Source organism: Triticum dicoccoides, chromosome 2B (genome assembly GCF_002162155.2).
Source record: "Triticum dicoccoides isolate Atlit2015 ecotype Zavitan chromosome 2B, WEW_v2.0, whole genome shotgun sequence".
Lineage (NCBI taxonomy): Eukaryota > Viridiplantae > Streptophyta > Magnoliopsida > Poales > Poaceae > Triticum > Triticum dicoccoides.
The window spans coordinates 1,656,292-1,718,422 of NC_041383.1; the positions used below are offsets into that span (position 1 = coordinate 1,656,292).

General features: G+C 45.7%; 3 protein-coding genes and 1 pseudogene across 4 annotated transcripts; all 4 read right to left on the reverse strand.

The window, feature by feature from the left end:
- Window positions 1–23,726: 23,726 nt before the first annotated feature.
- Window positions 23,727–33,349, reverse strand: LOC119361636. 2 transcript variants are annotated; one of them, XM_037626772.1, is made up of 4 exons: window positions 33,263–33,349; window positions 32,986–33,112; window positions 24,425–27,433; window positions 23,727–24,195 (listed from the first exon to the last, which is right to left on the reverse strand). In XM_037626772.1, the coding sequence occupies exons 2-3, from the start codon at window positions 32,995–32,997 to the stop codon at window positions 24,443–24,445; spliced, it is 3,003 nt and encodes a 1,000-aa protein (XP_037482669.1). In that variant the 5' UTR covers window positions 32,998–33,112; window positions 33,263–33,349; the 3' UTR covers window positions 23,727–24,195; window positions 24,425–24,442. The 2 variants fall into 2 exon arrangements, with proteins under 2 accessions (XP_037482669.1, XP_037482668.1); XM_037626771.1 differs by having other exon boundaries at window positions 23,727–24,235.
- Window positions 33,350–35,333: 1,984 nt separating this feature from the next.
- LOC119366672 lies at window positions 35,334–43,640 on the reverse strand (annotated as a pseudogene).
- Window positions 43,641–44,192: 552 nt separating this feature from the next.
- Window positions 44,193–47,896, reverse strand: LOC119366673. Its single transcript, XM_037632439.1, has 2 exons — window positions 47,765–47,896; window positions 44,193–47,168 (listed from the first exon to the last, which is right to left on the reverse strand). The coding sequence occupies exons 1-2, from the start codon at window positions 47,894–47,896 to the stop codon at window positions 44,193–44,195; spliced, it is 3,108 nt and encodes a 1,035-aa protein (XP_037488336.1).
- Window positions 47,897–50,670: 2,774 nt separating this feature from the next.
- Window positions 50,671–54,056, reverse strand: LOC119361637 (AT-rich interactive domain-containing protein 2-like). Its single transcript, XM_037626773.1, has 2 exons — window positions 53,168–54,056; window positions 50,671–52,145 (listed from the first exon to the last, which is right to left on the reverse strand). Exons 1-2 carry the CDS (start codon window positions 53,852–53,854, stop codon window positions 51,306–51,308), a joined length of 1,527 nt encoding a protein of 508 aa, XP_037482670.1. The 5' UTR covers window positions 53,855–54,056; the 3' UTR covers window positions 50,671–51,305.
- Between the last annotated feature and the right edge of the window lie 8,075 nt (window positions 54,057–62,131).

Genomic DNA, 62,131 nt, shown 5'->3' on the forward strand with positions numbered 1-62,131 from the left:
TTCTTCAACTGAAGACTTTGATATTCTGAAGACTTTCTGAAGACTTTCTGAAGACTTTGAAAGTGAAGAAATTGGTCCGGGACTGCGTTTCCTCGAGTTTAAATACTCAGCCGCTCCAACCAGACGTACAACTGAGACAGCAGTTGGAACTGGTCTACCAAATCATTGTCTTCACCAACCTAACTGGTTCTATTTCCTCAACCCTTTCATTTCCTCATTACTGTGTTGAGTGCTTGTTCATATCTGTGTTTGAAGACTTTGACTGAAGACTTTCTCAATTTCCTCAGTTCAATTTCTTCAGTCTGTTTGTCTTCATCTTGTGTTATCCTGTGATTACGCTTTCTGTACTCTGTGCTTGTCTTCATTTCATCATGATGACCATGCTTGTATCCTGTTATGTTTACTTCTGAGTACTTATTCCGCTGCTAATAGTTCTTCGCTAAGGAATTTCCTCACCGGCAAATTCCTCAGTGTAGAATTCATAAAAATCGCCTATTCACCCCCCCTCTAGTCGATATAACGCACTTTCAGGTCCCGGCTGGGCTGCCACTTGCGCACCTCGGGGCTGTACCAACACCTGCATTTCATTGATGAAGGAGTTCACAACTGCATTGGTCGAAAAGGGGGTCTGGTGTATATCCTCATGCATCACTTTCGTTCTAGAACTCCAAATTGCCCAGAGAGTGACGCCCAAACGGGTGAATTCCGCATGATTCAGCAAGCTTTGCATATTAAACAACCATATTCTTGCGTTTGGATTAGAATCGGTGCTCATAACTTCCACCAGTGTTTCAGGTGCTAAGGACCAAATACTTCTCGCCATATTGCACTCCATCAGTGCATGCCTCCATGAGTCGGCCGCTCCACACAAACGGCATGCCATCGGGTCAGCCATATTGCGATGGTGAAGGAGATCGTTAGTGGGCATTGATTCCCTCGCTAGCCGCCAGAGGAACACTTGTATTTTACTTGGAACCTGTGTGCGCCACAAAGAAGTCCAGCCATTGCTCTCAGCAACACTTGATGAGCCTCCTGTTTGATACAGCCAGTTTTCCCTCGTCATCTGGGTGTTCTGGATCATTCTGTAGGCAGACCGAACAGTAAAGTTTCCCCTACTCTCCTTACTCCAGGCCCAGAAGTCATCAACTGTCCTTGTACACAAGGGTATTTTAAGAATTTCTTCAGCATCAATTGGTATGAAAACTGCTCGTACTAGATCCTCCCTCCAAGACGAAGTGGTTTGTTCTATCAGTTCATGTACCTGCGTTGGTGGATCAACAACGAGAGATGTAATCGGCCGAAGTATATCCTGCCTCGGTATCCAGTTATGCTCCCATATAAGTGTATCTTCTCCGGTCCCTATCCTCCGTATCACACCTTGTTTCATTATGTCCCTCCCGTCCAAGATAGCACGCCAAATCTGGGATGGATGAGTTCCCAACTCAGCCTGGAGAATATCACAATCCGGAAAGTATGCAGCCTTTAAGATCGCAGAGCTAAGTGTATCGGGATTGTTCAAAAGCCTCCACGCTTGTCTAGCCAAAAGTGCTAGGTTAAAGATCTTGAGGTCTCGGAATCCCAGTCCTCCCATATGCTTTGGTCTAGTCATTATTTCCCATGAGACCCATGCTGGTTTTCGCCGTCCCTGCTTGCTGCCCCACCAGAATTGCCTGATAATGGAAGTGACACTCTCACAAAGACCTCTAGGTAGTCTAAAACAAGCCATTGAGTAGACAGGGATTGCTTGGGCAACAGACTGGATCAGTACTTCCTTTCCAGCTGCTGAAAGTAGCTTCTCCATCCACCCCTTGATCTTCTCCCACACACGATCACGTAGGTACTTGAACATTCCATTCTTTGAGTGTCCCACATCAGTTGGCATGCCCAGATATTTATCGCTCAAAGACTCCTTGTGCACATTGACGACCTGTTTAACACTATCTCGAACCACCTGAGGGCACCCTCTACTAAAGAAGATAGAAGATTTCTCGTTGTTTACTCTCTGACCAGAAGCTCCACAATACTCAACAGGTTTGATACCGCATTCGCACCCTCAACACTTGCCTTGAAAAACAACAGGCTGTCATCTGCAAACAGAAGATGGTTAACAGCCGGAGCTGTGGTTGCCAACTTGATTCCTCCAAGCACCGATGACTGAGAGCTGGATTTTAATAGGCACGAAAGGCCCTCTGCTGCAATAAAAAACAAGTAAGGGGAAATAGGATCTTCCTGTCGAATACCTCTTGATGGTTTGAATTGGTCAAGTTTCTCTCCATTAAAAAGGATTGAGAAGGATACAGAAGTAACCATGTTCATCACATACTCAATCCACGCAGGAGCAAAACCGAGCTTTCCCATGATAGCCTTCAGATACGACCACTCCAAACGATCGTAAGGTTTCATCATGAGCTATTTGCTTTTGCAACTGACCTCTTCATTAAATACAAGCACTCATACGCACATATAATGTTGTCAGTTATTAGCCTTCCCAGGACAAAGGCTGACTGTTCCTCAGAGATTATGTCTGGTAGGATCTGCTTAAGCCTGTTTGCAACCACCTTGGAAGCAATCTTGTATAGAACGTTGCATAAGCCTATAGGTCTGAATTGAGAGAGTTGAGTTGGGTTCATTACCTTCGGTATTAAGACCAAAACTGTGTCATTTATGCACTCCGCACTCTCCTCTCCTCTAACGATTCTAAGAACAGCTCTCGAAATCTCCTTCCCACATAACGACCAATGACGCTGATAAAAGTGTGCCGGGAAGCCATCCGGGCCGGGTGCCTTTGTTGGGAACATTTGGAAGAGAGCAATTTTTACCTCCTCATTTGTGTATGGAGCACATAAAATATCATTCATCCCCGCTCTGACTTTTTGTGGTACATGCATCAGAACATCGCCGACTCCATGCACTCCCTCTGACGTGTAGAGGTTCTGATAAAAATCGTTGACCATCTCCCTGAGGTCACCCGGATCATCAATAAGGACTCCGAGGGAGTTGGCCAAAGCCTTCACCATATTCTTCTTCCTCCGTATACTAGCTCTCAGGTGAAAAACTTTTGTATTCTTGTCGCCAGCCGCTAACCATTCAATTCTCGATCTTTGTCGCCACATTAGTTCTTATCTATGATATTGTTCAACCAGTTTATCATTGATCTTGATCTCTGTATGTGACGGACCTGCCCTTCCTGGCACTCCCCTCAGCCGCTCCAGTTCAAGCTTGAGTGTTTTAATCTCCTTTCTAACACTGCCAAAAGTATCATTGTTCCATCTAGCCAGATCGTGGCCAAATTTGTTAGCTTCTACCTCATGTGTTCAACTGTATCTCCCGGGTGCTTGGCTGCCCACCTCTCCAGGATAGTATCCCGCCAAGTTTCATGCGTTTCCCACATAGTTTCATACCTGAAAACACGCTTGCGGGTCTCTCTCTCTTGATCATTGATCTCCAGAAAGATGGGGCAATGGTCTGAATTCGCTGCCGTAAGGTGAGATAGACTAGCACGTGGGAATTGTGCACTCCACTCTGCTGATGCCAGTGCCCTATCCAGTCTGACTCTTGTAAAAGTTCCTCCCACAACTTTTTTCTCAAAAGTCTAGTAGTGCCCCTTGTATCCCAAGTCCATCAACATGCATACATCAATTGTATCTCTGAAACCCTGTATTTGTGCATTGCTGCGCTGTCCTATACCTTCATGTTCATCCGGACGCAACACTTCGTTGAAATCCCCTAGGCATAGCCAAGGTAAATTGCTCAATGAGCTTATGTTTTTTAACACGGTCCATGTCTGGCGCCTGAGATGTGTTTGAGCCTCGCCATATACACAAGTTAGCCTCCAAGGATCTGTACCGGGATCAAGAACTGAGCAGTCAATGTGATAAACCGAGTAACCCAAAATATCAATATTTATTGGATTGTTCCAAAAGATTCCTATTCCTCCACTTCTACCATGACTGTCTATCGCAAAACAATTGTCATAACCCAAAGTTCCTGCAAGTGCTTCTACCCTACCTCTTTCTATTTGAGTTTCTACAATACAGAGAATAGGGTGGGCAAATTTCTTCGCTAGCTCGCGAAGCTCGTTGACTGTCGCGGCGTTGCCCGCGCCACGACAGTTCCAACATATGGTATTCATTGCGTCCGGCGACCCTCCAAGGTGGAGGACGCCGTTTTTGGTTTTTGGTTCTTGTTTGCAATCACACTCTTCGTCACCTTCTCCATCACAGTTCCAGCCTTTGTGCGCTTCAAGTCTTGCTTTGAGGGCGGGCTGATGGGGGTTGGGGGTGCAGTTAACAGGAGTTGGGCCGTCGCCGTCGAACTGTTCGTTCCAGCAGGCATCACCTGCGCTTGGGGGTGTACCTCTCGGAGTTTCGCATCGCTGTCCTCCTGGGATCGTTTCCGATTACCTTCAGCATCCATCATGGACTCATCACGTTCAGCCTACGGTTCGGAGTATTCTTCATGTTCTGTGCTTCTTCCCCCCTGTCCAGTCCTTCCAGCACCTCTTCCGCGGCCTCCACGGTTGCCTCTCCCACCGAAGCGATTCTGCCTGGGACCCGGCCCTGCACCTCTGAACCAGTCTGCACGCAGATCTCTAAACACGAGTGCTGATTTCGCATGAATTCCATCTCCATGCTCCTTGTACTGATGCCCCAGATGACCGCACACAGCACACCAGTCTGGAAGCCTCTCGTATTTGACCTTGAAAATCTGCCTCTTCCCTTCATGCATCAGACTGACAGCGTTTTTGAGAGGCTTGAACACGTTAATGCCAACCCTAACTCTGAAAAAATTCCCCTCAAAGTCATGGGATTTGGGTTCTGCATATATATATGAATTCGCCGACTTTCTTTGCCAGGGGTTTGATGAGAGGATAAAATCCCTCTGGGAGATCGTGGATCTGCATCCAAATCTCCATTGTATCAAGCTTGATCAGCGATGGTTTTGTGAAACCATCGTATTCAGCCAAGACCACTGCGTTGCCCTTGTAGTTCCAGGGGCCTTCATCCGTGGCACGCTCCCAGTCGCCTAGGCACTCGAATTGCAAAGTGTAAAGATTCTCCTCGAGCGGGTGGATTTGTACTGGCTTGGCTAGATCCCACGCAGCTCGCATAGTCTTGAAGAAACCGTAGTGGCTATAACTTTTCTCCGTGTGGACACGTGCTATGGCCATCCACCGAGTCGCCCCCGGCGGCAGCGGATCCTCCTTTTCAACCACCACATCATCCATGTCCTCCTCCTGGAGACCCAACTCGCTCATCATCGCCTCCAAGTCGTGCTCTGCTCTGGAACTCGAAGCTCTTGTAGACATCCTTGTTTTCTCTGAGCCGAGATAAGATTCAATCGGGTGCCGTGGTAAAACCCTAGCAGCCTCCACACGGAAAGCAACCTGCCCAAACCTGCAGCGAAGCCTGCGATCTGGATGTAGGTGGTCGGCACAAAGTAGAGGGAGGGTAGACGAAACCCTACGGTGGCGCTCAAGTCGACTGATGGTGTTTTTTCATGTGTGCGTGCATGTGGATCAGGGGTGTAGGGCCGCACTGATCCATAAAATAAGTAGCTTGTTTCTTTGTGGTGGGCTTTTACAGATTTAGAATACATCCCGCCCCTGCCCCTCCTCCTCCTCGATTTCTTTTCCGCCTCTTCCGGTCTTCTCCCCGCAACCCAATCTCTTATGATCCCATCTGCGGCTGCCTCCCCCACGCGACATCGAAATCCCGCCGCCCTCGTCGACGGCGATTACGCTCACGCCTCCCTCTCGCCTATATATGTCTAGCAAAAAACGGCGAAAAAAAAAACCAAGCGCACACATGCCTGATCCATCCAACCACGCACTCCCACGCCGCCGGTGGTACTATGTCATCGCGCCGGCGGCGGACCCAAATTTTCTCTCCTTCTCCTCTGCCATCGCTCCTCAGCCACCACATGTGCAGCCGCCTCGTCGTCACGCTCCCTCTTCGACTCCATCTACTACGAGCTCTGCCAGGTAACCGAGATACATCCGTCCCCTCTCCTCCCTCCCTGAATCGGACTCGACGCGTGCCTCCTCATGATTGATTATGTTTATGTGCTGCTCGTTTGGATCCAAGGATCCGCCTCATGATGGGTTGGTGCGCAGGGACGCTTCCATCAATCTAGCGTTTTTGGATTTATTTGTCTCATGCATGGTTGTTGGTGAAGCAATCCAATCTGAATTTTCATGATTGACTTTACAGGATCATGTCATTTGACCTCTATAAGATTTAGATTACGAGACATTACAGATGATGGTACATGATATATATTCTGTTATGCGTGAAAATGTCCAGACTATAAACGGGTTTGTACTTGGTACGCTGGCTACTATGTCATTTCGTTATCTTTTGTTGTTTCAGGATTATATTCTGCTGTAGAGAGTAGATCGAGATGCTGGACTTTGCATGATGATAGCATCCAAAGTGGGAAAGAACCAATTCTGAATTCAGCCTTGTGTTGTTCCTGGAAAGTTATGAGGAGGAATGGCGCACTTCTTGAGTGGAACTGTTCACGAGCTTAGGCAAGGGGTCGGGCTACTTATCCAATCCTAAGCCTTGTACATCAACGAACAAATGCATACAGTGGACAGCGCCGATCGACGAGCCAAGTTGCTAAATTAAATTCAGATGCTGCTTTCGACGCCGACAGCGGTCAAAGCTGGGCCGGCTTGATTGCTAGAGATCACAGAGGGCATGTATTCTTGTCAGTCTGCAAGGAGTTGCCGTGATCTACAAGTGTGGAAGAGGCTGAGGGACGTGCTACACTCCCCGGCCGGACTGCATGCACTTGCGGCAGTGTACAGGGGAAAAAAACCAGTTGGAGGTGGACTGCAAGTGGATAGCAGATGCACTGAAGAAAAATGCCCCGAACAAGTCTCTGAGTGATGCCCTTGCTACGTTCTCTGCTTTCAAGGTGACTCACTCCGCGAGGGGAGGTAACAAGATGGCACATGAATTAGCAGTTGAAGCCAGAGTGCGTGGAGACCATACCTTCATAGCGTAAGTCCCAGATAGACTGAATCAGCGTAATGTTGTCTGAATGGTGTCCCATCCTAGAGCTCTGCTGTTCTAGGCTTCTAGCCCTCCAAAAAAATATATTTATTTGTCATAATTCAACCTCTGTTTCATTGTCAAAAGTACTACGGTGGTTGATCCATGCCGTTTATTTTTGCAGATTGAATAGATGAACCGGTCTATTTATGATAATGCAGCCTTTCCTGGTAAGGTTTTTAACTAATCTTTTAGAGTGTTGTTATTCACTGCTTCATCAATTTGTGTGATGTATAAATATGATCTGCCTAATAGCTCTCGGTTTATAACAGGCGATATGCATGATAATAATAAGTGTGGCAGAGACAATATGCGACCAGTATGTTGGAAAATATGTTATAGAATCAATTGGATTTGGAAACTTGACACTTGGTGCTCTTCAACCTAAGCTCCAAGTAGATTAAATTAGCACGCCAATTCAAATCTGTATTGTATAGCCATCCCAAATTGCAGTCTCATTTAATGATGGGACTGGACTTACCAACCTTTGGTTAGTCATACTATAATATTTTTTCTTTTTTGAGAATACTGTAAGAATTATTTTAAGAAATCAATGCCTAAAACCAACTTCCTCGAGTTTCAATCTGTGATATGCATTAGATACTTCTGTTCTAATAGATTTTTTGTTGTACGTCAGTTCCAGACTCTTATAGCTTCTGTTTGTCATCTAGATATTTAAGATGTCTCGTCTGATGATCTCCCTCTACATTTCCTTGTTTAAACTATCAGGAATTAAAGTTTACGGAATGCGATAAAAATAATTTGTAATTGAATCTATGATTCGCTGGCCTAGCATAGTGAATGTAACTGTACTTCTGTGAGTGTGAAGGTGCATTCTTACAAATTCGATTAAGATGTAACTGTGACTTATCGTTCAGCGTCAAGTAATGTGTAACCGTGTTTAAGCTTTAGCTGAGATTTACATTTAGATAGCACCGACTTATCGTTCAACTACATCTTAATCAATTTAATTCCTGCACCAGTTTGAAACGACTCCTATTCGGTTTCACCAAAATTATTACTTCAACCAGTTAATACTGTGTTGATTTAACTAAATCTTGGCACTTGTAAGAAAGAACATATTCATTTAACAAAAAAGTTGCGTCCAAGTTTAGTTCTTCGGTCCATCAAATATGCTATCATTGCTCCAACTATAGCTGGCCGAACAGGTAAAATTCAGTTTTTAGACAAAGAACATCTTGCCTTAATAGAATCCACACCCATAACAAGTATGCCGGAGTTTTCGTCTTTAAATTTTTGATGGCATAACCATGAAAATTTGACATCCTTCTTCTTCCTTCGTCTGTGGGTAAATTGATTTGATTTATTATTTTCTAACTTTGTGCCAATTTCGGATGAATCAGAAGCCCGTAGGACTTTTTCCTTCTTTTTCTCGTGCTATTTTTCATGTTGTTTGGTTACATACTGCATACTTAACTGATGGCATGTTTTCTTTCAGGTCATGTGATCGGTGGCATTTAAATAACCGATGGCATGTTTTTTTTTCTAATTTTGTGCCAATTTCAGATGAATCAGAAGGCTGTAGGACTTTTGCCTGCTTTTTCTCGTGCTATTTTTCATGTTGTTAGGTTACATACTCCATACTTAACTCATGGCATTTTTTTCTTTCAGGTTATGTGATGGAAGTCATTAAATAAGATATAGGCATCTTCATTTTGTATTTCTTTTAAAAGAACTTGAAATTTATTTTGCATTTAAGCAGCTGCGTCCGCCACGTCCCGAGGAGGGACAATGCGAGCCGCAACACAGTGCGAGACCCACCTAGCTCGAGCGGCTGCTGAGCCGGCCAAGCGGTGAAGCAACATGTTGCACGGGCGCGCGTGCAGCCAGGTCGACCGGAGTCCCCCAAGGTCGCCAGATCCGTTTGACGCCAGGCCAGGGAGCCGACACCGACTCCATAGTCATCACCAGGCCCTGCACGGATGTAACGCCCCGGATATAACTTTCCATAATTGTAACTCCAACTCTTGCCATTTCCGGCTTTGTGATATGTTATTTCCTTCATGGTTGGGTTTTTATCTTTTGTTTTGCATTTTGTTCAGGTCATGCATCTCATCTCATGGCATCATCCGCATTGCGTCGGCACTCGTTGTCGTCATTGTTTTTAAAACTTGCATCCGCTCGTAGTTGCCGTGTTCCCCCCTTGCCTTCGTTGACCGTTCTGAGACCAACCAGATTTTGTTTCCCTCTTGCCTGGCTTCCTAACCTCTCTGCACACCCCGCAAACCCCTCGCGCGCGCGTCCGAAACTCCCCCGAACCCGACCCTGACAGTCGTTTCCGATGGGTCCGGATCATCCCCTAACATCTATGAATATCTTTGTTTTCTTATTTGGACTCCCAACCTATTTATTCTTGACCGTCCGATTTAATCGGAGGGTCCAAATCCATCCCAAACCCCCCTTTCCCTATATATAGACCAACTTCATACCTAATCTAAACTAACCCTTAAATCTAGGACATTTGTCCCTCGCGCCGTCGCCGCCGCACCATGGGTGTTACAAGTTGGTAATCAGATCCATCCCCGACTTAGGAGCCCCCTGCTTGATCGAATCGCTGGCGTTGTTGAGTCTAGAACAAAAATGTTTTGAGTCTTAGGATTATATATATCGGAGAGTAGGATTCTTTTTACTCCTCAGCCCCTTCGTCACTCTGGTGAGGTCTCCTAACGTAGATGTTTTGTCTTTCCTCTCCTCAAATTTCACTAATTTTTTTAGGATCACGCGGGTATCTTGGGATCGTTTCGATATTCTTATGACGAGAACATTGTTCTTGGTGCCTCCTGACATTTAGGGGTTGTGGCAGTGTCCCGGGGAGTTGAGCTCCGAGGTGTTGTCGTCATAATTTTATCGTTGCAGTTCTGGAATACCTGAGTTTCGTTGACGTCGAAAATCTCTTTTATGCAGTTGTTGGTGAGATAACCTCGACACCACCCAGTACTGGGGAGTTCGGGAGTATTGCCATAGCTCGTATAACGGATGCTTTTCGAAGGTTGAGGTACATGATTTCTGAAGGTTTCTTGGTTATGTGTTGACGGATGGATACAGCTTGGATGTAGGAATTGTTAGTTTTGGGTGAGATATATATTGCTTCCCCTGTATCCCCAACACCAGATTGCATAACCAGAAAGTTTCGGGAGTTTATAAGTGGGAATTCAAGTATCTCGTAGGATATCTTTCCAACAGACACATGATACGATATGGGATCTATCATATGTTTGTTTCCGGCTTATTCTGCAAGCCAATTCCTTTGTTTTGTTTTATTTGTGGTATTCGAGTTGCTTCGAAGTCAAATGTTGAATTCATACCTTCCCTAAATGGTGTTCTCATATTTCTATGGGAGTGCTAATCCTTCTTGATCATTGAGGTTGTCATGTTAATTATTTTCCCAACCGGCGTGCTTCTCTCCAGGCTAATACTATCATTTTTTCCATTCGCGAGATCAATTCTAAGTTTTCTCAACGGTATCCATCCCATCTGCCCAAGTTGCTTTTGTTTTCCCGCCCTCCCACCCTTTTTCTTCAAGGACTCAGATTTCTTAATCAAGTATCCTTTTATTGATGGGAAGTCTCTCCATTCTTTTCTGTCAATGTTCTTATCCGGTGATTCTCAGCAAGATACTAACGGAGCTTCAAGTTCATCATCCTCCGTTCTCTTTTCTTCTCCGGTGGATCCAATTCAAGCTTTCAGTGTTGATCATATTCTTTTCCTCGCGTCAAATGCTTTCTCATACCGGTGCACCTATCAATCACTCACTTCTCGCTATTGATTTGTTCTGGAGTGCTGAAGATATCTCCAAAGGCTCGTCTTTTCATTCAAGATCCGTTCAAGCTATTTGGAGATTATTATCTCATTCAAGTCATTTAATTCAACCGGTGCAATCTCTATTTCAAGGAAGCCTTCAACGATGGTTCTTTCGAGTGGGCCCTAACCCACAGGTCTTTTCCCAGGATCTTACCTGACTCTTCTAATTTATCCGGAGCGATTGCAATTTTTTTTTCGAAGTTTGATGTAAGAATGAATTTTCATCAGTCATATTCCTTCGCCAAGATCGCTTTCAAAATGTTTTCATCGTTGGTTCATCATTTCTATTCTTGTTTGTTCCGAAGTGCCTCAACAATTTTGGTGGTTCTCGTCATCATTCTCAGCATGTGAAGACCGAAGAAGAGTTCCTCTTAAATCCTTACCTGTTCTTCCAAAGATGCGTAGTTCAAGCTTGATGCCATCCTCTCACAATTGTTTTCTGTTGTGAGAATTCTTTTCACCCATCCGGAGCATTTCATGAGTTGTTTCCATTTCTTTCCTCCGAAGGCCATCATGTCAAAATTCTTCATTCTCAGCGTGCGTTCTCCAAATCTTACCAGTGCATCGTTCAAATACCCTCTAATCAGTTCATGATCTCTTCGTTCTCATGTATCTAAATCCCCTCAAGTATCTTCATTCATTTTCCAATTCTTCCCGGTGAATTGTGCCTTTGCTACTTTCATTTTCAATTCATACGGTGGTTCGTTCAAGAGTTCTCTTCCTTGGTTATCATATCAATTCATTCGTTCTTTCCAATCCTACCGGCGGTTCGTTGAAGACCTTCTCAAGTTTAAGTTATATCTCTCTTAATCCTTCTACGAGAATAAGTAGTATGCCAAATCCGCTGCTTGTTATCAATTTAAATTGGTGAAGGATACGCATAACATAATTCTTATTATTGTTTCATCCAAGTGATCTAGTCTCTTCTTCCCAGAGTTGTTCGTCATGTCACATTTCTCGGTTTGAGATGCTTTATTTTTTTCTTTTCCGGAGTTCTAAGTTTTCCGAATTATCTCATCGCGAATCCCCACTAAATCATTTCAAGGCTTCAATCTTGTTCTTTTCATCCTTTTGTTACCGAAGTTCTTCATGGTGGTTCACCATGATTTAATTCATTTTCGAAGTGTTCATCAAGACTTCTTGGAGGAGCTCAAGTATTCTCCGTCTCGCATTCCAAAGTGCAATTCTTTCTATCTTATGTTTTGAGATGGTGTTATATCATTCTTGACAATTTCCATTCATGTTTCGCGATTCACATGTTGTCAAGAATGAGGTATTTTAAATCCATTAATCTCGTTGTTGGAGTTATCTTGTGTCATATTTCACCTAAAGCCTTCCCTAAGGAATGTAGCTATTTGTGGTTCTTATCAATGATCCAATTTTCTCCTTCTCATCTCTTTGGTGCTCTCAATCAAATCAATGGTTTCCATTAGTGGCCGGTTGTCACCTCATAGTCTTGAGATGTTTTCCATAAGCCCACTACGAACTTATTCGTTTCGTTGTTGGTTTTCCAACAACTTCGTTATAACCTTCTTGGAAGGGTGCTTTCCAAGCTCATTTGTGGCGGAAGTTGGCATTTTCTTCTTCATTCTGTTATTCCAGTGATCTACTTCTATTCTTTCTTACGGAGGCATTGTGATGTTGCTCTTTTCACTCATCATCTCGAATTGTGAGGATCGTGTTCTTTTCGTGCTTATCCATTTAACCGAAGTGTTGTGTCATCTCTTCAAGTTCTTTTCATCTTATCAAGTCTTGCATCTCTTTTCAACCGGAGTGCTATCCGAATTTGATCTTCCTTGTTACTTGTTTATCTCGTTGTGGTCAGGGTGGTTCCAATTCCTTCTTGTCCATTATACTCGTCATCCATAGCCTTGCAACCTCCAAGGTTCAAATAGTGTTCCTTGTTTCTATTTTCTACCGCAATTCTCTCAATTGTGTTCAACTCCGTTGTGTTCTTTCTTTCAACTTTTCAACCTCTCAAAGTTCTTTGGTTTCACTCATTGGTCGAAGAAGCAACTTAGTTTACCTCTTCTCTTCCTCTTCCGTTTCTCTCTGGTGCCATCCTAGATCTCGGGACGAGATCCTCTTGTAGTGGTGGAGTGTTGTAACGCCCCGGATGTAACTTTCCATAATTGTAACTCCAACTCTTGCCATTTCTGGCTTTGTGATATGTTATTTCCTTCATGGTTGGATTTTTGTCTTTTGTTTTGCATTTTGTTCAGGTCATGCATCTCATCTCATGGCATCATCCGCATTGCATCGGCACTCGTTGCCGTCATTGTTTTTAAAACTTGCATCCCCTCGTAGTTGCCGTGTTCCCCCCTTGCCTTCGTTGACCGTTCCGAGACCAACCAGATTTTGTTTCCCTCTTGCCTGGCTTCCTAACCTCTCTGCACACCCCGCAAACCCCTCGCGTGCGCGTCTGAAACTCCCCCGGACCCGACCCTGACAGTCGTTCCCGATGGGTCCGGATCATCCCCTAACATCTATAAAATATCTTCATTTTCTTATTTGGACTTCCTACCTATTTATTCTTGACCGTCCGATTTAATCGGAGGGTCCAAATCTGTCCTAAACCCCCCTTTCCCTATATATAAACCAACTTCATACCTAATCTAAACTAACCCTAAAATCTAGGACATTTGCCCCTCGCGCCGCCGCCGCCGCCGCATCGTGGGTGTTACAGCGGATCATGTAAAACTTCCAAACCAGTGCCCTCGCTCGCCACGAACATCGTCGCGCGACCAACGCCTGCTGCTTGCCCGGATCTGGCGCGCTGGCCAGATCAGACACCAAAGGGAGCGCCCGCGAGCTCCGCAACCAAACACCGGCGAGCAAGCACCGCACCAACCAGACGCCAACCTGCACCCCGAGCACGCAGGACGCACACCCTCTGCCGAGCACGACGGGAGTCGCCACGGCAACCAACGCCTGCTGCTTGCCCGGATCTGGTGCGCTGGCCAGATCAGACGCCAAAGGGAGCGCCCGTGAGCTCCGCAACCAAACGCCGTCGAGCAAGCACCGCACCAACCAGACACAAACCTGCACCCCGAGCGCGCAGGACGCACACCCTCTACCGAGCACGACGGGAGTCGCCACGGCGACGATGACCACAGGTGCATGGACACTTGCGCGTCCACCGCGGCGAGGCCAGTGGCAGCGGCGGAAGAGAGGAAACACACGGGAGGGATCTGCTAGCGGCGCGCGTGGTGCCCCCTGGGTTGCCCGAGCTGAGCGACGCGGGGTCAGGTCCCCCGCCTATGACTCTGTTGTTGGAAGTAATTTGCTTATATTCAATAATATGGCATATCAGCATTGGTTATTCATTTGGATTGTTATTTGATTATTTGTGCAGCTACATGGTGAACTATGTAAGAAACTTTACACTATAGTTCATGAAGTTTCGAATGCCATCACTGCCCTTGAGAGTACAAGACCTGGAAGTAGTTCTGGATTTTTGGTGTAGAGCTCCTTGCGCATAGCTGTTGATAAAGCCAAGAATCTACTTCGGTAGTTCTGAGAGTAGCAAGATTTACGTATACTGAACATTATAATTCTTTACAGAGGGAGTAATTTTAATGTGTATGAATATGCTTGCTATTTCCAGGTTTGACAAGTAAAGTCTTACTAGACTATGTATACACGGACTGTACTTTTACTGCACTACTATAGTATATCATGTTGTGAACAAAATTAGGTTCCAGTTCCTTCCACCCCGCTGGCATCTCCAAAAAAGCCCAAATATTTGAGGATAACATCTCTAAATAGTAGCAAATGCCTGATGACGGATGGTGTTAACATGATTTTGCAAAAGACGACAAGCTCAACACTGATGCTGCTTTGGAGAAGTGCTCTAGCCATAATACCAGGGAGGCGATTTCTGAGACAGGTGAAGAAGAAGAGGATGTCTCTATGGAGAAGTGCCCTTTTCAGAATAACCCTAACCTTGTAGAGGCTAGAGCCGAGAGATGTGACCGTTCGCTGTGTGTGCTGAACAAGAGCATGAGTGCATCAATGAGCAGCCTGAAGTGGTCGAGCAGGCCAGGTTCCAGTGGAAGGATGATGATGAGCTCAGGGACTAGGACTATGTGGGTGCTAATGGTATTACTGAGCTACTCACCAAAAATAGAAAGTAGGGAATATTTCTTCTACTTTAGAAAATGTGGAAAATTGCATGAGTGAGCGGTTCATATAAATTTTTCATCAAGTCGAATTCTTTGGTTAGGATAGAAAGATAAATGCATTGGTTGGTTGTTTCAAACTTCAAAGAGTTAATAGCGGACATGACAGCGTATCAGTTGCATGCCCCACAACGGACATCATATTTTTGTTTCATGGTAATGGCTCAAGGGGCTTCACGGGCGGCGTACGCCTCTCCCCCCTTGATGGTTGTGGCTAAACGGCATGAACACGGGGGGAGGGGGTCAGGGTGTAGAGCGGGGTGGTTGGCGAAAGATTCCTTGTCAGTCCGCGGGGAGGTACGGTGTGAAGAAGATAGGGCGCCATGACAATGTCCAGTGGGCATCATCCCGTTTTAAAGGAGAGGGCTCCAGCGAGAAATGTCCAGCTACGACAGGAAACTGAGTGGGAAGGGGAGGGTCTGACACGATACAACCAGAACCCAAATGACATCGGAAGTGTTCGTCGTACCGATGGCTTCTCCTCCTTCCTCCTCTCCTCCCCCCTCCTCCCCCTCCCTGTCTTCGCTCCGGCCCCCTGCTCCGGCCCTCCTCGCTCCCCTCCTTCAGTCGTCGCCATCTCTCTCCCTCGCTGCTCCTTCTCCCTCGTCCCTCGGTCCTTCTTTCAGCTCGCTCGCTTCTGGATCTGGCGCTAGGAACAGGTTTTGGGCCTTGTCGTCGGACGAGGCGGATGCGGATTCCGATCTGGAGGTTGGTTCTCCCCCTCCATCTGGCCTCTCCTCCGCTCGCTTCCCGGGAGGTGGAGTCGACGGTGGCTGGTAAGGTTCGGAAGTTTGCTCTGGGCGGCCGTGGCCGTCCGGTGGTCTCTGTTGAGGGGGATGGCTCGGGCTGGCTCCAGGTGAGGCACGGCCGGCGACGGAAGCGCTCGGGGATGCTCTCCTCGCCGGGTTGTGCGGGTCTTGGTGGTGTTTCCCCTCGAGCGGGTGGCCCTGCTCGCTCCTCCTGCTCTCCGGCGGCCTCGCCGCTGGTGGTCTCGGTGGTGTCGGTGCCGCTGGCGGCGACGGCGGTCGCCTCTCCTCCGCCTCCAACCCTAGATCTGTTTCCTGTGAGTGAGCCTTGTGGGCCTTCCGTACCATTTCAGTTGGGCCTTTCTGGGCCGTCTGCTCAGGCTGGGCCGCCATTGCTGTTGTCTTTTTCTGATTTCCCCCCTCTCCATTTTGGGCCCTGGGCCCTGCGCGACTCTTGTGCCTTCCTCTGCTTCGGCCATCCCGGTCTGTTCCCCTCCCCTCCTGGCCTGGCTCGCACTGGGTATTTATGGGTCCGAAAGGGTTCGGCCCCCCCATTTCTAGGGTTTCCTGCATCTCACTTTGACCTGCACCGTTTTCGTCTCCGCATCCCTACCTACCACAGATCTCCTCCCCCCCACCTCTCTCCCTTACTTTCGCGGCGGTGGTTGCCATGGATCGCTCCCGTGGATCTTCGAGCGAGGCGGTGTCGGGCATGAAGCGGCGGTGGGAGGATGCGGGTGATGGGGCAGCCGATCTAGACCTCGAGGCGTCCCTCCGCTCCAAGCTTGAGGCTGAGCAGGCGGCTCAGCTGCAAGCGGCCCGCGAGCGCGAGGCTTGGGCGGCGGGGCCCGAGCGGTTCCAGGGCAGCGAGCGCGCTAGGGCGGCGGCACCGGCCGTGGCAGGCTCTGGATATGAGGCCCCCGGATCGGGCGGATCTGGGGCTGATCCATGGGAGGCCGTGGCGGCTCCTGGTGGCTCTGGTCCTGCGGCCCGTCCCCCTCCTCCTCCCCCGCATGGCCCGGCTCCCCTGGCTCGTGGCAGTGGTCGCGACCCCGGTCCGTCTTCTGGGTTCGGTGGGCGCTCATTGGGTCGCGGGGGCGGCGGCTCTGGCTCCCTCGGTCGTCGGCTCCCGGCGTCTGGCCCTGGTTCGTCCTCTGCTGCCTTGGGCGATGGGATCCTCCCTCCTCCCCTCCTCCACCTGCCCGTCCATCTCCTCCGCCTCTCCAGCCCCCAAACCCTAATCTTACATGTTCCGCTTGCCGCCAACCTGGCCACTTCCAATCCCGCTATTTCAATCCCCCGTTCTGCCTGATCTGTAGAGAGGATGGCCATCTGACCGTGAACTGCCAAAACCGTCGCAAATCTGCTTCTTTTAAGCTTTTTGGCCAAGGCCTTCCTGGTTGCTCCTTCTTCGCGCTTGATAGTGATATCCCTCAGGTGGCAGTGGCCCCTGCGCTCTCCAACGCCGCGATCATCTCGATCAAAGACCACAAAATCACCACCCAAACCCTCTTGGACGAGCTCAAACTGTGGGACGATGGTGGCTGGGATTGGCAGATCCGACAGTTGTCTGATTTTGATTTCGCGGTGGTCTTCCCCTCTAAGAGCAGCCTCAAGATGATTTCTTCCTGTACTAGTTTCACTCTCCCTCTTAACCAATTGGTAGTTTCAGCGAAGGCGGCCACCAATGGAGCTAAACCTATTCCATCCCTCTCAGAGATCTGGGTCCTTGTGGATGATGTCCCTCCCACCTTACGCTCTACAGAATTCGTCATGGCCTTCGGTGTTCTTATTGGCAAGCCGATCTTGGTTGATCAAGATTCCCTCTTTGTCATTGGTCCTATGCGCCTCAAGATCTGGGCTGTGGACCCCTTGTGCATTCATGGTTGTGTCGATGTTTTCCCTTCCGCGGATGGTTTCAGGCTTCGGGTGCATGTGGAAGGTGATGCCACTGCCCAATCCCCACCCCCGCCTCCTCCTCCTTCAGCCGATAACCTTGGCGGTGAGGGTGACAATGCTGGCAATATGAGTGGGGGCTCGCTTCCTCACTTCACGACCTCTGAGTGGGATGGAATGGGCTCAGAAAGCCGCGAGCTTTTCAAGGATAGTGCCCCGAAGACCAAGGAAGGAGGAAAGGACCAGATGGATGTGCATGTTTCTGCTGAGGCTGCCTCGATTGCCCCTCCTACCGGTACTCCTGTGTCAGGGGTGTGCTCCAACTTGCCGGCCCGGCCGGGCTCTCCGTCGCTCTCGGGCATTGAAGATCTTCCTGCTTCCCCGCGCTGCATTGCGACGGGCTCTCTTCCCAAGCGCAAGTCCTCGGTTCGCAAGTTCTCTGCTCGCAGTCGGGCTTCCTCTAGGACCAAGCTGTCGGCGGCGGGCCTATGTCGCCGTCTTGATGGTGATATGGGCGACGTGGCGGGCCAGGCGTCTCTGGTGGAGGCTCGAGCTTCTCCGATCCATTGCCCCTCCTCTACGGCGCGCAAAAGTGGTCGGATCCGCGATAGTGGGCTGCGGGTGGTTGACAAGGCGGCTAGGCGTGCTGCGGCTCGTGATCTTCCTGCTTCAGGTACTTCTCCCTCCCCCTCTCCGTTGGTTCATAGTACCTCTTCCCCCACTAGGCTTGTTCTACCTTCTTACTCGGATGAGCACTTGACTAAGGTTCTCGCGGATTCTGGCATCTCTCTTGATCATAATTTTGGATCTCCTTCTTCTCTGATTGCTCTTATTAGGGCCAATGAGGTGGCCCAGGCGGCTTTGGCCAAGGCTAAAGAGGCCGCCACGACTCCTCCTGCCCCCTCAGTTGTGGCTGCTGGGGTTCCGGAGGAGGGGGGCTCTGCTAGCGGTGTTGTTCCTCGGACTTCTATGAAGAAGGGTGTTTCTAAACGTGCTAAATCCTGCTTGGCACCCTGCAGGTCGAGTCTGCGCATTAAAAATCTCTCTTTCAAATGAAAGCCCTTTTCTGGAATATCAGAGGTTTCGGCGCTCGGGGGCGTCGGGACCAAATTAAAGATATTGTCAGGGGTGATAATATTGACTTGATTGGCTTAGTCGAAAGTTTCAAACCCTCCTTCTCTCCCCATGAGCTTTCTTCTATTGCGGGGGCCGATCATTTTGATTGGAATTTCCTTCCCTCTTCTGGCCACTCGGGTGGTATTCTGTTAGGGTCGAAACGCGATGTTTTTGATTTTGTCACCTTTGATCATGGTATCTTCTGGGCCAGCTCCGTGCTTTTTCACCGCAGCTCATTTCACTTTGGGAATTTATGGTTGTATATGGCCCGGCGGATCACTCCCTCTCCCCTATCTTCCTGGACGAAATCTCGAACAAAGTCGAAGCTTGCACCCTCCCACTTGTGATCGGAGGCGATTTTAACTTGCTTCGCTCTCCTGCGGATAAGAACAATAACATCTTTTCTTGGACGTTGGCTGACGCTTTTAACGAGTTCATCAGCTCCTGCGCCCTTCGTGAGATCCCTAGGGTGGGCTCTAGATATACTTGGACTAACCATCAAGTTTCCCCTATACGCTCCATTGTATGCTCGAATTGGGACTCGCTCTTCCCGCGAGCTACGCTTAAATCTAAGGCGATTGTGGGCTCGGATCATGCCCCTCTAATCCTTGATGCTGGGATTCGACCCGTCTCCTCCCCTAGGTTTCAGTTTGACGCGTCTTGGCTCCTTATTGATGGCTTTAGCGACCTCCTTTCGGCGCCTCATCGTTCCTTTGGGCCCTTAGATGATTGGCATAATTGCTCGGCCCTGATGCGTAAATTCCTCCGTGGTTGGTCCCGTAATCACTCGGCCCAGGACCGTAGAGAGAAGGCCCTTCTCCTGGCCCAGATTGAGGCCCCTGACTCTCAGGCTGACGTCTCTGGCCTTTCCGATTCTGACTGGACCCTTCGCTTCTCCCTTGAACGCTCTCTGGTGCAGATTCACCGCCTTAATGAGATTTATTGGCGCTAGAGGGGCTCGATTAATTGGATGCTTAAAGGTGATTCCCCCACTGCTTAATTTTTTGCTATTGCGAATGGGAGGCTGCGTAGATGTCTTATTGATAGCCTGATTATTGACAGGGTGCGGTCTTCTGACCAAGGCGCCATCCTAAACCATGCTGTGGCATTTTTTTCCTCTCTCCTCTCTGCCAAACCTGACTAGGGGTTCAGGTTATCTTCTAATTTCTGGGACCAGGGGGTCTTGGTTTCCTCGGAAGAAAATACTGATCTGATGATTCCTTACTCTGAAGAGGAGATCTTCTCTTCGATCTCTAAATCGAACCCTAACTCTGCCTCGGGCCCGGACGGCTTTTCTATCCCCTTCTTTAAAAAATTCTGGACTATTCTTAAAGAGCTTATATGTGCAGTCATTCAAGGCTACTGTCTGGGGATAGTAGATATATCCAGGCTCAACTATACGGTCATTTCCCTGATCCCTAAAATTAAGGGTGCCGAACTCATTTCTCAGTTTAGACCTATTGCGCTGATTAATAACTTCGCTAAATTCCCTGCCAAGTGTCTGGCCACTCGCCTTACCCCGGTGGCTCATCGGACCCTCTCCCCTACTCAGTCGGCTTTTGTCAAGGGTCGCTTCATCCTGGATGGGGTCCTGTGCCTGCATGAAATTATCCATGACATCCATAAATCAGGCAACAAGGCTGTTATTTTAAAATTGGATTTTGAAAAGGCCTATGATTCGGTGAGTTGGGGCTTCCTTAAACTAGTATTACTGGCTAAAGGCTTTGATAGTGGGGTGGTTCACCGTATTATGCAGTTGGTCATGGGGGGCCACACTTCCATTAATGTCAATGGTAAAGTTAGTAATTTCTTTAAGAACTCTAGAGGCCTCCGGCAAGGCGACCCGGTCTCGCCCATCCTCTTTAACTTTGTGGCGGACGCTCTTTCTAATATCCTATCTAGGGCCGCAGAGGCCGGCCATATCTCTCCTGTTAGCTCACACCTCATTCCGGAGGGTATTACTCACCTCCAGTATGCAGACGATACTATTATTCTGGTGGAACTGAATGACCACTGCATTGCCCATCTCAAATTTCTGCTCCTTTGCTTCAAAGCTCTCTCGGGTCTTAAGATCAACTTCTCCAAAAGTGAAGTTATTGTCACTGGTGTGCCGGGTACCGAGGCCTTACGGGTGGACCGCCTCTTGAACTGCTCTCTTGGCTCGTTCCCTATTAAGTATTTGGGTTTACCTATCACCTCTGGCAAGCTCCTTGCTAAATATTTTGCCCCTACGGTGGCCAAGGTGGGTAATCATGTAATGCCCTGGAGGGGCAGATACAACACTCAGGCGGGTAAAGTGGCCTTGATTAATGTGTGCCTCTCATCTCTACCCATGTTCTTGATGGGCTTTTACCTTCTATCTATGGGAACCCATGCTGGCTTTGATAAACATAGAGGTGCCTTTTATTGGAATGCAGCTGATAACAAGCGCAAATATTGCTTGGTCAAATGGGACCATATTTGTAAGCCAAAAAGCCTTGGGGGGCTGGGCATTATTAACACTCTTGTTATGAACAAATGTCTGATTATCAAATGGTGGTGGAAGATCATGACCATTCCCCAGGATAAGCCCCTCTGGTTCAACATTCTCAAAGCAAAGTACTTCCCCTCTTCTAGCCCAATGTTTGCTCGGGCCTCGGGGGCATCTCAATTCTGGAGAAATCTTGTTAAGCTCAGGCCAATCTTTCAAGGCCTCGTCAAATTCGTTGTTCACAATGGTAGGTCCACCAGGTTTTGGCTAGATTGGTGGTGTGGCTCTTCTTCGCTGGCGACTGCCTTTCTTGTTCTTTTTTCTTACTGCCCGGACCCTGAGATCTCAATCTCTGAGCTCGCGTCGAATAATTGGGACCTGCGTCTGCGTCGTTCTCTCTCTCCTGCAGAGTTGGAAGACTGGCAGCGTCTTGTTGCTTTCTTCCCTTCGCTCTCGGAGGAGGAAGACATGGTTGTCTGGCCTCACCCCCCCTCTGCTCGCTTCTCGGTTAAATCCCTTTATGGTAAGCTCATTGCTGGGTCCACCACCTCCAAATTCAATTGGATCTGGAGGGCTCGTATCCCTCCTAAGGTCAAGGTTTTCCTCTGGCAAGCCTCTCGTGGGCGTCTGCCGACGGGTGACCAAATTCGAAAGCGTAATGGCCCGAGATCTGATAGGTGTGCTTTATATGGTATGAGAGAAGACACGTCACATATCTTCTTCAATTATGTGTTGGCTAATCTGTTTTGGTGTTGTGTCAGATCCTGGTTGCGTCTTTCCTGGGCTCCGACCTCCTTTTCTGACCTGCGCATCTTGGTTAACTCTTTGGTTGGGGCCCAGAGGAGATTGTTTTGGGTGGGCTTCGCAGCCATGTGCTGGTCCCTTTGGACGACAAGGAATAAATTTACCATCGAACATGTTTTCCCTGCTAAGCCTGCTGATTGCTTATTTAAGACCTGTATATTCCTGCAGCAGTGGAGATCATTGGCTAAGGAGGAAGACAGGGACACCCTCGACGCCATGTTGGCCAAGATCCGAAATTCTGCTATCTCCATCTCCCCAGTTCAAGCAGGCACTTAGTCGCTGGTGGTCGGCTTTCGTTATCTCTCTATCTCCGGCCCGCGAGCCGTGTACTGGCCTGGGAGCCATGTACTTAGACTATTCTCTCGTTTTGTCTGGGTTGATACTTTGCCTGTTCTCGTGTTGGTCTATTGGGTCTGTATTAACTCTGCCTGGTGGCTTTATTTATAAAGTCGGGCTCTGGCCTTTTATCTAAAAAAGAGGGTCTGACACGGAAATGAAAGGGTGCAACGTGAGGTGCGGTTTTTGTGATACCGCGTGTTGGAGATAATGTGACGGATTGTCCAGTTAACCACATTTCTCCAGAACATATGAGCTGGATTTGGAGGAGTTTGGATTGTCCAGATAGTTGGATTTTGGGGAGTCTGGGCGCCAGTTTGCTGTCTGAACACACATAGACGTACGATAGTGAAATGAGCCTCGACTTTAGAGACGATCTTAATCATTTGTTTGTTTCATTTATATGCATTGTGGCCCGTAGCATCGCACGGGTATCCTACTAGTCATTGTAACAGTTCAATGACTAACAAAGCACGCTAACTCTTTTTGATCTTGTGGATGGCCAATGGAAAAGCACTAGAAACAAAACCGCGCAACAACACATGCGACTGCTTCTAGTGTTAATTAATCCTAACAGAAGGGAAGAGCACACAGGCTGACATACTCGATTGCACACATGCGATTGGGGTTCTTCTCCTTGAGATACTTGCCGACTTCGGTGATGGTACCGCTGCTGCCGATGCCCATGACGAAAATGTCGACCTGCTCAAGTGTGTCTTCCCATATCTCAGGCAGGGCAGGTCCTGAGATTCCGGGGGCCCAGGGCGAAACTATAACCCTGGCCCTGTAATATATATATAAAAATAATAATTAATGTGTGTGTTATGTTTAAATGAAATGTTACAAAAAAAAAACACTAAAATGCATCTAAAAGGATATTCGTATAATTTATACATACTACCTTCATTTTTTTCTTCTAATATTTCTAGATGCATAATTTTTTGGATGAGATAAAAGTGATGAAATTTGAGGAAAAAAATATAATTCAAAAACTAGTACGGAGTTACAAATCTACTGGACAAATTAACTCAATAAAATCTTACCGCTTATCACATCGAACACACAAAAAGACGAATCTCATATAATATTGATCAATTATCAACCGCTTATGGGTACTATGGAGACCCAACCCAATATTGGATCATTGATAACAGGAGCAGGAGATGCATACTAGGCCCTAGCGATCAGGTTAAGGAGGAGCTAGGCTAGCGATCCGGTACAGCGATCAGGATTATGAAAGATGCAGATTATCTGTGAAAATAGGAAGACGGCGATCGATTGCAAGGAAAGGAGATTGAGACCAATCTCTAGGTAATGGAACCAAATAAATAAATACGTACTCAGTTCTTTTGGCATGTAGTACATCACACCAAGATCTTTTGGCATTCTCAGTCCAGCATACGTACACATGCATGCTGATGTACTGAATCTGATCGAATGACAACACACATTGCAAACTCGGATCTGAGCGGCATACTCAGGCAGCACACACATGAGCAGAAAACAAACCACACCAACAAAACAATGATACATAAGTCTTGAGAACGGAGACACACACAAAACGATCGACTAAGCATGCATGCAAGGTGCAGCATCAAGCAAGCAAGACAGCACCACTTTATTCTTCAGCAAGGAAACACAGGCACAACACAACCACCTCCCGGGAAGCAACACATCCGATTTGGCTTGCACGGTGGAAACGGTGGAAAGTAGCGAGACGCCGGGCCGTCGTCATAGGCTCTGCCGCCATCCATCAATCAAGCCTACACAGCACAGTGAAGGCCCAAACAAATGGTTCCATCACTGTGAAATGCATAAAGGAGTAGATCAAACATACACATACACATACACATACATGTGTACGTATTATATATATTCGCGCTTCTTCAGATATTACATAGCACAAATGCACCTATCTACAATTGTTACCAAATACGGCACATGAACTAGAAAAGATATATAGAAACAAAGGAAAGACTTGCGGATGTGTACCTGAACAGCTTGTTCAGCTCACCAGAGAACTGATCCTCTAGGCAGGGGCTTCTTGTAGTACGCCGAGTGACGTGGCTCAAAGAGCGAAGGGTCATGGCCAGCCTCTAGCCCGTCCCACTCCAGCTTTTCCCACCAGTCCTTCTCGCAGTCCACAACTGGACGGCTGTCTCGGCCGACAGCCGGGAGCCGCCTCAAACCCCAGCATCCCCTGACCCTGATGGTCTCCATCTTGGGAGCAAACATCTTGGCTTCACATATATGTTGCAGCTTGAAGAGCTGATGCAAGTAGACATGCTTCAGGTTTGGGAATACCAGTAGACCTTCATGGTGGCTTGTAGCTATTCTTTTCAGAATCTCTGGCTCCACGGGGAACACCTGCCTTAGATCACCACAGAAGGTGATGTGGAGGGTCTCCAAGCTACTCAAGATGTATAACCTGTACCACTGGAGGACAAATGTGAGCCTCGGGCAGGAGAACAGGTGTATGCTCTGCAGTTTCGCAAAGGAACGACCGTCTTGAAAATCATGCGTGATTTCTTTGCTCCAAATGCAATGGGTCATCAGGAGATCTGCTGCCAAAAAGTTCACCAGTTCTTCAAAGTAGTAATACCCCTGATCAATATTGAAGACCGTATGCATCTTTGGGCATCTCACCACGTGACAAGATTTCAGATGACTCCATAGAAGTTGCTCATTTTCTGTGGACATCATATGTTCAGGGATGACAGTATTAATGAAAGAATTGTTGTGCGCATGCAACGACTCCGCCTTGTTCATCACAAAGATGGTAGCCTTCATTGCTCGTGTGCTCTCCATTCTAGTGAAACTAATTCCATCACCAATCTCCACATGGGAGCCCAACGGCTGAAACTGCAGTGCACTATTATAGCCATCATCAACAATCATGTTGTCAGCAGCGACATCCATGTACGTGATGTAAGCACCGGGTATTATTGACTTTGGTCGAGGAGGACCCATTATCTGCCCAATACTACCAGTGGCAGTATTCTCCTTGTTTCTTTGCCCCTCAACTTTGTTGCTACAAGGGACACATAGCTTCAAATGGAAACTTGCACTCTTCCAACAGAAGTCAACATTACTCTCTAATACCAAGGTCTGAAGAAACCTTATGTCCACTATAGTAGCATATGCTTGATGAGGTTCTGCTTGGACATGGCAGACTGAAGAATCAATACTTAAAACTGTATCTTTTGGCATCCCATTTTCTGGCCATAGAATGGAAAGGAGCTGCATACATCCCAATAGAATAATTTTTTGGAGTCTTCGAGCCTGCACCACCTGATCTTCCAGGTCTAGTGTTTTTACCAATGTGCATGATAGATCTATGTCCTCAAGATTTGGAAGTGATCCACACAATCTGAAGTTCAACAATCTTGCGCAACCAGCCAACGAGATACGGGTGATTTTGGCCTCCTTTTTATGACCCTCTCTGGCACGTGCATCCAAGCTGAAGGATTCAAGTGAGGGTGGCAGTCCTTCAGGGCCAACATGTTCCAATCCAACACAACCATCAAGAACTAAAATCTTGAGACTAGTTGCCCCTGACATACTTGGCAAAACTTGAATTGTACTATCCCCAGTCAAGTCAAGGAACTCCAACTTAACCATGTCTGTGAGTTCATCCATTTCGCCTGTCTGCCAAGGGCTTGTAGGCTCAATTACTCGAAGCTTGTGAAGGTTATGCAATTGTCGCCATGCAAAACTGTGGCACCAAATCCTTCCTTTCTTTATATGTACCTCCCTAATGTTTGCAGCCATCTGTTCTATTATGTCTGCTGACAAGTCCAACTCCCAATCTGTGTGGCATATGTCTAGTACCCATAGGCTCTGAAAAAATTCCATTGTTGGTCTATCTTGCTTCTCATCTTCTTCTGCTCGCTGATCCTTGCAGCCATCTAATCCAAGTAACCTTAAGTTGTGGCAACAACAAAAAGGAGGTGAAGAAAAGTTGAAGGAGCAGCGGCATAACTTGAGCACCCGAAGTTTGTCCGATTGATGAAACATGTCATCGGGTAAGAGTCTTAATGTAGGATCGGATCCACTTGTGACTGCAGCAAGGAAAAACGACGTTGACTCTGGATGCACAACAGAGCTCTCTTTGGAAAATATCCACCGTTTAGGAGGAGTCTTGAGTTCATGACCAAAAGAGGGCAGTGCATTAGACGAATAATCCTCTATATTTATGTGTTGATGCAGAGCAGCTGCAGCCTCCCATGCTTCGTCACCATGGCCTCCTTGTATAATCCCATCACAGACCCAGTAGCTAGAAGCATGGGTGGCCCAGTTGTAGTCCAATATATTGCCTCCTTGAGAATTTAATGACAGCAGATACAAGCAACACTGTTCAACCGCTTCACCAAGATTATCCGTGTACCCAGCAATTTCTCTAGCCTCATCTTTCAGCAAATAATTCCACCCATAAGTGCTCCACACATCGTAAAGGATAAGATGTGAATTATCCACCTTCTTTCTAAGTTCTGGGTTGAGCCGAAGCCTCCCTCGAAAGGACCATAATGTCTTAACATCGAACATTTGTGGTGGAGGAATGCCAAAATTAGTCAATTCAACCATGTTGTTGCTGCCATTATGGAAGACCACTAAGCATATGTGTTCTTGTAGGGCTCGATGAATCTCCCTCCCAATGACTCCAATCTCAGCTCTGGAGGTTTCATCTACCCCTCTGAAATCATCTTCTTCATCTTGCCCATCAAAAATATCCATTACCCGCCGAGGAAGCTTCAGTTCTTGTGCGATTGTCTTCTGGAGTGCTCTTCTACTTTTCCACCTAGAGCAGTCGATGTGAATGATCTTGTCGAATTTCTTCAACAGAGATGGTGGAGGGTGTTCAGCTATGGCTCTAAGCACCGCCGAAGCAGCCAGCCCTTCACATCCATCAAAATAGATGGCCTTGTGTGCAGTACTGCTTGTATCCTCTAGATAAGGGACTATCTTTCCCACGGCTATTTCGATGGTGTCTGCATTAATCCTCTGCATAATTAGTTGATGCCAATTAGTTAAGGTCAGTCACTTTAGCAGTTTTCATCTACTCCCTCTGTTCCGAAATATTTGTCTTTCTAGGCATTTCAAATGAACGCAACATACGGATGTATGTAGACTTATTTTAGAGTGTAGATTCACTTAAATTTGCCCTGTATGTAGTCACTTGTTGAAATCTCTAGAAAGACAAATATTTAGGAACGGAGGGAGTAGTAACGTGTATATATATATATGCAAAAGGGCCACCTAGCTATTTTTTTTTCTTGTTATCCTCAGAATCAAGAATAATTAATTAACCTGCATATATACATGGCCGTCAGTCTCAGTCAGCATACATACGCGCTCCCAGCAAGCCACGTCCATACAATTTCAGTGTTTATGTGTCCGTGGGCGTGGGGTGCCTAGCTAGCTAGCGTTTTTCTACCGAAGAAGTATTCTGGCAAATCGGTAGATACACACTTTTATTGCACCTGAGACCCCTGCGTCACCCCCTGCTAGGGCGACTCAGCCGGAGATCTCAACCGCGCCGCTGCCAGGCAATCTCCACCGCTGGAGGAAACTGCCGGGCAAAGCCCCGGCCGGCCGACGGCGGCGGCGGAGGTCCACTTCCATCCCGCATCCGGATCGGGTGAGGCAGGTCACCCATCGGTGCCGGGGCGCCTCTCCCGGATCTGGGTCGCCGCGACTTGCCTCCGGCGAGATGACGCAAGGCGGCCGCGTGGTGGTGGGCGGAGGCGGCGGAGCTGCAGGCGACGTGGGAGTTCGGGTGGTTCGGGCCGCTGGGCGCGTCCGCGTGGTCACGACAGCCATTGCCGCGGTGGCCGGCGGCTCTTCGATCCGGCGGCGGCGGAACGTGGCCGGTGGCAGAGGCGACGTTCGGCCTGGATCCCGGGGCGGCGGCCCTGAAAGGTGGCGACAGGTGAAGCTCGGGCTGGCCGCAGCGGCATAGCATGGTGTTGTCCCTGTCCAAGGCGAATCTGCGCCGGCGATCTGGTGGCTTTGTCTCCGGATTGGTTTGGGTCAGAGACGGTGACGAGCGCCGGTAGTGCTATTGTGGATGGTCACCGGATCTAGGCGGCTGGATTACTTGGGACAGATCCGGGTGAAAACATGATGTGAGTAATTTACCTATTTTTAGATTTAGATCACTATTTTAATGATCTAAACGCTCTTATATTAGTTTACAGAGGAGTACATATTAAACATGTACAATGTCACAAACAAGTGTAAGAATGTACCAGCTTAACTTACAATTGTCAGTACCATCAAGTAAGTACCATGTACAAGACCATTGACCACAACTAATTGTACATGACAATAATGATCATCAAGTTAGTAACATTTACATGACTAAATAATTGTAATTTCCTTGAACATCTAGGCGTTGTGTTGTGTGCCTGGGGCGCAGGGTGCTTGGCCGATCTTTTGTACCGAGCCTAACGAGTTACATGAGTACTCGTGAGATTGGCTCGTTTAACTCGCTCTATAAACGATCTTAAACTAAAGCTTGGCTCGACTCGTTATTCTTCGAGTTCAAGTCGATTCAAGCGGAGTCACGAGCTACTCATTTAGCTCGCGAGCTTCGAGCTTTTTTTCCAGCCCTAGATGCATCTATTAGACATATTCTCATATGTAACTTTGAAAGCCCAATGAAGAAGGGTAATGTACTTGGTAGCAATAAAATTGTTATAGAGCATATCGATCAACCCATTGCGCCATTTATAAAGACCGATAGTGACTTATTATTGCAGCCACAGTTTTCCCCGTTGCTTTCTCTGAAGTTCATATCTAATTGTTTAGTTTTTCCTATTTCTTACTTGGCTTACACTTGGTCTCAATTGAGACATGTATATTGTAACTATCTTTGTTTCAAAAATTTAAAACCAAGGTTAAATTTTATTGAGAATATCGACGCTAGTATAATATCTTATCCAATGTCTTGGCGAAAAGAATGTGAAAGAAAATTCATAGTCGAATGAAATGATGTCAAATCTGAACCATTCAAGTGCTTAGTTCCAAAGCCGATCTCACAACCCAGATCAACTAGAAAATAAAAAAAATAGCTTCAATTTAAGCATGTGTATGATCAAATATTTGAGTTGTTGCTGAAAAATAATTACATTAGAATTCTTGATCACCATGTCAAGTCATCAATCCAAGGACAAACGTGTTGTAGGTTGCATCAGTATTTCAAACATAATTTCGAGGATTGCTGTATGTTTCATAAAATAGTTAAATAGGCCATTGATAAAAGACAACTGAAATTTGTTGAAAGACCAAAGAATGACCAGTCTATTCCGATTGGTCCTGATGGCAAAAACTTTTTGCATCAGTTGCTTCAAGCCGATCAATTTAAAGAGAAGGTAAAAACTACAAGTGACGGGATCAAGCTTTGAAGTAAAGAAGTTATGGCAGAGCACAATAAATATAATCTTGAGGGCAAGAATTTCATCAGAGCTACAATGAAGACGCCAAGGCCTGAGGGGCAGCAAGTAAATCCAATGATCAATGAAAGCAAACCAAAAGAAAAGGAAGGCCGAAATAAGCGCAAATATAAGAGATAAAAAATCACCTTCGCTGAATTATTGGATAAATATAAAAAGAAGACTGAAGAGAAGAATGCTTATCGACCAAATCATGCGAAGAAACCAAGATCACCCCCATGGCGCGAATATGAGGACCAGTATTGGAAAAGTGAGAATTTTAATGCAACAGATTCATATCCTTATTTTGGGACGCCAATAACAATGATGTGGATGCCTCCCTACGCTTATGTAGATCGATATCAATCGTGGTACATGTATGATACAATGGCACATTCTCCATTTTATTTTAGACCATCTCACCAATATTATGCAGCTCCAAAAAGATCAACATTTGAACAATCACATGTCAAAGACCATTTCAATTACAAAGAATTGGTCCAGAGCTCAAGGGAGAAGAAAGAGGTGGTCAAACAAGTTTACCGCGTGAAAGGAGATGGTCGTAAGGGCGCTACTTCAGATTTGATCTCAAATGAAAAGGAGCCAATTAAAGTGTTGACATTGGCTACTAGAGACAATGACATGAGTCGATCAAGTGCCAACTATGAAGAAAAGAAGTTGAGAGTGCACAAGACCAAAAAAGAATTACCATTGATCGAAATAGAATCACAGCTGAGGTGCCCACTCGGCTTATCATATTGGCAAAAGAGGGAATTACAAAAGCTCGGTGCACAAGAGCTGAAAAAGAAGAACATGGCGTGGGTTCCCAAAGGGGGTAATTAAAACAAAAATGATGTGCAAGCTTCTGTTGCAACAAGTACAACAAAAACGAAGAAAGAGAAGAATGAAAGCAGTAAAAAATTCAACCAAAGGTTTCCATCACCTTATCAAAATCTTCGATTAGCACATCATCCATATTCGTCAAACATGTCATTGATATCTTTGCCATGGAATTCATCCCCAGACATGATCGGTTACCCTCCATGGGCTTATTTTGATCCATGGATGCAATATAATTTCTTACATCATGCAAGGGTATTACCACATCATCATACATTCGCTTAGCTTCACTTTTTTTGCTAATGACCGATACACAATTATCGCCCTAAGAGTATAGATGGATGATATATATATCTGTCATCCTAAAGAATAAGAAAAATGGCTGATGGAGTGTTGACATCGTGCTTAGAATAAACTCTGTGCAAGTTATTTTTCGGTACACAAGCTTTGCCGAAAAACAGGGAGGTATGTGTTGACACCAGATTTTGCCATGGTCAAAAACCCAATTAAGATGTCCTCAAATGAAGAAGTGATCTATATGAAAATGTTACGTATTCTCGACATGAACATCTTTTATTGTATGGGAAGTCCGGCCGCCTCAAATAGACAAGAGGTGACGGCCGATTGAACAAGAAACAATCGAATAAATCAATCTACTACTTTTTCGTGTTCATCTACTTTTTATCTCTCTTCCTTGTTCTTCTTCTTTCTCGTTCTTCATTCGTTCTTTGTGAAGGAGGGCAGTGATCCACGAGGTCCTAGGGGGGACCAGATCGACCTAGGTCAACCCATAGCCGCTGCGTGCCCTGACGGGTCCCTCCCGGGCGTGCGGGGTTTCGGGTCTACAAAAGCGCCCGCCAGATTGCTTGTGTACCGGGCTTCCGGCCAGGTCTCCTTTCACGTGAGCTGCGGTGTATCACCATCGGCATCGAGGGTAGTTGATTAGTACGTAGGAGGCGACAGAGAAATGGGATCCTATCCCCTGTTGCTAGCAGCTATCAACCAGAATGTTGAAAGGATTTCAACAACATAATCATGCCGCCCCTCAAATTTGGAGTGGCCCCTTAAATTTTGACGTACTGTAGCTAGCATATCTTAGAAATTTAAAATGGCAGGATTAATGACTACTATATATAGGGCATTTTTGCATGGGTGCATTGCCTTGCATTTATATGCTCTCTCTCTCTCTCTCTCTCTCTCTCTCTCTCTCTCCATTGGATCAAAAAAGAAAATTACATGCTCTCCCCGTTACAAGATACTCTAGTGTATGTGTAACTGTATTGATCCTAAATTTGCAGGCAGACACTGCTTCGCTGGGCCAGAAGAAAGATGTTGATGTCAGGTGATAAGGAGGACGAGCAGTGAACGAATGAATGGGGATATTGGAGAGCAAATGTGTCTGACTAGTTCTGGCATGCGGTGCAGGGCTTGTGGTTGGCTTTGCTTTTGCCAAAGCATCCATCCATATCCATGGCTGATCAATTCTTTGCTTGGGGTTGCAGCAAAGTAAAGAACAAAGATGGAATTGTTTGTTTCTTTTCTTCCTCCTCCTTCTCCTTTCTCCTTTCTCCTTCCTCCTCCTTCTCCTTAGGGTAAAGGAGGGTTTTTGTATTCCTTGTGATAAGAAGCTGTTATAGTTTCAGTCCTTCACAAGGTAATGTTCCTTTTCCTTATATGCAACTCCTATGAGTTGATTTATTCTAAAACGTTGCCAACAAATTTTTGGTCGTGATGCATTCTAGTTGCAGCAATTACAAAAGTGCAGTGTAGATTGCTAGGTCAAGTAAAGAATGAGCCATGTGTAAACTGAGGTAATGCTTTCCATGATTAGCGAACTCAGTTTGCTATTAAAACCAACCAGAACTGGTGGCTTCTACCATACGATGAATCATGAATGTACCTAGCTATAAATCGGTACTAGGGCATAATGCTTATATATGTGCACAAGTAGGCGTTCAGCCGCACTGCCTTGAGACGAGGGAACAACTATGCGTGCGTGTGCACTGATTGTCTGTCTGTGAGTTTGATTGTGGCCACCATTTCTTTATCCTTGGACCGAGTTAATGAACATGTAAGTCTTGAAAGTATAATTTTGTATTCAATAAAAATAATATCAGGCATGCTTTTTTCTGTGAAAATATATAGCATGCTTACTTGTTATATTTTGAACAAGAGCCATGTGTACTACAACAAGAACTGAAATACTACTGCTAGTCTAGATTGTGAGAACTGCATGCTTGTATTTCGCACAAAAAAGAAGAAGAATTGCATTCAAAATACCTCTCGTGGCATGATGACTAATATTTCAATGAAGACCCGGTAAAGATACGAAGCTCCAGATGTTAGGCTAACCCATCATCAATCTACACCTCCAGATGGATGTCCGATTATTTTATTTCGCTAGCACCTGGTGGACATCAGAAGAGCCTAAGAGTTAGTTATGTTTGTGCATGAAAAAAAGGAATATTGTCAGTCAATGCATAATTAATACACTTGTTCTTTTGGAAACAAACTAAACAGCTAGCAATTAGAGAAGAATATTTAAAACCATGTGTACCTTACTCCGCAGGCAAATACACCGATCTTGTGTGCGGATGATGAATAACACAAGAATTGGTATATATCTGTCGATAACAGTTAACTGCAAAAGAGGTAGTAGTCGCAAAAGAAGAAAGATGTTTATGTGAGGTGGTATGGAGGAGGAGCAATGAATGAATGAATGGGGGGATTATGGAGAGCAAGCGTGCCTGATGAGAGATGCTCTAGATGTCAATCTACGCCATGGATGTGCACCTCCAGATGAGTTATTTTGCTAGCTGCTAGCAACTAGCAAGTTGCCAGAAGAGCACGTACATGAATTAGTTAGTTACATTTGTGTGTGAACGAACAAACATTGTCAGTCGATACATAATATACTGCTTCAAGCAATTAACATAAGATATATATATATATATTACTGATAGCAGAAAGAATAGATCATATATATGTAGCATTCGAAGTATATAAAGAACCTAAATTTGCAGGCAGGCAGGCAGGCACTTGTCCATCGGGCCGGAAGAAACTATATGTAGATGTTGATGTCAGGCGAGATGAAGAAGGAGCAATGAAGGAATGAATGAATGGGGATACTGGAGGGCTGTATATGCAGTGCGGGGCTTGTGTACGTATGTAATGTTTGGCTTAATTCGCTTTTGCCAAAGCTAGCTAGTTGCAGCTTCTTTGCTTGCGGTTTGAGCTAAGAAAAGAACAAATTAAAGATGGAACTGTCCCCTTGTGTGCTAGTGCTTCTTCCTCCTTTTTACTTTTCCTTTGAGTAAAGCAAAAAAGTGGACAGGGCGGGTTCCGATTTGAGGGGAAAACTACCCAGAGTGATACGCTTTCTGTAGGGTTTGGTAATAAGGACAAGAGCATTGTTGGCATGGATTGTTGGAGCACTTGGTGATGTTCCAGCAGTTCAAAATTACAGTGAGATATACTTTTGGATGAATTAAGCCCTGCTGCAAATTAGTCATTAGGTTTCTTATATGCATCTGTTTTCACCAGCTCAGCTATATTACAAAATTTCACCTGCTACAAAATTACAAATCTGCTAGTATATATATGTTGGTCGTCAAGTTGTTGGCGCGCAATCCCCGCAAAAAAAAAAAAAAGTTGTTGGCGCGCAACAACTGACGCCAGCAGATGTAAGTTTGTCAGTCCATCCTTTCATGTCTGTGATTGCTTCTTTCGTGTACTGGTAGCACTGTAAAGTTGGCGTATGTCACCAGCTATAACGATACGATGTAATTAAGCTGTGCATACGTGTTTTGTAATAATAAAAATACTAAACTAGAGCCGTGGGCGGTATGCATTTCCCTCGTTCCCGATTTCAAAAACATAGCAGTTACTCCCTCTGTTCGGAATTACTTGTCGCAAAAATGGATGTATCTAAACGTATTTTAGCTAGGAACCACAATAGCAATTAGCAACACGGATTGACGGACGAACGGACGGCCAGAGAAACAAATAGGGTAATCCACTGGATATTTGCATGTATGCTTTCTTTTGTGGGGTTCGGAATTAATGGGGCCGGCTTTTTGGCTTTTTGAAAGCAAAACTAATCATGATCTGCTCCGCTCCAGGACCATGCATATTATTATTCACATGACGGTGCTGAATAATGAAACCAAACAAACAAATTCTTGGTGGTTTACATAGAGCGAACTTACATCAATCGCCAACTTTACAGACACACTCGTACACGAAACATGTCCCAATCAATCGCACACAAATCCTTTGTTTGGCAAGCAGCACATCAAACCCTCCTTATTACAGACACACTCGTAACAGCAGACCAAATCAAAGCACACACAGATGATACACACTAGTAATATATCATTCCTCACCAGAAAATAATTAAGCAGGTGCACACGCGCACACCAATCAAACCAGCACCAATTTATTCTTGGGAAAACACGGAACCATGCACAATCTTGGCAAGCAAACACATGAACCGTTGTGGCAACGGAAGAAGTCGACAGCAGCAAGACGCCACCTCCATCTTGCAACAAACAAGCCTACACAGCACAGGTAATGATAATACAACTGATTAACGGAAGCATGATGGATGAACTAAATTAGTTGTTGCTTTACCTATAATATGTGTATGCAATTATTCAGCTAGATAGCACATAACATAGTATTTAATCATGCAAGGTCTGTGTGTACGTACCATGCATATACTATGACAGAAGCATGAAGCAAGATTGAAAACAAGAGAGAACGGATGAGTGTGTGTACCTGAATATTGTCTGCTCGGCTCTTGTCAGAATCGCGATTCTGTTATACGATTCTACGATTTTACGATCCAAACTAACCCCTATGATTCTACGATTTTAATTCTTAGAATCTACGTTTCTACGATCCTGCTAGTGAAGATTCTACGATTTGCGATCCTACCATCGAAGCTCCGATCCGATTCAAGATCGCGATTCTGACAACCTTGCTCTAGGCAGGGGCTTCTTGTAATACGCCGAGTGGCGGGGCTCAAAGAGGGAAGGGTCGTGCCCGGCCTCCAGCCCGTCCCACTCTAGGTTCTCCCACCAATCCTTCTCGCAATCCACGGTAGGGCGGCTACCTTGACCGACAGTTGGGAGGCGCCTGAGACCCCAACATCCCCTGACCCTGATGGTCTCCATCTTGGGAGCAAACATCTTGGCTTCACATATATGTTGCAGCTTGAAGAGCTGATGCAAGTAGATATGCTTCAAGTTTGGCAGTTCCAGTACGCCTTTATGGTATCTAGCTATTCTTTTCAGAATCTCTGGCTCCACGGGGAACACCTGCCTTAGTTCACCACAGAAGGCAATGTGGAGGGTCTCCAAGCTTCCCAAGGTGTATAAAACCGACAACACGAGGACAAACGTGAGCCTTGGACAAAAGAACAGGTGTATGCTCTGCAGTTTCCCAAAGGAACGGGTGTCTTCAAAATTTCCCGTCTTTCCTTTGCTCCAAATGCAATGGGCCATCAGGAGATCAGCCGCACAAATGTCCACTAGTTCTTCGAAGATGTGTGCATAGGTAGTATTGAAGACTGTGTGCATCTTGGGGCATCTCACCACGTGACAACATTTCAGATGTCGCCACGTAAGTTCCTTCCCTTCTGCCGACATCATATGTTACGAAAAAGGGTTTCCCCCCGCTTTATATTATAAAGCATACCACCAAGCATCCAACATCCAGCATCCAACACCAAGTTACAAGTACAATAAGTCATAGAATCATGCTGGGGGCACAGCAAGACAAGCCCCAAAAAAGAGTACTAGGAGACGCTAATTTGGCTCAGGAGGGGGCGGGGGAGGTGGCGGGGGAGGAGCAAAAGACGCCGCCGAGGCACGAAGACCCACCATGATGTTGTCGATGACGGCTCGATCGCTCCGCTTACTAAGCGGTCTCCAAAGCTGCAAGAAGCCACATATTTTGTAGATCACATCAGTCACACGGGACGGAATCACACGTTCGACGACTAATTTATTGTGGGTACACCAAAGGGACCAGGCAAGGGTACCTAGCGCGACCCAAATAGGGGCGCGCCTAGTCCCGGGGAGCCGGAGGACCTCCCCGAACAAGTCCGGGAGGTTGTCATGGCACCATGTGCCCCCAACTACCTCCCGGAAGCAGCTCCATAAGAACTGCACCGCTGGGCACCGGAAGAAGATGTGGTTGCAATCTTCCGGAACCAGACAAATGGGACATAGACCGTCCCCGGGTCCATTACGCTTACAGACCTCAGTGCCCGAGGGGAGGCGTCCTCTAACCCATTGCCATAAAAATATACGGATCTTTAGGGGGAGTTTGATCTCCCAGAGCACCGTGAGCTCCACTGGACCAGGAGTAGGCACAATCGCCTGGTACAGGGATCTAGTCGAAAATCTACCGCTTGGCTCGAGGTGCCAGGAAAGCAAATCCGGTTCCAGAGAAGGAGGATGAAGGGCAATGCATTCAAGTAATTCATCCCATTGCGAAAGTTCGATCGCCCCGAAGGTGCGACGGAAGGCAATCGTGCCTAGGTTCTCTAGTGCAGCGGCCACAGAGATCTGTGGGCGAACACAGATAGAGAATAGGGCGTAAAAACGCTCTGCAAAGGGGCGGGGTCCCGCCCATCTATCCAGCCAAAAGAGGGAGGCAGACCCAGAGCCTATCTGGATGGAGGTCCCAATGCGTAGGACCGGCAGCAAAGATATCACCGATTGCCAGAATTGGGAACCTCCAGACCTATAGGCAAACGCTAATGGTTGCCCGCGAAGGTACTTCCTACGAATAATCTGAAGCCACAGGCCACCCTCCTCCGTCTGGATCCGCCAAAGCCATTTGGACAGGAGGGCAATGTTCATACGCTTGGAAGAGATGACCCCCAAGCCTCCCTGGTCCTTAGGTTTGCAGATCTCAGACCATTTGACCATATGGTACTTCTGCTTATTGTTCTCTCCTGCCCAAAAGAAGCGGGAGAGTAGTTTGGTAATTTCCTGATGAAGGGATTCATGTAGGCTATAGAATCCCATTATATACATCAGTAGGCTAATAAGGGAGGAGTTCATTAGAATCACTCGAGCGGCTTTAGAAAGCCATCTCCCTTGCCAAGGCTCCATTCTAGGTTGGAGCTTGGCGACTATTGGACGGAAATCCTTTTCCAGGAGTCGTGCATCACTAAGGGGCACGCCAAGATAGGTCGTCGGTAAGGAACCCAAGCGACAGTTCAGACGATTAGCAATCCGCCGGGCCTCCCTTTGGGAATATCCCATGACCATTACCTCGCTCTTGGCAAAGTTTATTTTGAGGCCCGACATTTCCTGGAAGCAGAGGAGGAGGAATTTGAGGTTCTGAATATCCTCATCAGAGCCCTCCACCATCATAATGGTGTCGTCCGCGTATTGGAGATGGGTTAAACCCCCAGGTGTCACCAAATGAGGGCATACCCCCCTAATGTGACCCGCACGCTTGGCCAAATCCAGAATCGAGGCGAGCGCATCAACCACAAGGTTGAATAAGAATGGGGAGATCGGGTCTCCCTGCCGGACCCCTTGGCCAGTCATGAAGTATGGGCCGACATCATATGTTCAGGGATGCTAGTGCCGATGGAAGAATTGCCGTGTGCATGCAACGACTCAGCCTTGCCCATCACAAAGATGAAAGCCTTCACTACTTGTGTACTCTCTATTCTCGTGAAACTAATTCCATCACCAATCTCCACATGGGAACCCAACGGCTGAAACTGCGGTGCACTTTTATAGCCACCATCAATAGTCATGTTCTCCACAACAACATCCATGTAGGTGATGTAATCATTGGGCATTACTAACTTCGGTCGAGGAGGACCCATTAAATGCCCACTACTACCAATGGCAGTCTTCTCCTTATAGCTTTTTTCCTCAACTTTGTTGGTACAAGGGACACATAGATTTAAATGGAACCTAGTACTCTTCCAACAGAAATCAACATTACTCTCTAATACCAAAGTCTGCAGAAACCTTGTGTCCATTATAGTAGCATATGCTTGATGAAGTTCTGCTTGAACACGACAGACTAAAGAATCAATGCATAACACTATATGTTTTGGCATACCATTTTTCTGGCCATAGAATAGCAAGGAGCTGCATACATCCCAATAGAATAATTTGTTGGAGACTTGGGGCCTGAACCACCTGATCTTTGAGGTCAAGTGTTTTGACCAAAGTGCCTGATAGATCTAGGTCCTCAAGATTTGGAAGTGATCCACACAATCTGAAGTTCACCAATCTTGCACAACCAGCCAAAGAGATACGAGAGATTTTGGCATCCTTTTTATGATCCCCTCTTGCACGTGCATCCAAGCTGAAGGATTCAAGGGAGGGTGGCAGTCCTTCGGGGCCAACATGTTCCAATCCAACACAACCATCGAGAACCAAAATCTTGAGACTAGTTGCCCCGACATACTTGGCAAAACTTGAATTGTACTATCCCCGGTCAAGTCAAGGAACTCCAACTTCACCATGTCTGTGAATTCATCCATTTTGCCCGTCTGCCAAGGGGATGTGGGCTCAATCACTCTAAGCTTGCGAAGACCCTGGAGATGTCGCCATGCAAAACTATGGCACCAAATCCTTCCCTTGTTATGTGTACCTCTCTAATGCTCCCAACCATCTGCTCTGTTATCTCCGATGACAAGGCAAATTCCCAATCCGTGTGGCATATGTCTAGTACCCATAGGCTCTGAAAAAATTCCATTGCCGGTCTATCTTGCTTCTCATCTTCTTCTGCTTGCTGATCCTTGCAGCCATAGTTGTGGCAACAACAAAAAGGAGGTGCAGAAAAACTGAAGGTGCAATGACACAACTTGAGGACCCGAAGTTTGTCCGATTGATGAAACATGTTATTTGGTAAGGGTCTTAATGGTGGATCTGATCCGCTTGCGACCGCAGCAAGGAAAACAGAAGTTGACCCTGGTTGCACAATAGAGTTGTCCTTGGACAATATCCATCGTTTGGGAGGAGTCTCCAATAGATGACCCAAAGAGGGCAAGGTATTAGATGAATAATCCTCCATATCTATATGTTGATGCAGAGCAGCAGCAACCTTCCATGCTTCATCACCTTGACCTCCCTGTATAATCCCATCACAAACCCAATAGTTGGAAGAATGGGTGGCCCAGTTGTAGTCCATTATGTTGCCTCCCTGACAATTTAATGACAGTAGATACAAGCAACACTCTTGAACTGCTGCTGCACCAAGATTATCCGTGTACCCAGCAATTTCTCTAGCCTCTATTTGAAGCAAAAAATTCCACCCGTAAAGACTGTACTCATCATAAAGAAAAAGATGGGAATCATCCACCTTCTCACTAATTCCTGGGTTGAGCCGAAGCCTTCCTCGAAATGTCCACAATACCTTAACATCAAAGATAGGCGGTTGAGGAATGCCACAATCAGCCAAGTCAACCAAATTGTTGCTGCCATTATGGAAGACCAATAAGCATATGTGTTCTCGTAGGGCTTTATGTAGCTCCCTCGCAATGACTCCAATCTCAGCTCTGGAGCTTTTATCTACACCTCTGAAATCATCACCTTCATCTTGCCTATCCATAATATCCATTACCCGATGAGGAAGCTTCAGTTCTTGTGCGATTGTCCTTTGGAGTGATCTTCGGCTTTTCCATTTCGAGCAATCGACATGAATGATCTTGTCGAATTTCTTCAGTACAGACGGTGGAGGGTCTTGAGCTGTGGCTCTAAGCACTGCCGAAGCGGCCAACCCACGCCATCCATCAATATAGATGGCCCTGTGTCTTGTATTGCTCGTATCAACTATATAAGGAATTATTCTTTGCATTGCTTCTCCAACGTCGTTCGTATAAAGCCTCTGCATTAGTTGATGGCAATTAGTTGAGGTCACTCATTTCATCTAGCAACATAGTATATGCAAAAGGTCATTAGGATCAGCACTAATTATATATGGAGTTATGGACTATATGCATAGGCACTCATGTAGACCCACAGAAACCCATGAGCATAGTTTCAGTGTATATGTGTTAATCGGACGGGCCATGACATCACTGGGGTGCGACCCAAACCCAGTGTGTTCTGATTTAGAGCGTAATTGTTAGTCGAAGAATCGTACGTATTAATAGTTTTGATAGTATACCTTGATCAGTAGGTTGCAGAAGAAACAATTTATATGTTTATGGCAGGCGAAGGAGGAGCAACGAATGAACGAGGATACTAGGGAGAAATTGTGCCGATCGACTTGCTGGTATGCAGTGCAGTGCTTGCTTGTGTTTTGGTCTTTGCTTTAGTTGTGGCCAAAGAAAGCATCTGAAGATGCAGGGTTCTTAATTTGCTTGAGGCTGGAGTCACTTAAAGAATAAAGATCGAGCTGTCTGCTTCTCTTCCTCCTTTCCTTTTTCTTTTACTTTCTTTGAATAAACAAAGCAGGGGCCTAGACCTTGCACTGGAATCCAAACGGTATCGAAAGGTGTGCCGGAGGGACTCAAAGCAACTCTAGCAGACCCTGCACCCCGCCCCGACCCGGAAAATAACCGCCAAAATGCGGGTCGGGGCGGGAAAACCTGCCCGACTAGACCCCGCATCCTGCCCCGGCCTGCATAAAAATTTGGGGGGCGCGGCAAAATCTCGGCCCCGACCCGCGTATTCGCGGGTTTCCCCTCGCCGCTGCGGCCTGCATATAAGCGGAAGCGGTTGGTAGGGGTACATTTCAACCCGCGCTTTCCCCCACCAACCACCTCCCCTCTCCCCCCTCGCGCCGCCGCCACCCAGCCGCCAAAGATTCCAGTGAAAGCAGCCGGCAGGAGCTCGCCGAAAGGCCACCGCACGCACGAGGCCTCCCCTCCCCCCCTCCCCTGCGCCGGCGGGCCGCCGGATTTGCGGATTTGCGGACCTTCATCGCGTGGCCGCCGGATTTGGCTTTGCCGGCCGCCGGTGGCTGCGCGCCAAGCGATGGAGCGCATCACCGCATGCAGGGACGGGTTCGCCCGACGCCGCCGACGATTTGCGGCCATGGATCCGTCCGTCCGTCCACCGGGCTCGGCGCTCGTGCAGCGGCTTTGTGGCTCACCGTTGCCGCTCATACAGAGTGACGACTACACGCAGACAGTGCTGCGGCTTACTTCAGCCACGACGAAGCACCCCGGATGGGTGTTCTTCAAATGCGAAAACACCGGGGGTACGTGCACTTGCGGTAGCTCATTTTAATAGCTCATTCTTTGGTTCAATCGCGGATCCTAATTCTGAACATGGTCATTCTTTTGTGTAGGAAGATGGATGCTCATTTTGGTTTTGGGAAGGCCAATACATTGATTTATTGATAGAAAAAAAGTTAATAGATGTTGATGCACTCCTTAGCAGAATAGAAAACAATGATGCGGCTGCATGTGTAACTAGAGTGGAAGCAACGTCTACTTCTTCCGAAGTAAAGATGAAGAATGAAGAATGCAAGATCAAGAATCCGCAGATCAACAATGAGTGCATGAAGAAGATTTTGCTTCAACTAGTGGGAGCAGTTATGAAAGTTGGAAATCTTCTAAAATGCATACTTGTGGTTCTTGTTTTCTTTGGTCTTGCTATTCTAGCAAAGATTTGGTGATGTTTTATGTATCCAATGTTATTGAAAAAGCAAAGAAATGCATTATGTTGGATCAAATCAAGGTGCAAATTTAGGTTTTCCGGGCCGGGAGGAGCTGCACCAGATGAGACCCCGCAAAGCCGACCTGTAAAAAAGCATATTCCGCGAACATGCTTTTCTATGGGTCGGCTTTGCGGGGTCTGCATCCGCGGCCGTGCGCCGGCCCGCAAAGGCGTTTTTCCGCGAACTGCAAACACGTTTTGCGGGCCGGACGGATGCGGGGTCTGTTAGAGTTGCTCTCACATATTTTATTTTCTTCTCTTTTTTTCATGAAAAAACATAAAAGTAATCACTACCTCAGGCAGTACATAGTAGAGGAAGTATATATACCCAACAATTTGCATACAGAATCCCAATTATGGACTTGTATGTGGTGCAAAGATTCAAACAATGCAAGCAACGTTGTTAGCACAACATAAAAAGGTGTAATGTTGATATAATGCACCTGAAATGCCATCAATTGGTTGGAAACAGCGAAACTGCAAAGCAGATTACACTACTGAAACTGCAAAGGTGTAATGTTGATACAGTACGTGCACCCGTACAAACCGGAATAAACTGATTAACTTTATCTCTTCTGTCCCCCTCTCCCTCTCTCTTCCTCTCCCCTCATCCATCCCTCCCTCCAGTTTCTGTTGTTGTTAGGAACAGTAGAACACTAATTAAACTGCAAGGATGGGCAGTAAGTCAGAAGGACATAGAGATCGGAGACAGTAATAACATCAATCACTAGGTTAATGTACAGTATGGTTCCCATTTGTCTGTCAGTTAATTTGCGAAAGAGGAGTAAATAAGTTGCTTAGCTCAGGTTGATAATATTTGACATTTAGTTATAGCTCACAAGAAAAGAAAAAAGTTGCCGCGTGGAAGAACTCATGGACTAAACCAGAGATGTTCTTATTGAGATGCCAAATAAAACAGAATTATTCTTCCCAAAGAAATAAAATATATATGCTGAGTCTACGTACAAAGAACAAGTGCAACATTAGCTTCACGTACATCACTCTAGTCTAGAGGAAAACAACAGTAAGGGACTGCTCACGAGTTCTTTCCTTGGCTTGAAGCGGAACGATGAGTGGAGATGGTTCCATATATCTGCTCGATACTGTCGACAATCCGCGGGTTGGAGGCGTCAGGAGGGGAGGATTGCAGGATCACGAGCGGAGGCCGTCGGCGACAAAGAGGAGATCGCGATTGGTGAAGGCGAGGACGGGGTGGACATTGGCGATCTCAGGGGCGGCCTTGAGCAGGTTGGTAGTGGTGACCAGGGCGCCGAGCGACATGGCGGCCACGCTAGAAGTGGACCGGGTTGGGGTAAAAACCAGCTGGCCACGTGGCCACTTTTAATCAAAACCGGTTTCACGTCATACAAAAACCATCTAAGCGACGAAAATTATCCGGTTTAAATAGTTGAGGGACTGAGTTTTAGTGTTTTAAAGTTGAGGGACGATTTCTAAACTATCACGGCAGTTAAAGGACGAAAAATATACTTATATCCCATAAATAATCCATGTACATCACACCTAAGCCATACATTTTCAGTCTCCAGCATACAACACATGCTGATGTACTGAATCTGAATGAAGGGAATCACAAAAGCAAACACACACGCAATCTCTGCTCTTCGGCGCACTCAGCACACATATAAGCACAAAACAAACCACACCAACAATGAAATGATACACAAGTCGTCTCACTCTCCACATATCCTCATAGGTCTTGCCACCATGCCTCAAACCTACACAACATATCACCATCTATTATCACACCTGCATAAAGCAACATGCAAAACAATTAAGAGCTAGCACACGTACCTGGGCAGTACGGTCGTCACTTCACCGAAGCACAGAAACTCTGGGCAAGGGCTTCTTGTAATGCGACGAGTGGCGTCGCTCGAAGAGGCATGGGTCGTGGCCAGCCTCCAGCCCGTCCCACTCCAGATTCTCCCACCAGTCCTGCTCGCAGTCCATGATGGGGCGACCGCTATCTCCGCCAACGGCTGGGAGGCGCCTGAGACCCCAGCAGCCCCTGAGCCATACCCTCTCAAGCTTGGGAGCATGCATCTTCACCTCACATATATGCTGCAGCTTATATAGCTCATACAGATGGATGTGCTTCAGCCTTGGGAACTCAAGTACAGTTTCTTTGAGGCCAGGATGAACAGGGAACACCGTCTTTAGATCACCACAATTGACAATGTGGAGACTTTCTAAATTGTGCAAGTATGATCCTTGAATACCCCACAATAACGGAAGCACAAATGCGAGCCTTGGGCAAGAGTATAGGTGTATGCTCCACAGTTTGGCAAAGCAAGTAGTTTCCGTGGCATTCCAGTTCCTTCCTTTGCTCCAAATGCAGTGTGCCATCGGTAGATTAGCGGCCCAAAAGGTCTCTATTTCTTGAAAGGGGTAGCCACGATAGTTAGTCATGAACACTGTGCGCATCTTGGGGCACCTCACCACATGACAATGTTTTAGATGTTTCCAGTCAAGATCCGTCCCAACTCTAGACATCATGTGTTCAGGGATGACAGTGGTGATGGAAGCATTGTCATGCACATGCAACGACTCGGATTGGTTCATTGCAAAGAAGAGAGCCTTGATTGCTTGCACACTCTCCACGTTAGCGTTGCTAACTCCCTTGCCAATCTCCACATGGCAGCCCGATGGCTGAAACTGCATTCCATTGTTGTAGTCATGATGAATAATTATGTTGCCAACAGGGACATCAATGTAGGTGCTGCAAGTATTGGGGTTTAATGACTTTGGTTGAGGAGGACCCATCATTTTCCCACTATTACCAGGGCTCATCTTCTCCTTCATATAGCTTTCTCCCTTAACATTGGTGGTACAAGGGGCACAAAGATTTAGATGGAACCTATTCCTCTTCCAATAGAATTGGGCATTGCTTCGTAATACCAAGGACTGAAAAAACCTTATGTCCATTATAGTAACATACACTTCATGTAGTTTTGTTTGCACAGGATAGACCGAGGAATCAATCTGCAGCACTTTCAGCGTTGGCAGGCCCTCTTCTGGCCATAAAATGGCATGGAGCTGCATACATCCCAATAGAATAATTTGATGGAGACGTGGGACCTGCACCACCTGAGTTGTGAGGTTAAGTGTCTTGACTCTTGTGCCTGAGAGGTCCAACTCCTCAAGGTTTGGAAATGATCCATGCAGTGTGAACTCAGACAATCTTGCACAACCAACCATGGAGATGCGGCTTACTAAGATTACATTGTAATCATCCTTTCTTGGCCTTGCAGCTAAGCTGAATGATTCAAGCGATGGAGGGAGTCCTTCAACATTCTCCAAACCAACACAACCATTTAGTACCAAGGTCTTGAGGCTACTTGCACCTGAAAGACTTGGCAAAATTTGCATTGTATTATTCCCAGAAAGTTGGAGGAACTCCATCTTCAGCATATTTGTGAATTCATCCATTTTGCCTGTCTGCAAAGGGCTTGTAGGCTCAATCACTCGAAGCTTGTGAAGGTTCTGTAGTTGTCGCCATGAAAAACTATGGCATGAAATCCTTCCTTTCTTTATATGTACCTCCCTAATATTTGCAGCCATCTGCTCTGTTACATATGTTGATAGATCCAACTCCCAGTCCGTGTGGCATATGTCTAGTACCCATAGGCTCTGAAAAAATTCCATTGCTGGTCTATCTTGCTTCTCATCTTCTTCTGCTCGCTGATCCTTGCAGCCATCTAATCCAAGGAACCTTAAGCTTCGGCAACAACAAAAAGGAGGTGAAGAAAAGTTGAAGGAGCAGCGGCATAACTTGAGGACACGAAGTTTGTCCGATTGATGAAACATGCCATTAGGTAAGGGTCTTAATGGAGGATCAGATCCGCTTGTGACTGCAGCAAGGAAAACAGACGTTGAATCCGGATGCACAACAGAGCTGTCTTTGGACAATATCCACCGTTCAGGAGGAGTTTTCAATCCATTACCAAAAGATGGTAGTGCATTAGCTGAATAATCATCTATATTCATGTGTTGATGCAGAGCAACTGCAACCTTCCATGCTTCGTCACTCTGTCCTCCTTCTACAATCCCATCGCAGACCCAATAGTTAGAAGCATGGGTGGCCCAGTTGTAGTCCATTATGTTGCCTCCCTGAAAATTTAATGACAACAAATACAACAAACATTCTTCAACTGTTTTGCCAAGCTTATTTGTGTACCCAGCAATTTCTCTAGCCTCTTCTGTAAGCAAATAATTCCACCCATTATAACTATAATCATCATAAAGAAAATGGTGTGAATTATCCACCTTCTCACTAATCCCTGGGTTGAGCCGAAGCCTTCCTCGAAATGTCCATAATACCTTGGTATCAAGAAATTCTGCTTGGATAATGCCAAAATCACTTAATTTAACCATATCATTACATCCATTATGAAAGACCACTAAACATCCGTGGACCGCAAGGACTTGATGGATCTCCCTCCCAACGACTCCAATCTCGGCTCTGGAGCTTTCATCTACACCTCTGAAATCATCTTCTACATCTTGCCTATCAAAAATATCCATTACCCGCTGAGGAAGTTTCAGTTCTTGTGCGATGGTCCGCTGGAGTGCTCTTCGGCTTTTCCACCTCGAGCAATCGACGTGGATGACCTTGTCGACTTTCCTCAGCAAAGATGGTGGAGGGTCTTCAGCTATGGCTCTAAGCACCGCCGAAGCAGCCAGCCCACGCGTTCCATCAAAATAGATGGCCTTGTGTGCAGTATTGCTTGTATCCTCTAGATAAGGGACTATATTTTTCACGGCTATTTCGATGGTGTCTGCATTAATCCGCTGCATAATTAGTTGACAACAATTAGTTAAGGTCAGTCACTTTAGCATTTTTCATCTAGTAACGTATATATATGCAAAAGGTGCACCTAGCTACTTTTTTCTTGTTATCCTTAGAATCAAGAATAATTAATTAAACTGCATGCATGGCCGTCAGTCAGCATACACACTCCCAGCAAGCCACGGCCATACAATTTCAGTGTTTATGTGTCCGGGGAGTGCCGATGGCTGTTGGGGAAGGGTACCTAATGCTCCTAGCAGCTCCTCTAATGTTACGCCTGAAGATTTAAAGGGCTAATTAATTTCAGCAAGAATTGCATCGTCGTCTAGTTGTCTGTGTGTGATCACGGCCAGCCATCGTTGCTTGGAGCTAATGAATACGTAATAAAATCTTGAGTGTATCACAATTTTATTCAAGAACCATCTCTGACATACATATATAACATATATACCACCAGAAGAAAGTAATACTATTAGACTACATTGTGAGAACTGACAAGCTAATACCTGCCTAGGCATGATGACTTAGTAATGTTTGAATGAAATAAAATATGCTGAGCCTAGAAAGAACAAGTGCAACATTAGCTTCGTGTACATACCTCTAGTCTAGAGAGATACAACAGCGAAATGATGATGATGAGTGGAGATGGTTCCATATATAGATTTCTTGCTGAAAATGGCGTGTTGTTCTGGATCACAGCCTTAAAATTCGCCTCCTCTTCGTCTGCCATGAAAGTACCATCTCCTCACTGGTACTCCCTCCATTCCAAATTAATTGACCTCCATTTGTCTAGACACTAAACAAGTATAGATACATTTGTATCTAGACAAATGAAAGTCAAGTAATTTGGAACGGAGGGAGTAGAAAGCATAACCAAGTTCACGTCTCAGCTCAAGTCGCCTTTCTGTAACATATATATATACTGTAGTTTTCACTTGTCTGTAGTGTAATGCGTAAGGAGGGTTAATTAGTACAGATTTGTAATGCCCTCTGCTATGTTAGCATGCATCCACATGTATATATATCCCTCCACAAGTTTTAACACGTTGAGATGGATGGCAATGGGACAAGTTGACGCATTTTCGCTCTATCTATATACTATGGATATACAAAACTGAAGATTGAAGTAGCTAATTTCATTTAAACAACACATTTGTAAATAAAACAGATTAGAAAGAAAAGAATAGCATCTGTCGGTCCATTTGCAGGGTTTCTGTTTCTGGCCAAACAAACAATCTTCCACAATCTGATGACTGAATGAATAGACTAGTAATGTAAGTACATCATTATAAGTGTACCATTCACACTATCATTAGAAAGAAGCATTTATTACCATGCTGTTTAACCAATTCTCTGGGTTTTTTTTTGCAGTCTTTCTTTATTTTCTAGCCATGTTATTTTGATCAGTTTTCTATTAAGTATTTTCCTTTTTTCGCTTTTATTTTTTCTTTCTCTCTTCTTTTGATTATCTTTCAGTTTTTTTTTGTTTTTCATTTTAGTTACTATTTAAAAAAATCGCTTTCTCTTTTTTTACATTTTTTAACTCGTGAACATTTTTAAAATCCACAATCTTTTTTCAAATTCATGAACTTTACTCCAATTCACAAAATCTGAAAAAATGAGACTTTCTTTCAAGTTCATAAACTTTTTAAAAACCATGTACTATTTTAAATTCGTGATTTTTTTTCCAAACTAGTAAATATTTTTTCAAATTCAAAAACTTTTTAAACTTGTAAAAAAATCAAATCAACAAACACTTTTCAATTCGAGAATAGTTTTCTGAAATTTTGAATGGTTCTCAGTTTATTTGAAATCTTCTTAAATCCACAAACATTTTTTTGTGAACTTTTTTGAATTCGTAAAAATTTCAAATTCACAAAAAAAATGCAAATCCAAGAAAAATTAAATTGAAGATTATTTTCCAACATTTGTGACCTTTTCTGAAAAATGAAGTTTTTAGAATCCATGCATCTTTTTTTGAATTTACTAACTTGTTTTAAATTCATGAGTTCTTTTCCCAAATTTTCGAGCTTTTTCAAAGTCATGAACATATTTAGTATACTAGTTTAAAAAAAAACCAAAGAAAGCCGATGTTTTTTTTTAAACAACAAAGCAGCAAACAATATACGAGGGAAAAACAGGACAGGGCCTACAATCGCATGTAGCGGCCACAACAACCATCAGGAATAGCGACGGGGCGAGAAACAACGGTGATGCTGAGCGAGCGCTTTTACTAGGTCTAGGCTCATGCAAGCGCCCCTATGCACTGTTGCGCCTTTATCATCCTAGCTTATAATTGAATGTTCAGGCTTATTAAGCCTGGACATGTAAAGGGACTCAAATGTGTTGTTTCCAAGCTTTTTATCATCCATGCCCATCAGTATAATTATCTTTTCCAATCCGAGTGTTCCATTGGACTTGCTCCATTTGCTTCTAGGGTTCATTTGCTCGACCCCGATCTGTCCATAGTTTGCCCCCATTCTCCTCCACCGTGTCCTCTCTCTCTCTGATTCTTCCTCTTCTCTGTTGGCTCCCCCTTCTAGAGGCGGCAAATCTAAGGGAGGACGAGTTGGCTTCACCCCCTTCTAGAGGCTGCCCTCGGCTCTCTCTACTTCTGGAAATCGGGAGCGTGGTGCCAGGCGTCGACCCCGACTCCTTCCACTTCTAGCAACCAAGAACCATGCATCAACCACAAAAGCAGAGGAACAAGTAAAGGTTTTTTTTGTTCTCTATTAATTATTAATAACTCGAGGCAAGAGATGATAGTGTCATAATCTCAAGTGGTGTGTGCATAAACTCTGAAGCTTCAGAGTTGAGTCCCTTTACATGTTCAGGCTTAATAATTGAATGGAAGGGGCAAAAGGCAGCATATATTGTATTTATTTCCCCCTTTTTCTCCTTTGGACAACAAAAAAAAGGAGCCATCAGCAATGTCATTAACCACGGGATGCGTACAATGCCGCAACAGCATAATGCGTACAATGCAGCAACAAAATAAACCACACTGACAAGGCTGCAGATTTCAAAGCCACAAACCACAAGCCACAAGCTAGTTTACAGTTGCAGCTCTCAGATTTGGTTATTACACTACAAACATAAACATGGTCTGCCAAATTATGCACACAAAAATTAACCAAACCAAATACTCGTACGTAGAAACCAACCTCAGTTAGCTAGTCCCTGTTTATTTCTCACATCAAAACACACAAGCACAATCTTGGGAAACAGACACCGACTCAGCACCAGTCGAAAGCAGCAGCAAGACGACGCCGCCATCTTGCACCACCAAACCTACACAGCACAGCACAGCACAGCACAGTACAGCACCACCAAAGCTAATGCCCAAAATTCAAAGTGTTTATTTGGAACTAAATTCTAGTACATCAGATCAGACTATGCTAATGCCGATTCCCATTTATCTGTTGGTTAATGCATGACAGGGGAGTAAACAAGTGTTGTGCTTAGGTTGATAATATTTGACATTTATTTATAGCTCACAAGAAAGAAAAGAAAAAACTCATCATAGACTAAAACAGACATGTTCTTATTGAGATGCCGAAACCAAAATAAATAAAACAGACATGCAACAAAGAACAACTGCAACACTAGTTTCACAAGACTAACCTCAACATACAACCGGAACGGGCTGCTGTCAGGTATGCTTATACCTACTGGTCAATGTACATGTCAATCCACAGCAGAAGGATAAAAACTGAAGCAGGTATACATGATGATGATACAAGTCAGTCAGGTTCTCTCCTCTCTCATAACAACATACTACTATTCCACAATGTATACAACATGTTAATCCTCTCAGCCCGAAAGATTGCAACTGGCTCTATATATCCTCCTCATCTCTCACTTGTACAAACAAAGTTTACTGTTGGGGCCTCCCCTGCAGTTCTCTGTTTCAAAAACAAATACCAGTGCATTTTTTTACTTCTGGGATGCAAGTCCATATCAAAACTTGGATTGCTGGCACGGCTCTGAAAACAGTAAGCAAAATGGTCTAACTCTTTGCTCACAAAAACTCATGTGCAATGTCATGGGCATAACCAAATCAATGAATGGGGACCATTTATAAATTCAAACTACTTAACAGTCTTCAACCAGCCTCCTAGAATGTAATCAATCAGCAACTACTCATCATCCAGATCCATGCAGTGAGTACTCTGAACGCAAACGGTGCGCTTGGTGCTCTCATACTTGGTTGCACTTTGTCCCATACGGTTTCCCAAAAACCTAAACTCTGTCTCTTCCTCATCATCACTATCTATCTTCTTTGGTGCGGTCCTATTCTGGTAACACCTCCGCCTAAGCAGAAAACAATTAAAATAATAGCTCACAAGTTCTTTCATCGGCTTCCAGCGGAAGGATGACTGGAGATGGTTCCATAAATCCCTTCCTGGAGATGGCGCATAGGTCTGCATTACAGCCTTGAAACTTGCCTCCTCTTCATCTGTCCAAGAAAGGGCAACCTCCTCGCCCATACGGTCAAATCCCCACTGGTAGAAAGCAGAGCCGAGTTCACGTCTCAGCTGAAGCCGCCTTTCTGCAATGTGAAACCTGACACATTCTACTGATCGCGGGATGTTGCAGCTGCAAAGATATTCTCTGCCTTTGCCAATACGGTCATGGTAGGTTGGGGTTATTTTCTTCTCATTTTCTGGAGGCCAGATTTTTGTGCCCAGCCATTTGAGGGTTTCTGGATCGCCGTAATTTTCAGGCGGAACGCCGGTCCACTGTGGCACCACTGCTTGATAATTGGGGCCCACTAGTAGTTTGTTCCTCTGCTGACTTTTAGAATGCTTCAATTGTCCGTTCACACTGCTCGCCTGTTCTATGACCATTGAGGATCCATTCACATCAACAACTCTTGTTAGATTATTAGTATCCGAACCAGGTTGTTGAACAATTTTGCTGCATTGAACACCAATTCTGGCACAGGTGGTACTCCTGCAGCACCTGCAACCAATTTCCTGCGCCATCAGAAGAAAAAGGTTCAGTGACTATGAATACGAAATGTATCCAGTTGCTGAGTAATCGGCTTACCCAAAAAGGTAGGATTTCATAGCTCTATTTATAGGGGACTATCATCTTCAAGGCAATAAAGCAAACAAAATATTTTCAACCACCCACAGTACACGACAGGTAATATCCGGGGCCAAAGCATCAGGGAGATTTCATAGCTCTATTTATAGTATTCGTCATCCCAATGATACATGCCCTGAACATCAGGGAGTAAAGATACTGTAGCTTCACTTGTACACAGTGTAATGCTTAAGCAGGGCTAGGCCAGATTTTGCCCTCTGGTATAGGATCCGCAAATGGGAAGTTCATACATTTTGCCCGATCCATATAACATGTCACCAAAATGAAGATTGATGCAGTTAATTTCATAAAAAAGAAAATACTAAATGCTCCTTTACCAGCATCCAATCTGCACAATCGAAATTAGAAAGAAAAGGAACGGCAATGCTCCATTTGTAGGGTAGGTAGCCAAATAATAAATTTACAAAGGGTGTTTAAGCATTAAAGCACTAATGAAAAGACTGGTAAGACCTGAAGCATGAATTTTATTTATTTACTTATATGTTTAGGGGAAATAGAACAAATTATCTAATAGGTGGATCTGCACTATTACAGTCCAGTGGCACTAAGGCCACGCTTGGCGTCGATTTAACTTAATACGGAGGTATTTAAATTATCGACCACGAGCAATTTTCAGCTGGAAACAAAACGACAATCTTATCTTTCGGTAGAGACGTGTATTTTTTTTCCAGGGGTATTTAAAAGGAAAACGACAATCGAAACAGGGCCTAAACGTAGAAGATCAAAGGGATACAGATGTTGCCAGCTAACAAGTTTATTGCTGTATGTATTGCTGAAGTAATCCAATGCCAATTCTGTATGTATGTCTGTCTATAAATGTGCAGTGATGCAATACCAATATGTGAAACATTATCTTCAGCAACAAGTTTATCAAAGGTGTCGGAATCACCTGCAAGAGCGCGCCGTTGGTCACGCTTGCGCGGCGTGCCCTCTTCCTGGACACCGCCTCCCGCGCCGCCAATGCCACCGGGAAGTATCCATCCGCCAAACCGGCGGCGATGGCGCCCTCCTCCGAGACACTCTCGGCGAGCCCCCTCACCCAATCCAGCATCCCAGCAATGTCTTCCCTCTTCCTCTTCAGCGCCCCGTGCTGCTGATCCCTCCCATTGCAGTTCTCCATCTCAACTCCATTGGCACCGCGGACGCAGAGCATCTCCTGCCGCATCTCGTCAGACGGCGGTGGTTGCGCCTCCGGGAGCCTCTGGATCCAGCGCTCCACCGCGCCGAGGTACTTGGCATAGATCAGCTTGACGGGCGCGGCGAGGGCGGCAGATCCGGCGGCTGCGGCCCAGACGCCGGCGCCGACAGAGGGCGACGAGGACACGGCGTAGCCGCCAGCGGCGCGGACGGCGGTGAAGAGGCGGAGGAGGTCCACGCGGCGCCCGTCGCCGAGGGCGGCCGGGAGCGGGCGCGCATCGCGTTCGCCGGGGTAGACCTCGCGCAGGAACGCGGCGACGATGGTGTCGAACACCTCGGAGGGGTCGGCGGCGTCGTCGGGGATCTGGAGGCCGACGCAGAAGCCGAGGAGCTGCAGCTTGCTGAGGACGGCGAGGGCGCTTGCGGCGGAAAGATCCATGGACGCGGGGGAGGCCTCGCCGGCGGCGGGGTCACGACGGCGAGCAACGGCGGCGCATTTTCTCTCTCTTTTTTTGTTGATTTTTTTCCTTCCTTTTTTTTCTCTCTAGGGTTTGGGTGGATGGGGAAACAAAGTTGAGAGTATGTGTTTAAATATTTTTCAAAATTTGGCAAGTATTTGGAGCAATTACTTTAGGCAAATTTGGGTAGTTGTGAGATCAAATTGCCATCTGTCCTGGTGGTTGGGGTAATTTATACTATAGTCCTAACAAGCCGAACAGATTTCGAAAGTATTCTCCTTACTTACTTCTAGATGCCTCCAGAAAGAGCCCATCGTCCATGAAAAGCAAAAGCAAGCATAACAAGATGATGTAAGCGGGTTATCCTCACTATTAAGTGGGGTGTTTGCGGTCGTCGTGATGGCTAAATCAGCGTCTTCCCCCACCAGTGGGATCGCCTCGCTATGACATCGCTCGACGGTCCGCCACCCCTCGCGCGAATGTTTTGACCTAGATGGCGCTGCCCGACTATTCTCTCTGGCACCGCCTCCCTTCATTGCGTGGAGCCACCAATATGCACGAGATGGACGCCCCCGCCCATCCTGCAAGGCAGCCGCTGCCCCCTAGCATCATGTGAACCCGTGAATCCCTAACTTCCCTGTCAATAAGTGAAAAAGAAATCGCAATGCCCCTAATCTCACTACATCGGCCATGGCGCCCACCTTGTTTCACTAGTCCCTCACCTGCATCACCCCACTTCCATACTCCTCCCTTGGTCGAGAAGTCTGGCATGCTCTCAATCTAGTATGAGATGTGGCTTCGACGAGCCGCAACCAACCTGTTTGTTTCAGTCGTGAGCAACTAGGTGAGAGAAGTAGGCATCCACTATGAAGAGAGTGAAGAAACAAGCCAAAACAAGTCAGAATGAATCTCCTCGCTTCTAGAAAGCTCATAATTTACGGAGATTATCCTTTTACCATGCCAACATGCATGGATCCATCGTCTATGGTCACCTGGAGATTCGTTCCACGTGTTTTTTTTCGTTTTTGTCGAAGTTTTGTCTTGTTTCTGAGTCTTACATAACGTTTTGGTGGATTTTCTTCGTGTTTCAAAGTAATGCCCGGGGTAAAAGAAGAATGTATCGCTAAACTTCCATCTAGCTTCACCTCAATTCTACTTCTTCAAGAGTGTATTGTAATCTACTTCTTCAAGAGTGTATCGTAATAATTCATCGTACTGCAGCGAGCCCCGCGTGCACGAATCTCCAACACGTCAAACAGTGGATCCAGGCACGTTATTTATAGCATGCATGATAGAAAACGCTTCGCATCATATATGCCAGTATAAAAAAGAGTAAAATACATAGGAGGTCCTAATTCTTTTTTATTTGTGTCAAGTTAGTCCTATATCTTACAAAACGACTATTTTGGGTACTAAAAGAAAGCAAGTTGTGTCATCACTCATCCTAAACTCGCCCGCGTTCGTCTGACTAGCACCCGTGGCATGTTGACCATCTCCACATCGAGCAGATCACTTGACATTTGGTGAAAAAGATCCGGTCGTTGTGATTATTTCCGTTCCCGCACCTTTCTTTCCCTTTTCCCCTCTCGAATGCTTTGGGCGGCGGGCGGTTTCTTGGGGCCATCTAAACGGCGGCGGGAATGGCAAACAATGTCACTACCGTGGCTGGAAGCGAGCCCGTCGATCCGATTAAGACATGAACACGACGAGCCCCGGACCAACCCCCCCCCCCCTCCACGTTGCGGTAAGAACCCTAGCTTTTCCTCCCAACGATTTGCCCATTCTTTCGGTTTCATTGGGATGATTATTTGTATGTTCGAGTTTCTTAGGACATAGATTACATGAAGCATTGACATTAACCACATTTATGTACCACTTATGTCGGATCTAGGAACTAGGGTTTCTCGGAAATTTCCCTTTTTTCTCTCACCAGGACCACTTGAGGATCGTTTTGCAGTAGAGATTCATCATCATGGTTTTGTTTGTGACCATGGCTCGTACAAGACATATGTGGATGGCCTAATTGACTATTTCGATTACTATGAAGTAGATTCTTGACACCCCTCTGGATTAAGGACTCTATTAAAGAACTTGGTCATAAGTTGCTGCTCAAGCTTATTGGTTGCTTTCTGGCAAGAGTCTAAATACTGGGTTGAGCATTATCGACAGAAAATGTCGACACATTAGCTATGGCTTTAGTGGTGCCAGATTTTAAAAACTTGACACTGTATGTGAACCATTCTGATCTTTGTAGTGATCTAGACCTAGATGACATTTGCATGATTGGATCACCACCTTCTCCACCAGTGTTGGAGATGGTCGGGGGCTCACCTTGTTCCTGGCTTAATCGGGCGGACAGGCTCGCTTTCAGTCACATCGCTTGCCATTTCCGTCGTCGCTCAGACAACCCCAAGAAACCGTCGCCATCGTCACCTAGCAGCCACCTTCGGGAAGATTTCGAGAGGGGAAAGGGAAAGAAAGGGGCGGAAATGGAAATGATCACGAGAGCAGGTCTTTTTCACAAAAGTACATTTGCTCGACAAGGAGGTGGTCAACGTGCCACACATGCTGGTCCGAGGGGCGCGAGTGAGTTTAGGACCAACGATGAGACAATTTGCTTTCTTTTAGGACCCAGATAATCGTTTTGAAAGATTTAGGACTAACTTGTCACAAATAAAAGAGAATTAGGACCTCGAGTGTATTTTTTTTCTCTTTTTTACATTATCATAGATGATGCAAAACATTTTCTATCATGCATGTTATAAATAACGTGCATGGATCCATTGATCGACATGTTGGAGATTCATGCACATGGGCCTGCTACAATACGACAAATTATGGTACACTCGTAAAGAAGCAGAATCCAGATGAAGCTAGATAGAAGTAGCGATAAAATTCTCCTTTTACTATGTACATTACTCTCAGTTGGCGTGCGGTTGGTGATAAATTTGATGGTGCGACCTACTTGACAACAAACAATCCAACATTCCATAGGTTTTTCCATGTTTTTTTGGTTTTATTTTTCACCGGTTTTTCTTCATTTCTTTCCTTAGTTTTCACAGATTTGTTATTTTCTTTCTCTTTCTTTAGTTTTTTATTTCTTTCTCGGTTTTCACTGGATTTTTGTTTCCTTTTCTTCTTTTTTGTTCGGGTTTGTTTGTTATTTTCTTGTTTATCATCGGTTTCCTTTGTTTTCTCTCGGGTTTCCCTTATTTCTATACAATTTATGGTATATATCTAATATAATTTTCTAATACATGTTTAATATTTTATAAATGCTTTATTAAGACTTTTTCCAAATACCAAATGAACATGTTCTGAATACATGGTCAACACTTTTTCTATACATGTTTCGCTTTTTTCCAAATGCTTGATTAGCATTTTTCAAATACAAGTTTAACATTTTATTAATACATGGTCAACATTTTTACTATTCATATTAAACATTTTTCAAATACAAGTTTAACATTTCTTTAATACATGCTCAACATTTTTTCCATATACATTTTAATATATTTTTCAAATACAAGTTTAACCATTTTCTTAATACACTGTCAACATTTTTCTATACATATTTAACAGTTTCCAAATACAAGTTTAACATTTTTCAAATACAAGTTTAAAATTTTTCAAATACAATTTCAAAAAAAGTATATACAAATTTAATATTTTTCAAATACAAGTTCTACACTTTTTCTATACATATTTAACATTTTTAAAATACTAGTTCAACATTTATCATTTTTCAAATACAATTTTAACAGTTTCTCTAATACATGGTCAACATTTTTTAAAAGCTTTATTAACATTTTTCTAAATACATGATCAATTTTTCACACACATTTGATATTTTTTGTATACATGATCAACCTATATGCATTTAACATTTTCAGAATGCGTGATTGACATTTTCCCAAAAAATACATAAAATATTTTTTAAAAGGTTAAACAAATGTAATAAAGAAATCAGAAAATGAAATAAAACGTGAAAAACAGAAAAAAAAACGAGGCAGTTGCCACCCCGCGCACTGGGCCGGCCCATCTGCTCGCGTAAGTAGTAGGCACTTCAGCGAGCGACAACCTTCTCTCTCGTGACGCGAGATATAGAAGCGCCGGTGTGCATCAGCCGAGTGTACATATGCGTACGCATAAAAGAATTTTTGCACCGATCTAGTGGGTGCAACTGATCATCTAGTTTTTGTAAAAGTCAAATGTAATGTGTGGAGTATTAAATAGCAAAGACAAAACACCCCTACAGAAACTAAAAAAATGTATCCAAATCCTTGGAGCACCGAAGTCTTCTTCCTTCTTGCAACCACCGACGACACGCCATGAGCAAAACCCGTTGACGCCTCTCAGCCGCCATCTCAAGAGAGCAATCTTGTTTAAACCTATGAGCTTGTGGAAGCAGCGGTCAGGAAGATGTCGATGTAGAGAAGATGTCGACGACCTCAATCTGCATAGAAAATGATTGCCCCGGAGAAGTAAACACCGGAGAGGGCCTGTATAATGCCCCACATCTGGCTAGACGGGGTCAAGGAACATAATTCTCACACACTCAACGACGAGGTGAAACTAGCCAACCTTTGTAGACTGAAACTGGAACGAAGGTACCAAGACGCCGCACCATCTGCTCCGCAGGACAGTGCCATTGAGACAAACCTACAAAAGGAAAAACACATTCTAGAGAACCAAAGGGACACATGACTCGCAACGATGCCAAGAAGCACCGTCGCAACGAGGACAAGGCGGGGAACACTTATTTCATGCCGATAACCATCGACGATTGGGGACAAAAAATTAAACTAAAACATCACCCCATCACCATCGCCTGAGACAGCGGGGTCCTTGCCCCCTCCCGTCGACGAACCAGCAACCGGACGGAGAGGGGAGCCTTGATCTCGCCACGGAGGAGGTAGATCGGCACCGCCACCCTAGCTCCTAGGGTTTGGTGGTAGGGAGAAGGAGGAGAAAACACTTGGATGAACTAATATAATGGACTTTCGGCACTCCCTTTACCAACAAAAGCACCATGTCCAAGACCAGAAATTGACCAGCCATTTATGTTTTAGTCGTATATTTAGCACAATACACAATTAAATGATGATATTGTGGATGTTTGTTCTCTTGGGAAAAAAAATCTACGCATATAATTTCCATATATCCAATAAATCCTTAAACGGAAAAAGGACCATCTTCATTGGACCGGAGAGGAGCTTATTTGCTAAGAAGTTATTAATAGGAGGTTGGTAGCAGTCTGGAATGAGCAAATTGGTACAGCTCTGACTAGCTAGGAAATAAGTCAAATAAATTTGGTAAGTGATTGAAACAAACGAATTGTTGCATGCCTAATCAGTTCATTGAGGAATTAGGAAACTCGTTATTAGTCCCTGCAATTTATACGCCTCGCTCTCTTCTCGCCAACCTTCACTCTCCACTCTCTCCCTCTTTCTTTCTCCATGTAGTAAGCCAAAGGAGGCCACATCGAAAGCATGGCAGAGAAGGTGAGCAATTGGGTGTCTCTGTGTTTTCATTGAGTTTATGTTCTACAGTACAATTGTGTGTTTGTGTTGCATGTTATTGGGGATTTGGGATTTATATGTTTGTGGTGTCGACGACGACACAGATCTCCACGCTAATCCTCAAGGTTGATCTTGGGTGCTGCCCGTGTTACAAAAAGATCCGCAAGATCCTTTGCAAACTCCAAGGTACGTGCGTACGCTGAAATTAACCTTTACATCCATGCATCTGGCCATCTTTATCTATCTCCTCAAGAATTTTGATGGAAATGGATCCGTATGTATGTATGTATGTATGTATGTATGTACGTACGTGCAGATAAGGAGAGGATCAGGACCATCTCGTACGACGATGGGAACCATACGATCGCGGTGGCCGGGCCGTTCGACCCGCACAAGCTCTCCTGCAAAATCAGGTGCAAGGGAGGCAAGGTGATCAAGGGCGTCGACATCCTGCAACACAACGGCGGTGGCGAGTCGCCGGCAATGAACAACGGTAAGAACAATCACAAGGGGAAGACAAAGGAGCCGCCGCGATCATCGCCAGTTCATGAGCCACCCACGCCGCCACCCGTGGCCGAGAAGCCACCGTCGCCCGTGCAGCCGGCTCCCCCGGACAGCCACGTATCACCGGTGATGGAGGCGACGATCGAGCAGAAGAAGCCGGGGGAGAACCCTGTCGAGCTAGAGCTGCCGTTGGGTTCTTCGTTCCCGGCGCCGGCGGAGCCAGTAGTGGAGAAGGCGAGGCCCGTTTCGCCGGTCGACGTGAAGCCACCGACGGTGGAGATCCCTTCGTGGCCGGCACCACCGCAACCAATGGCAATGGGACACTGCGGCTGCTCCTGCTGCAAGCCGTGCTACCAGGGGTACTACGAGGGGTGCAGGTGCTGCAGCTGCGGCAGGGTGTACGGCTACGCCGTCAGCGTCGTGCCGACGCCGGCGGTGGCGGGGTGCTACGCAGGCGCAGGCGGGGGGTACAGTTACAGGTCGGCCTGCCAACTCTTCAGCGAGGAGGATCCCACCAGTGCTTGCACCGTCATGTGATTCTTCATTGCGCCTATTCTTTGCTCAGAAAGCTTTTATTGTTTTGATATAAATGGTTGCTTAGAAAGTTTTGTGTTACTATGTGTTGACTTCCAATAACTGACATGAAAGCGCGCGTTGTTGCGCCCGCCCATGTTTACAAAATAATGAAAGATAGTTGGAAAATAATGATTACACTGGGATTCATGGCATAATTTTATTGGTTTCAGTTATGACACACGATGTGGATGTGGGTCATGTTTGTTTACAAAATCAAATTTCCTAGTTTATCTTTATCAACAACTCTTAAGTATTTCTCAAGTTGTGTATTAAGAATTATGTACTGATTTGTCAATATAACATTTTAACATTGAAAGAACAAGGGAAATGTTAACTCTCTATTTAAATAGTGGTAAAACATGATGCACAATAATACCGTCATGTAAGTGCACTATGAGTTGTTTACTTTTGTTTCAGATATTGCACTAAAGCTCTGCAAGTACAGGTTAACCAACATTAGTTAGAAGATTAGGAGGCAGAATTGGATAAAGGTTAATATAGTAGACTGACTGGAAGTAAAGTCACTTCTTCAAGTATGTTAAACTTAATTGACACTTTTCAAAACATACACATCTCCAACAATACCAAAAGTTATGAAAAGATGCAACGCTAATATTGGGTAGGCATATCTACAAAGCTCGTCGGCTTAAATAACACGGCCTTTGCACATTATATGTGCATCTACCGGCTGAGCAAGGATCGTAGTGGTATCCTTGCACATTGTGATGTTGTACTCATCTCCAATCCTTCTAGTGAAAGGAAGATGTGTTATCACCAATACTCGAAGGATCCAGAATTCCATCCCTCTAGGAGGGGAACTCGAAGCCATCGTCATCAACAATACTCTGTTAATCATTGGGATCATCTCCTCCATCCAAATATACATTAGCACCACCATATCCATCACCTACATCTCCCCATACTTTCCGATCTATGAACTATTACCTCAAACCGTTGTTGAGATTACCTAGTATTGATTAATGCTTAAAGTGAGTAAATTGCACGAAACCACCACTTTGTAGGCTAGGTTAGCAGAAATCACTATGTTACATTTTTTTTTTGCAGAAAACACTACGTCTTGTGTAATCATTTTGCAAAACCCACTGATCAATGGATCAAGCTCTGTTAAGTGAGAGTATGATAGAAGGGACCCGCCAGTCAGGCTGACATGACACAAATTTCTAACACCGTTACATTAAATCATTTTGCTGGACATGGGGCGCACTTGTCTGTGTAACACTCCTCTTCCCTTTAAAAAAATCCTCATCTCTTCACCATTTCATCGAGCACCTTGCGTGCAGCACAAAGGCCAACGGAGAAGTGCCCTGTGGCCGCCATCGCGTGTGCCTTAGCCAAGCACCTGATGTCAGGGACAATGCGGTGGCGGAGGGCCCGCGCGGCGCGACGATGCCATGATGCTCTTGTTCGGAGTCGAGGCTGACGGCGGCCTAAAACACACAATCGGAGAGGCTCACATTCGTCCCCGGGCACGACCGACCACGTCTAGGATTCGTACCTCTAGCAGGTGACCATGACCGGCGCCACCAGATCTGCACACTGCGGGGACGACGCATGGCACAACGACCGCTGCTCATGACGCGGTCGGGGCGGGAATCAACTAGGCCGGGGCATCCTGCTCGAGGTCAGCGGGCAGCC

Coding starts and splice junctions, on each gene's coding strand:
- LOC119361637 (XM_037626773.1), bottom strand. CDS start 53,854: ATGGATCTTTCCGCCGCAAGCGCCCTCGCCGTCCTCAGCAAGCTGCAG. Junction 52,146..53,167: donor CCAACGGCGCGCTCTTGCAG/GTGATTCCGACA, acceptor CTGATGGCGCAG/GAAATTGGTTGCAGGTGCTG.
- LOC119366673 (XM_037632439.1), bottom strand. CDS start 47,896: ATGGCAGACGAAGAGGAGGCGAATTTTAAGGCTGTGATCCAGAACAAC. Junction 47,169..47,764: donor TGTATCTCTCTAGACTAGAG/GTATGTACACGA, acceptor CTAATTATGCAG/CGGATTAATGCAGACACCAT.